The 56329-nt window shown below is 38.2% G+C and overlaps 1 protein-coding gene across 2 annotated transcripts; it reads left to right on the top strand.

Moving 5' to 3' along the window:
• Positions 1 to 8441: 8441 nt before the first annotated feature.
• ccdc9 (coiled-coil domain containing 9) lies at positions 8442 to 49865 on the top strand. Of its 2 annotated transcripts, XM_038305286.1 has the most exons (15): positions 8442 to 8566; positions 10046 to 10095; positions 10298 to 10402; positions 11706 to 11855; positions 15347 to 15682; positions 18064 to 18147; positions 18238 to 18402; positions 18488 to 18672; positions 22632 to 22693; positions 26510 to 26554; positions 29551 to 29671; positions 33562 to 33709; positions 33830 to 34526; positions 35839 to 35994; positions 48087 to 49865. In XM_038305286.1, the coding sequence occupies exons 2-15, from the start codon at positions 10093 to 10095 to the stop codon at positions 48089 to 48091; spliced, it is 2262 nt and encodes a 753-aa protein (XP_038161214.1). In that variant the 5' UTR covers positions 8442 to 8566; positions 10046 to 10092; the 3' UTR covers positions 48092 to 49865. The 2 variants fall into 2 exon arrangements, with proteins under 2 accessions (XP_038161214.1, XP_038161215.1); XM_038305287.1 differs by lacking the exon at positions 26510 to 26554 and having other exon boundaries at positions 8443 to 8566.
• The last annotated feature ends 6464 nt before the right edge of the window (positions 49866 to 56329 follow it).

Here is a 56329-nt window from a genome sequence, read left to right on the forward strand (position 1 = left end):
GGTCAATGGTGGTTCTAAACAGGGGCCAACAGGGGCCAGTGCCCCCCAGAACTGCTCCTGGCCCTTGTCATGGCTCCTCTGTAGAACATATTACAAAATACATTTATAGTGAATAAATTATGATTTTTTTACTGAAAAAGAAACTGCAACAGAAAATAACATTCAGATTAATTAAAATTTTCATTTTTTGTACATTTATTTTTTTCAAAGATTTAACAAAATAAAGTTGTTGTACTTTTCATATGCTTTTTTCATACGCTAGATCTGAGGTTTCCAAATATGCAAATAGCTCTTAGGTTCACTAAATATATCAAGCGATTAACTTTTGACTTTTTTGTTTGGTTCTTTTATTTGATGCTGCCATGGCCTCCCTGGTAAATTTATTGTAGAACTGCCCCTGCTTCTGATTCAACTAAGCATAAATAAACCTTTTTTGTTTCTTATTTTGTCTGTTAAAGGACACAGACAGTGAAACATGTAAGTTCCTGTTAAGCAGCTAAGCAAGACGAAAGTCCTTTGAAGAGCTCAATGGTTTTCTCATGTTGGAAAGTTTTCAGATTTCTCAGAGGAAAGTTGTTGACTTCCCCTGCATAAGTGAAGGCATCATCCATAACATCTGCCCGGTGACACGCTGTGCAGCCACTGATATTCCTGCCTTAAGCCCCCAAGTGCTGCTTGTTTATATCAACAAGAGAAACCACCATCACTTTCCTTGCTGCGTAATCAGGGACACTCGAGGGTTCTCATGTCGTCCCGGGGGGAGGCTGTTGTTTGGCTCTGACAACAATGAGCTCATCGGGTCCACCCCCTGCAGCCTCTGTATCTAGGCCTGTAGTCTGAAAGGGGATCCACGTCTCTCCATCAGGTCACTATTTCAACGCAGCAAGTGGATCTCCAAGTTAATTAAACCATCATTAATCTAACATGCATGTACTCTCCCTGAACTGCCTTCCTTGGGTGACATAAGCCTCCTAATTAATAAATGAAAACCAAGTAGGATTAGAGCCTTAGTAGATTTTTCAACAAGGAAAAACAAGTTCAATCAGAAAATTCTGAAGTGTTTAACCATTCAAAAGAAAAATATCAAGAAGAAATCCTAGTATCTAATAACCTTTCAAATTCAAATAATATATCTTTCTCTCTTCTGTTACGGTACACATGAAACCAGAAGACATTTAGAACATTAAGAGATCACAATACTGGTTGCTGAAGTTACAAACAAAAACAAATGTTAACATTGGTTTATAGAATTAAGTTAATTGTTTTATTAAGTTGATTTATTTTAATATTCCCAACAATCTTTTAGTGTTGGGTTAGTTTGCAGTATTATGTTTTTTTTTTTAAGTGCAAAACAATCCAGTATTTCCAAATGGACAAAAAAGTCAAGCATTCAAAGGTGTAAAATTTACCCGCTAAACATTAGCGAGGTGCTAAATGTAACAGCTTGGAACCATTTCTGACAATTTGTATCTTAATGAAATCAGAAAAAAAGCATCTCTGTTAGGTGGCTTTATTATAAGACAACTGAATATATAAAATGCTCTTTTTAAGAACTAACACAGTTAGCAATATGGGAAGCTAGCGTTGGATGTTGGGGGTTGTAGAAGAGGCGTAGCCAGAAAATCTTTTAAAAGGTTGGCCAGGCAATAACCAATGTAGACTGAGGGGTGGCTGAAAGCAGATAGGCACCAGAACCTCATAGTTAATCTACTCTGTTCCTGTAGGAAAATTAACAAGCAAAACATCCATATTTTTTAATAAAGGCAAACTATACTTTCCCACAGCATTTGCTAACAAAATGATGCATATATTTAAACACCTGTGCTTTCTAGATAAAAGGTATAGTGTATAACATTCGTTCTGGGGCGAACTTCTTTTTCATTGTCATTACCTGCTTTTATCAATAATCATTCTGCATAAAATTTATATTTACTAGTACTAATATCTATATAAATTGCTTATTTAATAAGTTTTTATTAAAATACTTATTTATCTATGATTTCACTGAAGACTCCCAGATGACTTGCAGAGACACATTATTTTCTCTTTACGTCATAAAACACAAACACAAAAAAGTTCTGAAAAGAGCATGGATTCTGTATTTATTATCTTTAATGTTGATATATTGATGTGCATAATTAACCACAGTGTTTTTGTTGTCATGTAATTGTTGAGAGATGTACTGCTGCCACCATCTGTATTAGAGGGGCAAAAGTTGCAGGGGTGGCCACAGGGGTGATTGGCTAAGGGTGGCCATGGCCCCCCATCTAGCTCCACCCCTGGGTTGTAGGAGATGTTGCTCTCTTTGTTATAAATGGAGGATATAAGAGTTTCTCTCAACAGTGACATGGGTCACAATGTTATCTGTAGAAAAGGATGTATTAATAAAATCAGCTGAAACTGAATTTTCTTGTTAATTCTTAAGAACAAGTTAGCATTAGCTTGCAGTGCAGTTAGCCCTTACTGGAAGTTAGAAAAGCAGCTGTTTATTATTGGACTTAGACAAACTTAGTGTATACAAAACAAATTTTCATTGCATACAGCTTACAACTAGGGTTGCCAACCGTCCCTTGAAAAATGGAATCGTTCCATATTTAGAAATAGAAGTACCTGTCCCGTATTTAGTGGAAAAGGAACGCACTTTTAGCGTATTACCGTGAGGGCAAAAAAATTGTCAGTAAAAAGTTAATGGAAAAGGAACAACAAGGGCATGTTAGATACAAAACTTATGGTAAACTTGTTCCGGGGCCGTCCTGCATTGTAACCAATGAGCTGACAACATATATGTAACGATCCAGAATACCATCATCCTCATAGTGATTTTTTTTTACAACTGTAGCCTACATTCATTGCATTTAAGGCACAAATATGTTTACAAGTTTGCACAAGTTTGCTGTTGCACCAAAAATGTGCACAATTAATTTACTGTTTTATATTCATTTTTACAATTTGAAGTTAAAGAATAGTGATAATGAAATAAAAAAGGAAACCCAGGCTGCTCTGTAGAATACAATTTGAAACCAGTATATAAAAAATAAAAAAAACAGAAAAGAGTCTGTTGCTGTTTACAACTGACCCCTCTGTTGAGTTTTAGGCATGGGTGAATTAGAAAGTGAGTGGCTAGGAACAAACAATATCTGCTTATTGTGTATTATGTATACAAGCAAAACACATTTATCTAACATAAAAAAAAACCAAAACATAAAAATTGTGTTTGTAACGTGTGTGAGGGTGCATCCTTTACAATCAACACAAATGTTTTCCTCATCTGAGGTCTCAGTCTTCTGTATTGTCTTTTTGATGTTTGGTAGGTTTCGTCTTTGTTTTCCACTGCTTAGATAAGATGTAAGTTTATAAAATAACAAGAGCTCAATCCTTTTTTCATTTTTTTTATATGCAAGAGAAGGGTTTTAACAGTTTTAAGATGTGTAACATCCCTTCCAACATGTCAACCACTGTTTCCCTAGTTGCATTAGATTTTGCTCTAAAATTAGTTGAGAAAATTTGCACAATTTTGAATTCTCATCTGACTTTAGTCTTATAATACTAGCTGTATGCAAATTCTACTGTCGGTCACAAAAACGATATACTTACCTACTTTTAACAGGGAAATTGGACTATACTCACTTTGACATCCCTCCTGGGAGGTTAAAGGTGAGAGTGGCTGAATACTAAAATATTTACATGACATCCCTCCCCTTTTTGCTGGAACTGACATTTTTACAGTCATCCCTTGTTTCCATATATTTCAAGATAAAAGGAATAAGGTCCACCTTTTTCCCGTTGAGTCTTCTTAAAACTTTGCCTGAAGTTTTCATGCTTTAGTGCCTCCTGACCTCTTAGGGCTACACAGAAAGGATACCAGTGGTTTTCCATTTTGGAGCTGGAATAGTTGGAGGGTAACAGAGTTAGAAATACTTACATTGGACTTTGTTATTATTGAAATCATGTGATTTTAAAGATATAAAATTCAAGGATTGTCATTAAATTACTATCACAGTATTTGCTGTTATTAGGACTTCCTTCTTCCTATAACTGCATGTCATTGGGGTATAATCTCATCTAGCCGAAAGAGTCAAGTTACATTATAAAAAGATAATCCCTGTTTTTAACAAAGAGGGATTATGTAAAGCTGTGTATGAGAAGTTTGTATTTTATCTGCAATAGACAGTGGTTAGCTGATAAAACCTGCTACTTAAACGTACTTCATGGTTCCCCTTTCCGTGCAGGCAGCCTATCTACCTAAGTTTTATTTATTATTATATATTTTATCTTGTGTTAACTGACTTGAAAGCAACATTGGTTATTGTTTTGATCTGCTTGAACAAAATTATTGATTTTCTCACATTGTTTCCATTTAGATAACTCTTAGATAAAGTATTAGATAACATCTTGCTCTGTTACGTGGATGTTCTGTGTTAAGTTCAGTCACTGTGGTTCAAATTAAAAGTCATGTGATGATGTGTTTAATGCAGGTGTTCTCTCTGTAACAGTAATCTGGTTTTATTGGAGTAATCTGGACTCTTGTCTGACATGTCCCCTAACCTGTCCCCACCTGTCTGCATGGAAGCAGGTCTCTCCTTGCTTCAACACTTTAGCATTGAAGCAAGGAGAGACTTGAGGAGAGTTATGCCTCTCGTGATATGAAGATCTTATCAGGTGATTAGCAAATCCTGTGTGGTCATTACTCAGAGTCTGCATAACTGCAGAGTAGCTGTTTGTTTTGACTGTCCCTACTGAAACTAGGCCACACGGTAGTCTGCTGTCTTTGTTTATATGACAAGGTGTTAGTTAGGGATAAAGAGTTGGCATTATAAAGCCATAACATATACTGTAACTGCTTTTAGTATATAAATATTTACGAAACAAACTTTGGAGTCTTGATAAAATTTTTTAAAAGAAATAAAAATGTTTGTCTGCAATGTTCTGATTTCCTATCAATTAAACAGCTAGTTTTATTTACGTTTTGCATTCTCTATGTAGACTGACTAGACTCACGCTCTGGGTGGAGACTGATAAAAAGGCTTAGTCATAGTGATAGAAGTATATAATACCATCATGTACCATCATATAATAACAGAGTTTTATAACTTAATGATGTTACAAATTTCAGAAGGATCTCATGATAGACTTAAGGCTTGGAAAGAAGATTTATCGATTGTGTTAATAGAGGAAGATTGGCAGACAGCATGTAAATTGGCCCACACCAGCTCTATTAACACATCTCTATAAATGATTCAATATAAATGGCTAATGCGAATTTACATAACACCAGTAGACCTCAATAGGTATAACGGGGAGATACCTGATATACGTCCAAAATGCACAGGGGATAGAGGGACTCTGGCTCATTGTATGTGGCATTGCAGAGAAATTATACAGTTTTAGAAAGAAGTACAAGGTGCTATAGAAAACATAATTTCTAAACAAATAATTTTTGAGCCAAGGTTGTTTGTGTTTGGATTATTCCCTGAAAAACACATTTACACAAAAAATGAACCAGTGTTTATAAACTTAAGTTTGATTATTGCAAAGAAATGTATATTTATATTTTGGAAAAAGACTCACAGACCGAGCATAAACCAATGGCTGCAGCAGATGTTATCTGTCCTCCCTCTGGAAAAAAATCATGTATTTATTAAAGGACAAACAGGACCTGTTTGAATCTATTTGGAACTCCTTCATTAATTATGTTAAGACTCTGAATATCTAAAAAAAAAAAAAAAGTGCAAGTGATGGAAGAACAAGTGAACCGCAGTTCCCAAAGACGATATACATTCTGTATATCGTCGAGGATGTTTGTTTAAATTGCTAAAATTTGAATAAATATATTTTGGGAAAAAAAATAATAATACCATCATGTGTGTTATAACTTGTTTGTGAACTGCATATCTATCTATCTATCTATCTACAGGTGCTGGTCATAAAATTAGAATATCATGAAAAAGTAGATTGATTTCAGTAATTCCATTTAAAAAGTGAAACTTGTATATTATATTCATACATTACATACAAACTCATATATTTCAGATGTTTATTTTGTTTAATTTTGATGATTACAAATGACAACAAATGAAAATCTCAAATTCATCATACCAGAAAATTAGAATATTACTGAAGACCAATAAAAACAAAGGATTTATAGAAATGTTGGCCAACTGAAAAGTATGAACATGAAAAGTATGAGCATGTACAGCACTCAGTATTACTGCAGCAATGCGGCGTGGCATGGAGTCGATCAGTCTGTGGCACTGCTCAGGTGTTATGATAGCCCAGGTTGCTCTAATAGTGGCTTTTAGCTCTTCTGAATTGTTGGGTCTGGTGTATTGCATCTTCTTCTTCACAATACCCCATAGATTTTCTATGGGGTTAAGGTCAGGAGAGTTTGCTGGCCAATTAAGAACAGGGATACCATGGTCCTTCAACCAGGTACTGGTAGCTTTGGCACTGTGTGCAGGTGCCAAGTCCTGTTGGAAAATGAAATCTGCATCTCCAAAAAGTTGGTCAGCTGCAGGAAGCATGAAGTGCTCTAAAACTTCCTGGTATGTGGCTGCGTTGACCCTGGACCTCAGAAAACACAATGGACCAACACCAGCAGATGACATGGCACCCCAAACCATCACTGACTGTGGAAACTTTACACTGGACTTCAAGCAACGTGGATGAAGTGCCTCTCTTCTTTTCCTCCAGACTCTGGGACCTTGATTTCCAAAGGAAATGCAAAATTTACTTTCATCAGAGAACATGACTTTGGACCACTCACCAGCAGTCCAGTCCTGTTTCTCTTTAGCCCAGGCAAGACGCTTCTGACGCTGTCTGTGGTTCAAGAGTGGCTTGACACAAGGAATGCGACAGCAGAAACCCATGTCTTTCATACGTCTGTGTGTGGTGGTTCTTGAAGCACTCACTCCAGCTGCAGTCCACTCTTTGTGAATCTCCCCCACATTTTTGAATGGGTTTTGTTTCACAATCCTCTCCAGGGTGCGGTTATCTCTCTTGCTTGTACACTTTTTTCGACCACATCTTTTCCTTCCCTTCGCCTCTCTATTAATGTGCTTGGACACTGAGCTCTGTGAACAGCCAGCCTCTTTAGCGATGACCTTTTGTGTCTTGCCCTCCTTGTGCAAGGTGTCGATGGTCGTCTTTTGGACAACTGTCAAGTCAGCAGTCTTCCCCATGATTGTGTAGCCTATAGAACTAGACTGAAAGACCATTTAAAGGCTTTTGCAGGTGGTTTGAGTTAATTAGCTGATTAGAGTGTGGCACCAGGGGCCATCAATTTTGAACCTTTTCACAATATTCTAATTTTCTGATATGATGAATTTGAGATTTTCATTTGTTGTCATTTGTAATCATCAAAATTAAACAAAATAAACATGTGAAATATATGAGTTTGTATGTAATGTATGAATATAATATACAAGTTTCACTTTTTAAATGGAATTACTGAAATCAATCTACTTTTTCATGATATTCTAATTTTATGACCAGCACCTGTATCTATCTATCTATCTATCTATCTATCTATCTATCTATCTATCTATCTATCTATCTATCTATCTATCTATCTATCTATCTATCTATCTATCTATCTATCTATCTATCTATCTATCTATCTATCTATCTATCTATCTATCTATCTATCTATCTATCTATCTATCTATCTATCTATCTATCTATCTATCTATCTATCTATCTATCTATCTATCTAGTAGAATAGAACAGAATAGAATAGAAAATCCCTTTATTGTCCCACAATGTGTGAAATTCTGATGTTTACAGCAGCAAAAAGATTATAGGAAATAATGGTCACACAAATGTGGACCTTAGAAAAAGAATAACATAATAATGAAGAGTTAAAACATAAACAATAAATTAGTGTACTGTAAAGGGCTTTAACAATATATTTATGACATGGGATTATAAATTTTTTTTCCATCTGTAGGAATTGTATTTAGCTTGTTTTAAATATTATGGTTATTGAATACAGAGCTTTGATGTCTGCAGTCTTTTTTGGTATATCTGTGCTGATGGCTTTATTTACTAATAAGAAATAATAAATTAATCATGTCTTTTACCCTACCGAATATTATACAGTCATCCATTGGATACAGGTTATTATTTTTATTCTTAAAATACGTTTTAAAGCCAGGGTCTGGACAGAGTTTGGATGAAGTAATCCTTTTCCTGAGTTTGCACACCTGTAACAGTTTGGGCGGCACCTTTTATCTAAAATAAATGATCAAATCAACTTTAGAGTCGGACCGCTCCCGCCCTCTGGTGGCCAGTATATATCATTACAGTTAGTTGAAACCAAATATATATATATCTATATTTTCCATTTTAAGAAAATATTTGTTTTCTACCATTTTTAGATTAATGTCAAAGAGGCCAACTTTTGGGGCGTTCTTCGTGATAACTGCTTTTGGCGTCAAAGAAAAGAACACTGTCCCTTTAAATCCGCCAAACGGGTCTTTATTTGGCAGGAAGTTAGCTTAGCTAGCAGCAAACCAATAATGAGGACACTCTGAGGAGCAGTTAGCTGCTTCTTGCGCCCTTTGAAAAGGTAACATGAATACACTTTAACTCATAACGACATAAACGCGAACTCTCTGGAATTTTGTTGCTCTCAGACCGATCCGTGGTGTTTATTTCAGGTTTGGCGGTTTGAAACCAGTCAGACATGGCTGATGGTGGCTGAATGACATGCATCAGGCAGCACTTCAACAAATCTAACAGAATACTGTTAGTAAATATTAACAGTAAAGGCTTGGTTTAATGAGGCCCAGTCTTTGTGAGGCTTAGTTGTTGTTGTGTTGCGAATCTCTAAGACGCTTAGAAGCTTTGGCAGCGCATGAAGGATTTATTCATGTGGATTGTGATGCTACACCTGGATGAAATCTAGCTCTCTTTCTATCTACCATCTATCCACACTCTCCTGATGCCTTCAGAAAAAAAATCTAGCTTCAATTACTCTGAGTTTTTTACTTCATCAGCCTTTGAAATAGTTACATACACTTTATTTTCTAATGTTTCTTGCTCTCATCAGGGTTTGCTGACATTATTTTTCTCCATTTCAGTAAATTTGATGTCTGAACTTTGACTGGGCCTTTGCTACACATTGATTATTTATTTTAGTCTCCATGCTGTTGTAGATGTGTTGCTGTGGTGGGGGACAGTTGGCCACATTTTACCATTATACTTTATTTTGCATGTTCATGGTTTAAAAAACAAACAAAAAGACTAAACAAAACAATTCCACATCATCCCCTCCATCCTTCACAGCTTGTTTGGGTTTGAAAGAAACTTTTGCATCTCAGTGATCATTGCTGATCTCTTTTTTTCTTCCTGGGATCTTGTTGACTTGAAACTTAAGCTTTTAAATATGCTGTTTTAGTAGTGAGCAGCACTTATATTTCTAATATTGAGTTATAATGAATGTATTAAGGCGACTTAAAGTTTTTTATGAAATTAAAATTTTTTTTTTACACATTTGTCTTCTCTGAAGCCTCTTTGCCTAAATAATAAGCAATATCAGGACAACTGCAGACTCTTTAAGGGATTGCTGTTTGTTTTATTGGACCACATTTCAGGCTTTGGCTCTGAGGATTGTCACATCCTCATTAGTGGGTTTCATTATCTGTCAGGATCTCTATTGTTTCTGTTTTGTGTTAAATGCATTTTCACTCTATAAATAAATCAAACTGTAAAATACAACATTGTTTTGATGCATAAATGAGAGCTGTCTTAAACCATTACAGTTATGAGATCAGTAACCCATCATTTTCTTGGAGGTAAAAAAGGCAGAATAGATAAAAATCAGAACTATCGGGTCAGAGCTTAAAGGTGAATAGAAATAATCTGACAGAAAAAAACCTGATCTCTTTATAGAGCGTCATAAAACCCTCCATGATTTGTTCATCATCAAGTTTTGTTTGTGCTGTTTTATTCTAGTATGATTACAGGTTTGGGGACAGAACAGTTTACAATAAATGGTAACTGTTGGAAAGAACTGTTAAAAAAACTTATTTTCTTTTTTGCACAGGAGAACCATATTTTTAACCTGTAATTGAAGACAAGTTCAAATCAGCTATGGTAAGTAAGGAGCAGAAAGTAGCAGTATTGATGCTAACCTGCAGTTTTTAGAGAATCCAAGTTCTCCTGTGAACACGGATATGATGCGTCATCATTTCTCCCTTCAGACTATTTTTAAGTAGACTGAAGTTTTATCCTAATACCTCATCTGGAGGAGACTACCCTCCTCATTCTTGTGCTTGTCTCCCTTTCTGCATCTCAGTCTACGGCGGTGGATCTTAAAACCAAGGAGGAGAAAGATGCAGAATTGGACAAACGAATCGAAGCTCTGAGAAAGAAGAATGAAGCTCTGGTTAAGAGGCACCAGGTATGGGAGTCTGATTTAATGTGATTTTACCCTATGCAGGGTCCATTTATAGGCTTTAAAAGAATTTTCCAAATGAAGTTTTAAATAATATTAGTGGTGGGCAGTTATTGGCATTAATGGCACACTCTTATTGGGCGATTTAAAAAAATTATCGCCGTTAATCTATTCTCACAGTTGGGAGCTGAGTCTATACTAATGAGGACTTTTACCTGGATATTTTAGCACAGATGTATATCTGGGGGCGAGAGCGAATCAGTCTTCTAACCTGTGTAGGCGTACTGTAAAATTACTACAATGAACGTGGCGTGCTGACATGGATGCAGCTACAAGCGCAGCTCTATCAGCCAAGCTGACCAATCTCCTCGCTCAGTGGATAGCCACAAGCTGCCAGCGTTCCCAAGGCGGCCGCAGGTGACCCATTTTACCGACTACCTGCAAAGCGAACTATCATGAGGAGAAAACATGTGGAGAAAGCTGCCAAAGATGAGAAGTTGATCGAGACGACGTGTGTCAATTTTTTGAAGACACTATATAGTTAAAGTGGGACAACTATAATTGGAAGTGGGTCACTCTATTTTTTGCAACAGAAGCACATTAAAAAATGTGCAAAAAAGATGTTTATAACTTTGTAAGAAGATGAAATTAAATGTGATTTTGCAAACATAAAAAAATAAACAGTTTCTTTTAAATTCTGTAGTTAGCAACACATATCATGAATGCCTTTGGCCGTATTCAAATGAGCGATTTTAATCTAGATTATTCCAAAATTACAGTGGGATTAATCTAGATTAAAAAAATTTATCTATGCCCACTGCAAAATAATATACAGCTTCCTCTGCTAAGGTTATATGTCGAAGCATTTAAAATAAAGGCTCTCTTTTTACATTATCTGCTGCTAATTAATTAACGGTATATATATATATATATATATATATATATATATATATATACCATTATGTATGTATGTATATATATATATATATACATATATATATACCATTATGTATGTATATTCTGAGTAGGCATAGAATTAAAACGCAGGATTTACATAAGGGTGCTTAAAAAATCTAATTAATCAGACTGTTATTGACCTTGTGCAAAAAATATTATTTTGTAAGTTTGTTTAAAAAAAAAAAAGGTCCTTAATCATCCTTAATATGACTCACTAAAACCTGCAGAAAGTTTGTCTCTGTCTGCCTTAATATGCTGCAGTCCGTGAAATTAGGAAGAGGTTTATTTGATCTTCTTTTAGGGGGGGTTACATTAATATGGTCCGGCTTATTCGTTGTCTCTGTTCCAACAGGAAATCGAGGAAGACAAGAAGAAGGCAGAGCAGGAAGGTATCGCCGTGACGACGCCCCGGAGACCCCGAACTCATGAGCCAGAGACGGACAGGCTGCGGGCGGAGAAGGAAAACTTTACAGTCACTGTGGATCTTTCCAAGCCGTCAGCGGTGAGATGCAGTTTTACATCTTTCAGAGAGACGTTAGGCGCTAAGTGCATCCAAACATGCAGGTTCCCATCTTGGAACTTATCTAACTACTGAAAATCAACTCATGTTGATTTTCACTCACTCACTGTCCATAGCGTTCCTTGACAGTGTCGTTTCTAAGTCACCAATTAAGTGCTACTTGGTCCCAATGGAATTTCCCATTGGGAACCTACTAGCACTAAGTTGCTAACTGGTTAGCAAGATGCTTCCCACAAACCGGCCACACCCAAACTTGCTTGCGAACTTTCCGCACAACAACTCTCGTAAAGTCACGTATCACTCTGGAGAACTCGGAAATGAAACGGTTGGAACAGCCGCTTCCCTACGACTCTAAAGTCTAACCCGAAACCCTTCTTTTCTTCACGTGTTTTTTGTTGAAATGCTCTTCTCAGTGACTCCTTATTTGAGGATCCCGTCCTAAATTTTTGGAAACCGATAATCAGCAACAGTTGTTAGCGTCATGCTAGTGACTAAACGGAACTTTTGCATATTATAATTTTTCTAGTTTCAAAGTTTGGCTGCTCAGTGGCGCAGTGGGTAGCACTGCTGCCTTGCAGCAAGTGGGTTCTGGGTTTGATTCCCGGCCCAAGGTCTTCCTGCATGGATTTTGCATATTCTTCCTGAGCATGCGTGGGTTCTCTCCGCGTACTCCGACTTCCTCCCACTGCATGTCCTGTATTGCCCTGCGATGGACTGGCAACCTGTTCAGGGTGTACCCCACCTCTCGTCCATTGACAGCTGGAGATAGGCACCAGCACCCCTCGCGACCCCAATTGGAACAAGCGTTTCAGATAATGGATGGATGGATAGTTTCATCGACGGTGGGCGGTGGTAGCGCTGTCTGACTTCATTCAAATGACCCTATTTCAGCCCACCTCCATCCCCTCCTCCACCATTGTAGCTAAAACGTCATCAGCGTGTCATTACTCCAGGACTCTAATTGCATTCCACATCTCATTTCAACCGGTCTGGTAGAAGACCTCCACGTTGAGCCTGGTTCTGCCAGAGGTTTGTTCCCAATGGGGAGTTTTTCCTCTCCACTGTCGCTCCATGCTTGCTTATTAATGTGCAGGTTTTTGCAACCTGTGTTATCCAAACTGGACTTCCATCTTCCAGGTCTCTGAGTGAAGCTCTAGTATCAGCTCAGGCAATCTACTGGATCTCCCCATAAAGCTCAGCATACCGACTCGCTAACCAGCAGTCTACAGACTGACCAACTTCATCTATCTCCACTCAATCATCAGTTTCAGGCCATGTTCTTTACTCCTGTTCATACATATCAATCAAAAATCAGCGCTATGTTTCCCTCCGAGGTCTGAGCGCCAAAGACTAAAGTAATTGTATCAATACATTTCTTCATAATAATTGTCTTTTCTCTCCGGCTGAGTTTTTCAGATTGAAATAACTTTATTAAATTGTGAAAATTAAAGTTGGATCAGATCAAACCACTAAATCCAATCGGCTGACAGACATAACAAAACACCTGTTGGTTCAGGTCCCTCCTGTGGAGTCATGTGGTTAAAAGAAACTAGGTTAAAAAGCTGAACCATCTTCTTACTGATCCTAACTTATTCTTGGAAATCCACTTTAGCTCCTGCTGAGTTTTTGCCCCCCTTCCTGTTTATGGCCTTTATCATATTAGATTCATCTGAGCTGGGTGTGTGAGTTCTGCAGTGATTGGATGAAACAGGAAATCTGGCTGGGATGGAGTTCATCATAACTAGGCCTACATTTTCTAAATGTTACCAGATGAGAGTTTATCTCCTTTCTGTGGAGTTAGTTCAGGCTTTGCTCCAGCTCTCTTTATGCTGCATAAAGATTTAATTTGGGAAACTCTGATTGGACTAAGATGAAGGGATTAGACTTTCTCCACCAGGGGTCTTTACAAAACCGAGACATTTCTGTCTCATGAGTCATGAATCCATCGAGATGCTTTGAAAAAAGCCCTTTTTCTAAATGTTAATATTATATATCAGTTTTTGTTTTTGAGTTTAAAGATTTAAACTAGATCTAATTTCAGGTTTTTCAGGTATTAGAACAAGAAACACAAGCTTATAAAATCATTTTTCTTGAACTACATTTTCCAAATGTAAAGAAAAGGATGAAATAGAATATTTCTATTTTCAGACAAAAAATGAGAACTGCTTTTATCTCTTGTGTAGATTCTACACAAATATAATTAGAAACTTCTAATTTAAGAACAGCTTTTCTTGTAATGACCAGAAAACCAAAGACCCTGAATTCAGCCATAACAACAAAGAGAAGTTTTAACAGTTTATTGGAATGTGAAACTGCCGCAGGTCGGGAGGGATTCACCAGAGTCAGCAACTGGAACTTCTTCTCTGAGTTTGGGGACAAACTTTGAGAGTTTCTGAGGATGCCGTTTGGCGTGTGGCATCACTGATGAACCGCTGAGGATTCCTGAATCCGTCCAGGTTGATTTAGATGAATCCTTCTTTGACAGTTACTCACTGGTCCAGGGGAAAGCAGCGGGTCAGATCTGTGAGAGCAGAAACAGATAGAATAATCAAGGGAACAAGCTAGAGTGTGTAATGCTAGAGCAGGTCCAGAGTCAGAGCCGGATAGGCTGAGATCCAGAGACAATCTGCGGGAGACCGGAGAGTGAGGTCAGGGCACAGAAAACTGGTCAGGGATCTAAAAACCCACTATGACAGGTCTGATAGGGTTCAGAAGAGGCTCCGATAACCATGAGTCAGAATTCGGCAGATGGGTACAGGAATAATCTGGCACTGGTGAGAGCTGGTTATATAGTTCGGTACGCTTACAAATGCTGATTTTTAGATTTTTATAATAGGCTACATATGCCTTAAAATGTATTGATTTTAATGATTGTCTTTTACTCTGTTTTTAATGTTATGGTCTTTTAACCTTTGTTTTAATTTTCCCTTTTTGAACTGTAGCATAGATTTAAATTCAAATATAAAGTGCGTTACAAATAAAATTTATTATTATTACGCACGTGGATCTGATTAAGGCTGATAGGAAACAAGGCGGAGCTCATAGGTGTGTTGAATCCTAAATCAGAGCAGAACTAGTACCAAGAATCATAATATTTTTAACCATTTTTTTATATATTAAATTAATTTACAGGTCTTTATTATTTTTAGGCAGGCTCTGTCCCCAGACCCCTGTGATAGACTAATGTTGAGTATCTGCTCTGTAAATATCCTACAGGACCAGCCAGGGCTGAATGACTGTGACGACCTTCTAGTTTTCAAAGCAATACACACTTTCTGCTGAAAGTTCACTATTAAATTGGATATTTATGCAAAAAAATAAAAAATAAATAACAGATTTTTAACCAAGCTGTAATTCCTTTCCCTAATCACACAATCCAGTTAAAACTTAATAAAAAGTTGTCTAATTCTTAAAGGCTGGATACAGCTGCTCTCTTTTTAAACTGTTTCCTTCTCGATGTTTGTTTGTGACAGGAAAAGAGAGTTGTAAATGACTGGAAACCCAACACGCCTCGTGGCCGGAAGAAATCAGAGGAGAGCGATACTCCTAAAGGTCCCAGCGACGGCCACAGCCCACCCAGGAGGACGGGGTCTGGAAGAGTTGGGCGAGGTGGTCAGAGAGGAGGGCGCCAAGAAAGGAGAGAATGGGAGCCCAGGACCCCCAGAGAGGCAGAGCCTGGTGACTCTGGAGGCCCGGGACGCAGAGGAGGAAGAAGAGGAGGAAGAGGAGGAGGAGGTGGTGGTGGAGGAGGAGGAGGAGGCGGGGGAGGAGGAGAAGGTACGCCAGGTGGAATTGACAGGAAGTCCAAGGTGAGAAAGGATGATCTACTTGCACAAAGTTAGCTTATATCATTTTTCTAGGGATGCACTAATACGAGAAAATATGGGATGAAAAATAATGTTAATTCTATGGCTTATAACTAATAATTACATTTAAGATATTGATCTATTGGTCAATGTAGAGATAACTTGAGATTTTCAATCAAATTATTAAAAGTCACGTTTAAATGAAAAGTCATATGACACTTAATAAACAACCTTTCTATTCAAAAACCTTTTTTAGCATTTAGATGATTGAGCATCACAGTTTTGTTTTTCTTCTAAAAATGTTTCCTTTATTTAACCATCAGATTGGATGAAGGTTATTAGCATGTAGCTTTTATAAACACAAGATAATTTATGCAACTTCTTTTTAAAACTACTTCAATAAAGCATGAACACTCATTATAACGGAATTCCTTCTGTTGAATATGGTGAATAAATAAATAAATATAGCAACAAGGCATTCAGTGTCTTCTTTCTGAGTTTAACTTTTTCTATAAATACAAGTTAAAGCTCTATTTCTAAAACTGACAACAGAACTATTATATTAGAGCTGTACATAAAGTATTGCCTTTCATAGCTCCACCTGTGCTATTAAACAAGCATCATTTACTGCAGTTGGATCATATTTACCTCTGAGATGATTTTTTTTTTCCGCCTCATGCCAGTTACTGAGGAAAACGGCTCATGTTGTAAATCATTTTAGCAGGGAGTTTAGTTTCGTATCTACGGAAGCCGAGAGCGGACATACTCTACTTTTTTTTTCTTTCCTTTGCCTTCTCGAGATAATGACATAATTATCTCATTATCACGAGAAAACAGTTACTGATTTATCAAGATAACGGGATGATTAACCTGTTTGAGTCATGAATGAGGCTGTCCAACAGCCCTGGATTACCAGTCCATCCATGACTGCAGTCGCAGCACCCTGTGTGTGCGCAAATAAAGACTTTTTAGTTTCCTCTTTCTTTTCTCTCATTGTCAGGCCGTGTTGGATGATTCGATTGCATGGAATACCGTAGAAACAAATCTGTTTTTTTTTTTTTTATGAAAATCTTGAATCTGGACTCTTTTTGGGGGTTAATGCATCTTCTACCCTTTTACAGGCGTAGCACTGGGGCTGTTTAGAAAACACCCGGCCATAAGGCACCGGAGGCATAGGTTTTATTTGCATTATGAATCAGAAGTGGTAGCAAATCATCAAACCAACAATGTTGTCTCGTTACATAAAAGTTAAACACGGAATTATTTACAGAATTACACATAGGCTGCCATGATTTATACTTAAAAATCCCCCCGCTGTTGTGGTATTGAAGGATGTAATCAGTTTTAACACACACCAATCATCTCGTTATGATGAGAAAACAACTTTCTAATGAGAAAATGATCATCTTGTAATCAAAAAAAAAAACGGCTTTCGTTGTCTTTAGATAATGAGAAAGTTAACTCGTTTTCTCAAGAAAACCACTGTGAAAATCATAGAGACACAACCGCTCTGGGCTTCCGTACGTATAATTTCTCATTAGCATGATCAATTTCATCATAAGAATTTAGATTTACCGCCAAAATGTTAAATACCAATCAGTTATGTTTTAAAAACTTCAAACCCTCCTAAAACTGACATCTTCATGTAACTGTTGTCCTGAAGACAATTTTAAATTTCATCATTCAAAGACCTATTTTAAATTGGTATGGTTTTCAGCAGCAGTATTTGTGCAGCTATGATTGCTTTGGCATGCAGCCGCAGCCGTACAGAAATACTGTAAAGAAATAATCATTTTTTCATACACATTTTTATTGTTATCATGATGCTACCATCTCCAAATGTTAATATACAGGTTAATTATTGATGCCATACGTTAAATATTTTTACCCATGAGAGTAATTGGTGGCCTAGTGCTAAGGGCAGGGTGTGCAGTGGTGCTGTGCTCTGATCAATTATTTCTCTGCAGTGCAGGGTTCTATAAATCATCTGTTTCCTATCATGGAGCAATACAAAGTACATGTTGGGGCCCATAATCCCCCTGCATTAGGTAACCTACTATGTGCATATCAATAAGGGTTATTTTCAGTTTGTCAGCTAAAGATTGTTCTCAAAAGTGTTCATTCCCCAACTTTTTTTTTAAAGCCCATTTGATATTTAGACTCTGGATTTATTCTCATATTCTTTATTTTTATTTAATCCCTTTACTGGTGCTGGTTTTGCACTGAAACATGTTTAGTGCGAAACTGAATATATCATCTTTATTCTAAGCCAAGTTTACAGAGATATCCATGAATCTATTCAGCCTCCAATCTACGATTCTCCTCTCTGAATAAAAACAATCTGCCAAACGACTGACGTGATGTTTGTTTGTTTTTTTGGACAGGAATGGGAGGAGAAGAGGCGACAGAACATAGAGATGATGAATGAGGAAATGGAGAGGATAGCGGAGTATGAGAGAGGACAGAGGGTACCTGAGCTACTGGGTTCTTTCTCCTGGTTTATGCCGTATTAACTATGTCACAGTTTTCAGTGTTTGGTTTGTGATTTGTCTCTTCAGCCGGATGGAGATAAACCAATCCGTAACTTTTTGGACGACCCCAGGCGTTCTGGTCCCACTCCAGATACGGACCGGAAAGAAGGCAGCAGGAGACACGTACGGAACTGGGGAGGGCTGGACTTTGAAAACGTGAAAACAGGATCTGAACTGGAGAGAGAGTGGACTGTGAGTTTTTTTTTTAATCAATATGTGGGATCAAACAATAAGCATGTCATATATCATAAAGCTTCAATGCTGCTGGTCTGTCCAGAGTCGTCGCCCGGGTCCAAAGGGTGGCTCTATGGACATGACGATGTCGATGACGGGTCGCGAGAGAGCGGAGTACCTTCGCTGGAAGAAAGAGCGTGAGCAGATTGATGATGAGAGATTAGCACGGCACCGTAACGCCACGGGCCAGTGGAGACGGGAGTGGGACGCGCAGAAGACTGAGAACATGTGAGGACGGATTTAATGTCGAGATTTTTTATTGATACACGGCCTTCACCCCACTGCAGGAGGATTACAGGCAGTTTATTTTGCCCTATTCCAAAAAAATAAAAATAATTCCATTTCAGAAAGCATTAAAGTTGCAGGTTTTTTTTGTTTCAAAGGAGATTCATAGACATTTAGTTTAAGATATAAGAATAAAATGATAAAAATTAGAAACTTATTTTATTCTCTGCTTATTTTATTATAAGAGACACATGTATGCAGACTTAAGATGAAAAACACTGCAACATATAAAGCACTGTATTAAAACTTTTACAATTCCCTTTTTTAAAGCCATTGAGATCTACAGCAAATCATTAAAAAACATGATGGTTTCAACATTTTAATTTCTCTTCAAGATGAAAAGAATGTTTTAAATTAAATTGAATTTTCAGTACAGGAAAAAAAAAATGTTAAATTGTATTTGCTCCTTCAATCTATAATTTAATTTGGCTGATGTTAGATAGAATATTTTTCCATCCAATCGTTTCTAAATGGGGTTTAGCTCATTTGTAGATGTCGTCAGTTTACCAAGAAAAAAGAAATATAGTTTTTTTCTGATTGCAGGTCTATAATTGTTTTATTTTTCTGTTTGTTCCCAAAAGGATTCCACCCATAGTCCTTTGATTATGTTAGTAGAAATTAACTTTTTTTTTTTCTTCATACTATTAGCTGTCACTTATGCTTACGTTCACACCTAAAGCAGCAGAAGCAGCTAGTTTACATAGAAAGTCAATGGTTGACGCACATCAAGGCGCATCAATAGGTCCTGCAGCGCGTTTTGAGCAGCCGAAGCAGCGCCTAAGGAGCATCTGACGCACGGGACACTCTGTGAAAGCAGCGGCTGCTAGAGTTGAAAAAATTGAACTTTGCTGCTCGACGCGCCACGCCAACTAATCAGAGAAGCTAATCTGGGAGCTGACAGGGAGACAGACACTGGTGATCCAAATCACCATGATCACTCCTCTGAAACAGTTTATTAAGACCTAAATTAACTTAAAATGCCAAAATCTACCAGCAAAACATTATCCTTTATTATCCTAACATCTACTAGCGACCATGAACAGCAGCGGCAAACTGAAGAGGCGACCGGGCCAGAGGCTGCTGTTTAACGGGATTCCTAGTGACAGAGCAACGCCGGTGTAGGGGAGTCTAAACGTCTCTGAACAGCAAATTAATATTTGAAGGCAGAATCATAATCTGGATGAACTGACTGCACAGATAAAGTTTTCAGGTGGACTTTTTGACTTAAAAACATTAAAACTACTTTTTACCCACTGTGTTTACCCACAACAAATATAGCTGCCATTGTAACAGGCAAAAAAAGGAAAGGGTAGCTCCGCCCAACACGCATCAGACCCACTTTCCACTGAGGAGCTAAAGCATCAAAGCTTCTTCAGCCACGTGTCAGAACTTAACTTGTACAAGCATAAAAAAAATGAAGAAGCACACCTGTTTTTGCTGCTCCTGCTGCATGCGGTGTGAAGGTAGCATTAGTGTTCTATGCTCAGCAGCCGTTGTTTTCCCCTTATAAAGACTAATTTTACAGCAAGTAAGGCAGGGCAGGGCAAATTTATTTGTATAGCACAATTCAGTACAAAGACAATGCAAAGTGCTTTACATGATTAAAATACAGGGAAATAAAACAGAATCAAAGCAAGTTGTGAAAAAAATGCAGAGACAAAAAAGAATATTAAAAAAGACTAAAGAAAATAAAAAAGTTGAACTAATGATGTTTCAGTTGAACTGTTTAACTAGAACAGTCGAAGGCAATCCTAAACAAATGTGTTTTTAGTCTTGATTTAAAGGAACTCAGGCTTTCTGCACTTTTACAATTTTTCTGGAAGTTTGTTCCAGATAAGTGGAGCATAGGAACTAAATGCTGCTTCTCCATGCTTAGTTCTGGTTCTAGGTATGCAGAGCAGGCTGGAGCCAGAAGACCTGAGTGGTCTGGAGGGTTGATAAACTGATAGCAAGTCTGTGATGTATTTAGGTGCTAAGCCATTCAGAGATTTATAGACTAACAGAAGTATTTTAAAGTCTATTCTCTGACATACAGTGAGCCAGTGTAAGGACTTTAGAACTGGGGTGATGTGCTCTACTTTTTTAGTCTTAGTGAGGACATGGGCAGCAGCGTTCTGGATCAGCTGCAGCTGTCTTATCCCCTTTTTAGGCAGACCCGTGAAAACACAGTTGCAGTAATCAATTCGACTAAAAATAAATGCATGGATTCGTTTTTCCAGATCATGCTGAGACATTAGTCCTTTGATCCTGGAAATGTTCTTCAGGTGATAGAAAGCTGACCTTGTAATTGTCTTTAAAGTAGTATAAGAAAGAATTATGATCACACAATGCAGTTCTGAAAACTCATATCTATGACTATAATTGAAATCAAACATCTATTAATTGATCAATCTAATTGATCATCCATTAATTGATCAATCTAACAAAAAATCCTTACACTTTTCAAAAAGAAAACAGCTGGGAAGCACCACAGAGCCTAATGGTAGATCAAATGCACCATTTGCAGGAGCGACACCCTAAGGCTGTTGTCTCATCAGGCCCTCTGCCGCATGTCTTCCCTTCTTACTGTGTATATTGTAATGATTACAGGCCATGAATATTTAGAAGCTCGAAAAATTAAGAGAATTCAATGCAATTTATTTCTATAGCGCCAATTCACAACACATGTCATCTCAAGGCACTTTACAGTTCACCAGATCATACAGTCAAATTGATTCAAAGTTTTCTATCTAAGGAAAACCAGTTGATTGCAACGACTCATTGACTTGAAGGCAATCCCTCACACTAAGCATGCTTGTAGCGACAGTGGAGAGGAAAAGTTCCCTTTTAACAGGAAGAAACCTCCAGCAGAACAAGGCTCAGTGTGAGCGGCCATCTGCCGAGGCCGACTGGGGTTCAAGGAGACAGAAGCAGAGATGGAGAAAGATGCAGAGATACAAAAGGCAACTTTTAACCAACTCCACAGCGGGCTCCATCCAGGAAACACACAGCCAGACAGACGAGGTCCCAGCCAGCCCCCACATCAGAGCACACCCTGCCAGTCACTGTCAGAGAAACAGGACTACACTGAAAAACAGGCCGAGCTCAATCATCTGTAAACAAAAGTGTTGAAGCTGATATTTATCTTCAGGATTGTGTCCCAACGAAACAGGTGCATACCAGATTAAGCTACTATAAGAAAAAGCAGAGAGAGCAGAATGTTAAAGATTGAACAGATTTTGCTGTGGGAAAATATAGACAGAATGAAGCAGAATGATGAAAAAAGGGTCCCTATGTCCTCCAGCAGTCTAAGCCTATAGCAGCATAACTATAGAGATAGCTCAGGATAACCTGAGCCACTCTAACTATAAGCTTTATCAAAAAGGAAAATTTTAAGCCTAGCCTTAGAGTAGACGGGGTGTCTGCCTCACAGACTAAAACTGTAAGTTGGTTTTACAGGAGAGGAGCCTGATACCTAAAAGATCTGCCTCCCATTTTACTAGAAGTTCTAGGAACCACTAGTAAACCTACAGATTGAGAGTAAAGTAGGTAGGTCATGGTAAAAGGAACAGCTCCTTTAGGGTCTACCTTATGTGTCATAGATCAGAAAAAGTTTATTGAATCTGTCAAGGCATGTTTTCGGTTCTGGGAATGATGGCAGTGGATCTGCTGATTAGCAAGTAATTCAAGTAAAAACATTTGAAAACCACCAATGCGTCCAAAGCTTGAGTCACATTTTAGGAGGTCATAAACATAATCAAAGAGTATGGTTGTGAAGAGTGTGGAGGCCTTGCCATGTCATCATACTGTTATCATTTGATCTATTCTCCCTTAAAGAAAAAGGTTTTTAGTTGATGTTCAAAAGAAATGCAAATATATTTCTATTAAAGTTTGTTTTTCTCCTCTTATGGCTTTGTTAAAAGGTTTAAGGAGGATCAATACGTGGCTGCAGAGGGCGTAACAAGTGAGGAGGGTGGCAGAAGAGGCAAGTTAACATCTTTCCACACACAGGCTGCTGCCTTTGTTCTGACCCTCAGTCTACTTCCATCCGTTTGCTCTACAGCTTCATGTCCTCACATACACACTTCATAACAACTTGACACAACAGAAAACATCATGTCCTTCCTCCGGCTAATTAAGCTGTTTATATAAACCACTGCTGTATTTCCCCAGAGTCCAAATTAGCCTCTGCATTAAGCTTCAGTCGTTTTATAATCAGGGGCTTTTATAAATCTGTCCTCTGTGTCTGATGAAGAGTGACATTCATCATTTAAACTGCTTCAAAAACATCTTCTCCTTTTCATTATTTTTCAGATAAAAAAAAAAAAATATTTAAATTCATTAAAGTCATGGTAAAAAGAAGATAGACAGTTTTCCCTCAAAATATGACGAGGAGGATTTTTTTAACATTTCCATTTTATCTAAAGGAGATTCTATATGATAATGGAAATGCTACGTGTATCCCACTAATCAACAGCCTGCAGAAGACTGTTGACAGTAATTTCTGTAAAGCTATTTGTTTCTGCTTTCAAGAATTCTCTCCACTCTTCTTTCTTGTAATAGATCACCCGAAACACTTTAATTAAAAATGTCCAATGTATCTGTATTAAATGACTATAAAACATGATGGCAGGTTGAACAGAATAAAATTTTACTCTGACAGAGAAATGACTCAGAATACAATGGCAGCGCTTGCCATCCGGCTTTCATCATTCAAAGAGCCCGAATAACAGTTTAAAGAAGCTTTTTATATCTGCTGTCACACACGTCGCATCATTACATCATACATGTCGTTAGTAAATGAGGAGACATCACTGGATCCTTGGCCTGATAAACCAGACTAAATGTGAGATTAAATGTGTAATTTAGTCTGGCCCCGATGAATGAGACATCGGAAGATTGTTGATGAAAACAACCCGTTGTTTTTCAAACCATGACTGTGCCTATTGGCCAATGCACTGACCAATGAGCGCAACTGACTGTGACGTAGGACACGTGACAGAAAGCTGTTGGGGCAGTGTAAACAAACAGCCTGTCTGTAAAACAGCGAATGTGTCCTTCTTAAAAATGAATGAGCGTAGAGCCAACCTTTTTACAGTTGAGGGCTAATTCAGGGGCACTGAGTCACAGGAAGGGCTACCAATACTGACCTATGAATTGCAAGGGTCAATGTTCACCTAAACTTCATACATCATAAACATACCTTTATCGTTTCTTTAAATTTATAATTTTCTTTTAGACATTTTCATTTTGAAATCTCTATAAATGCTTAAATGCCATATATGATTAAATGATGAAATGTTCTATAACTGATTAAAAAAAAGAAGAGCAACAGAATACAATGAAATTTCAAACGTAGCTCACTGTTGAGTTGTTCTTTTTTCAGAAGACTCTAAGGGCACCCCTTGTGGTCCTTGAGGGCCCCTTGGTGCCCCCTGGGCCCTGGCATAGAGCCTCTTCCTGCTCACGTTTCAATGAAAACCCCAAATCTAATCCTCCCAAAACTGATTGCAAAACTGAGTCAAAAATCACCATCAGAGCCAGCGGTCCTTCACACACGACTATGCTGAGAGAGGCAGACGGGCTGCGGTTAGCCCTGGATGCCGTTAGCCTCGAAGGTCCGCTGGTTGCTGCAGTCCTCTCAACTTTGGAAATTCTTTTAAATTGCGCATTAAATGGGTTATTGGACCATATAGTGACGCTTTAAAGTATAATATTCTCGCCACAGTGCATGCCACTGTTCAATAGTTGTTGCCATCTTCCTTCTTGTGCTTTCTCCAGCGTCGTGCAGCTTTGTTGTCACGCCCTCAAAACCCCGCCCGCTTTGCATCCAAAAATTATACACACACCTCTGTGTTGTGAAGCTAGACCACTCAAAGGCAAAAATGATTTTGGCCACTGGTGGGTGGGGCAAGTTTACTAGGGTACCCCGTACCTGCTCCCAAGAGGGAAGGTCTATTAAATGTGTGCCAGAGCATGCATGAGCCTATTTCAATCACTATATAGAGAGGGTACTATATAGTGGACTTTAAAGTGAACTCAGTTATTTGACCGTTCGGTCAGATGATCAGTGCTTTTTGCTCCCCGTTGGTTACGTAACTCCTCCTCCACTGTGCGGTGCCTGTGCCATCTTCGTTATTAGTCGTCACTGTTGGGTAGCAACAGCTAATGGCGACAGTGGCAGCAAATCCCATAATGCTTTGCGAGGAAAGCTCTAAGCATTCTGGGATATATCTGCCTCTTCTGAGGCCTTTGTTTTCTTCTCATACACTTCGTAGACCCTTGGCCATTTTCAAAGAACCGTGGAGAGAAATGCAAGCTCCAATGGCTGTCTGAAACCGTAGCTCGCCACACATGTATTCCTGAAAGTGCGCATGCGCAAAAAAAGATAGCTAACCATGGACGAGCACGTAGGATGGCCTTATGTAAACATATCACCAGAATGATTGACACTTAAGAGGACCACTTATTTAGATGACCCACCCGGAAATAAAAGATTGTCCTCTATACCTTGAATTAACTGCTTGGGAAATCATTAGACTTAATATGTGAAAGGTAGGTAATAATAGGTTTAATTAGTACAAACATGAATTATAGAAAATGATTCTGACAGCTGTTCGTCAAGTGCCGAGGTCTGGATTTTGACTATGCTGTTGTGTCACCTTGATTATTTCTCAGATTTGTGGTTGTATATTGGTTGGAGGGTTTCAGCAGCTTCAGCTGCTCCAACAGAATGACCTTTATGAAATATTTGATATGATATATTTATGATATCAATAAAATGAGAGCCTCAAGACAGACTGCACAAAAAAGATGTCAACAGAATCCAGTATGACATTTATTTGATCATTTTTATAAAAGCCCTGTAACGTAACATTCAAGAAATATTTGCTGTAGAAAAATATTTTAAAAAACTCACAAAAACTACATCCAACTATAAAGGTCAGTCGGTGACCAGTGCTGTAATCATTATGATGTTTATAGAAATATAGGAAATGTGTTTTTATTATTGTCCAACCCTGCTTGGATTTCCATCACAGCTCCATAGTATAAATCATCAAAGATGATGGTGCGTTATACTCAGGTCATCCTTTTTCATTCTGTTTAGAAAGCTGAACCCTTCTAAAAAAAAAAAAAACATTTCCTTGTATTTCTTTATTTTTCTCCTGAAGGTCCGGTCATAAAACTAAAAATTAAACATGCTAAAAATTTAAGTCTACTGAGTCTCACCTGTAACTCATTGTTTTGATTTTTTTTTTTTTTTTTTGGTAGCGGATGCTTTAATTTGTGAGTAATCTTTATCTCTGTGTAGAAGTAGTTTGACACTAGAATGAAAACACTTCCTGGATTACTAAAAGGCAGCGGTCACTTCTCTAAGGTCGTTGCTGATGCCTTTTCATCCAGACATCGTCACGCTTATAAACTGCCAAAACTTAAACCTTTATAGAGGCAGAAAGCGTTAAGCGAAACGGATAGGAGTTAATTAATCGCTTGCTTTGATTAGCAGAAACCCGGCTAACTCTGATTTTGCTCCATTATTTTTTGTCACTAATATTAGGCATTAAATTGGCTTGGATTTTTTATTTTTTTGATTTGGATTTTTAGAATTCTATAAAGAAGAGATTGTTTATGCAATCATACCACGACCAAACCCTTTTATTATATCTCTGAAGGCAAACCTAAAGTTTGCTTTTAGTTAAAGGAACCAAAGCCTTTTCGTTGAATGTTGATGTTTCCACTCGTCTTTCCACCATCAAATAAAAGGATCACTGTATTTCATGGACGGTGTGTCTTTCCGCAGTGAGGGAGCGTAAACCGCATACAGGGCATCGGGGAAGAACCTCAGGTCAGACTAAAGCATGGCGCTGAGATCTAGTTGTTTGTTTGTTTCTGTCAAATCTCACCTCTTTAGGTTCACAGTCCTGGATAACCCGCTTGATGATTCAGCTCCTTAAGCTGAAATCAAGACAGCAAAATGAAACTTGTTTTGACAGGTTGTTTCCCAGATTTATTTCTAACTATACCATCAATAATGGAGCAGACTACACAGTTTGGATCAAAGATCAAAGAAGGACTTGTTCTTTTTTTCTTTGTAGCTTATAGCTCATAAAACTGCCTTTAAATCAAACTCTGATCTCGGCTTCACACTGACTGTTCAGTGTCGTCTCTGTGATTTGTTGCAAAGTGTGGCATGCCGTAACCCACACTAGATGTAAAATCTGTTTGTGCAGATCGTACTTGTTTTTCTTCTTTCATATTTTTTAATCAGTAACAAATTTTACCCATTTTAAAGCATGCCTAAACGTGTGTGTGTTTTTTGCACTGGTTTATGAGCAGGTTTAGGACCTTTTCAGGTAATCTTCTCTATAGCAATGGGCCTTATGGGGACAAAAGTCATGTCCCTAATACAAAAAGCCCCAATTTTAGTTTAGGGACAGTGTGATGTGAGCTTGTTAAGATGTAAGTTTTGGTTAAGATTGGGGTCTGGATTACACTTAGAATAGAAAATAAAATAGAAAGTCGCTTAATTGTCCCACAATTTGGAAATTGTGGTGTTACAGCGGCAAAAGATTATAGTAAAAGTGATCACACAAATGTAGACCGTAGAAACTATAAGAAATAACAGAATAAGTGAGCCAAAAAAATTATTTTACAACATAAAAACTGTGCACCTGGAGAATAAATAACCAATATACAGTAATGGATATGTGAAAAATAGCAACGGCAGAGATCTGCAAAAATGACAGCAGCATGTTATGTTCAGTGACTAAGACAGAAAACTGTGCAATATCAACATAAATGTAAGACATTATTGAGGTTGCTTGGCTGCCTGGAGGAATGATCTGTGATAACGCTCCCTGGTGCATTTAAGGTGCAGCAGTCTGTCACTGAAGGAGATCTCCAGTTCTGCAACAGCTTCATGCATGGGGTGGGAGACATTATCCAACAGATATTTTAATGTAGTTAGGATCCTTTTGTCTCCCACCTCCTGCACTGAATCCAGAGGGCATACAATCACAGAGCTAGCCTTCCTGATCAGCTTATCCAGCTGCTTCCTCTCAGCTACAGATAAACCAGCGCTACAACAGACAGCTCCATAGAAGATGGCTGATGCCACAACAGAGTCATAGAAGGAAAAGCAGACTCTTGACTTGACCCTGACTCGTTAAGGGTTGCTAAAATGTTTGGAAATAAATCTAAAGTCATTCTATATTTGTAGAAACAAGAAAGAGGAGTTTTATTAACATTTTTAATTTCCGGAATGAGACGAGTATTCTCCCTTTAGGCTGCTCTGATCTTCCTCCCTTCTATTATTGTCCCTCCTGATCCTTTCGTCTCTTATGACCTCATCCCTGTTGACCTTCTCCCCTCATTGCATCATCTCCTCTTTTCTTATTTCCAACCTTTTCACTCTTCTTTACTCCCTCTCATCCATGGTATCTCTTAACTTTTTCACCAAAATTCCAGATTGTTTATGCTGCCTTACTCCATCTTTAGTGCCCCCACCGTCGCACAACATAGATGTGGTAGACAAAGCGAAATACAAAGTCTCATAAATGCTTTATGAATGCTATTTAAAAAGATGGGTCGCTTTATAAATCTTTTTCTTTAAAGTCAACTCACATAAAACATGAAACCATGAAACACCCTCTGGTGAGCTTCTTTCATTTACCTACTACACAATCACTTCTGCTTTTGCTTTTTCAGTAAAAAAAATAGCTTAATTCAACTTGGAAAAGTCTTTCATAAAAAATTTCTATTATTTCAATTATTATTGTTAAGTATTATAGATAATCATTATTTCAAACTGTTATGTCAGGTCTGGGAGGAGACAGAAACCTTCTTGATGTAAAAAGTTAGTTCAGACTTTGGGAGAAAAGTCAGGAAGCATCAGGTATTAATAGAGGTATCATGACACAAGCACAAATACTTTGTTACTTTACTTAAGTACAATTTTAGGTATCTATGCTTTACTCCATTACTTATTTTTCCTCCTACTTCTGACTTCTACTCATTACATTTTCACTCAAGTATCTGTACTTTCTATTCCTTATTCCTTGGCCCTATCTCAAAGAATTTTTCGAAATAGTCAAAAATTGAGCTTTCAATTCATATGGTGGCATCTGGCTGTTTTTTTTTTTTTTTTAAGGTTACTTTTATACTTTAAGTAGTTTTTGGAGCACATACTTTTTCACTTTTACTTGAGTAACGAGGTCAGGTTGATACAACTTTTACCAGAGTGTTTTTAAACTGCAGTATCTATACTTCTACTAAAGTAACAAATGTGTGTATTTTTAACACCACTGAGTTTTAATGAGCATTGGAGTAGCATCTCCACAGTAAAGCCTGCTTTAAAACAACATATTATTTACCTTCTCACCTTCAACCCCTGTCTAAATCTGCAGCTGTCCACATGGATGAGCCCTGCTTCTGGAGAAAAGTTTTTTGTTTAGAGAGATGATGATGATTCAGCAGTTTGAACAAAATAAGAAGAATGTTAGGAAGATTTAAGATGGAGCTTCAAATCAAAGAAAACTTTATTTCATATGTAGTTCAGTCTTATCTTTCTTCTTCATACCTTAGATCATCATTTACAGTTTTGGCTCAAAAAACTTTGAAAATTTTTTGTCTTTAAATACAGATGAGCGTCTTTGCTTTCTGTTTTAGTAGCGGTTGGCCCAGAATGATTCGGCATGCTGCTTTTAAAGTCTCTGTTTTATAATTTATGATTGTTCTAACATCTCTGATTTATCTTATTTTTAACATGGGTTTGGGCAAACTTTATCTCTATAATAAAGCATGATTATGTTTAACTTGCTTTAACATCAATATCTCCAACAGACGACAGTAAGCGGCCTCCTAGAGCGCCAACATTTGGAGACTTTCTGTCCCAGGGCAGGAACCAGGCGCCCCGTGGAGACCGAAGCAGAGGGAGGGGCCGAGGACCGAGACAGAGTTACAGGTGAGAACCTAGAAAAGAGTTTAAAAGCATCTTTCTTTTAAGCCCACATTACCATAAATTATTGTTATTACTTTATTTAGCCTTCATTTAATTCTGAACAGGCTAACTACCTCAGAAGGTCCAGTTTTTGTTCTAAAGTATTTAATCACCTTGGGCCTCATGTAGAAAAGGGTATGAATGCATATCAGTATGAACACCAAAAATATCCCCTCCACATGTTTATATAACCTTTGGTATGGTGCTGTCAAGCCATCACACAAAATTTGTCAATACACCCCAACGATATTCGTTACACTCAACAGAAACTTTTAGACTAGATAGATAAAGCCCCTGAAAGCAAAGTCTGTCAGCATTTATGACTTAGGGTTTTTTTTGTTACTGACCTGAGCTCACAGTCACTACTCTGAATGTGCATTCAGACTGATGTGCAATATGACAATAACCTGTCTGAAGTCTGACAAACTCTGCTCCACCACATTGGCTCTCGCTTCACTCCTTTTCTTCTCGCTTGAAAGTGTTTCTGCGCTCGCTCGGCTCCATCTCTGCGCTTACGACCTGCTAGCTGTATGGAAACGAACCACTCCATCCAGCCAATCAAAGAGATGCAAGTAATTCTTGCTAATACTGCATTGGGATGTATAAAAGCAACCAATTACAACCAGTAGTAGATTAAGAAGAAAAATGGCGTTAATAAAATAATGTTCATAAAATGATTCCAAAAAATAATCCACTGGACTTTGTTTCCAAGTTTTAAACTTGTTTCAAACTTTTTTGGAATGACTATGGCCCGGATGATTGAGAATCTTCACCAGCATGTTAATAGAATAAACACGTAAATATTAAATGTAAATGCAGTTTTATATCTATTCAGGCTATGAGTTATATAGCTGAGAAACAGGACAGTCATGTCCCATACGGCTTGCAGAGAGCTGTTAACCAGGGTTCCCGCGGGTCCTTAAAAAGTCTTAAAAGGCATTGAATTCTTCAAAATAAAACTAAGGCCTTAAATGGTATTAAAATGTCTTAAATCAGTCTTTCGTAGGTCTTAATTTTTTCAAACATCATAAATAGGATAATTTTTATCTTTGTAATCTAAATAAAATGTTAAAATTGACAATTATTTTTTTATTTAAAAAATAATAACGGCTCGCCATTATTGGTTCCGTCCCGGTAGCGAAATAATAAAAGCGTTGTTGCGGCCGGGACATTTGGGAGATGCACCATTAACTTTTTGTCTGGAAAATATGAGCAAGTGTAAATGTAACCAAAATTGTCTCCAGCCAAGAGTTTTCTCCATGGCTAAAACCAGGGAATTATACATGAGGCTCAGTGGATTTTGAGCAAGAAGCGATTTAAGCTCGGAACGATGGGAATTAAGGCAGTGGAGTCGCACATGCAAAGCACGAAAAACAAAGCATCAAAATGGAGTTACCGAGAAACAGCCGGTATTTCTCAGTTTTGTTCCACCCTTTTCTCTGCAACGCCTCCACTTATCACCAAATCAAACATACTAAGAAAACGATACAAAGAAAAATGGCTGCAAAAAAGACTTAGCACTGGTTATGTTGTGGCTTTCAAACTGATTTGTTTTGTTCCCTGCTAAAACAAAGTTTGTGAATTCAGTTACATAATTGTTAAAATATATCTGTCATTTGTGTGTTTTTAGTTTTCTTCCTGTATGGGAAGCTTTTAAAAATTTGAAACATAAGTGCAGTGTTAAAATAAACCTTTGGGTTAAGTTGTCGCAAGCAGGTTTTTCGGAATTTGGTCTTAAATTTTTATTTATAGTGGCATTAAAAAGTCTTAAAGTCTTGAATTTAACTTGCCTTATGCTGTAGGAACTCTGTTAGCGTATGGATTTTAAATACCCTACCTGTCAAACACTCCGGTTGCAAGGAAAGCAGTTAGAAGTTTAACCGGCACTGATGAAACCGCCTTGGTTTCCCTTAGTGACATTACTCAGCTTAAACCAACTAGTACGCCTAAGATCATCATCATGTCCCATCAGAGAGCTCTGAACGTTCTCTTCCTTCTTCCTCTAGCAGAGCCAAGGCTGCCATCCTTCCACTTTTTCCATACGGCTCTTGATGAATGTGTGATTGTCTACAGCTTGTCCCTCTGATCAATCACCACACATCACTAGTTAAGAGATAATCTGCTGATCTGCCAACACTTTCCTTTCCGTTATAATTAAAAATGCAACTTTTAGGTTGATTGATCTTATAATCTAATGCTTCATTGATAAGCAGCCATTGTCTTAGAAATCAGTTTCCTCCTGTATGAGGAAGATCTTTCATGACGTGAGGGGTTTTATATATCTGCTGACTTAAAACTTAAAAAAATTAAGAAAAAAAAGTATGTCATTATATTTCAACAATTTGTAGTCATATTGTAGTTATTAAATATGGACTAAATAAACAAAACAAATGTATTGAACATTATAAAATGAAGAAAAAATATGTGAAACAATTCTGGTTTCCAATGTCCAGAGATGCAGAATTATCATTAACAGACAGGTATGTGGCTCTGACATACTGTCAGATTAATTATTGCTTTCTTTCCGTTATGTGGATGCCAACTGGGATTTAGCTGTTTTTTATTGTAATCCAGCATTCATGTTGGGAGGGACTTTCTACTTTTAAACAGGTGGTTCTGGTTGATATCAGAAGAATGCTGAAACTTGGCTCTATGAAGTGCCTTAATACTTCATTCTACTAGTACTGTGCCAGCATGTCTTTTGTTTTTTGCCAGAATGTCAGGACGACAGAGGCGTCGGGTGTAGGAGTTTGCCTTTAAATTGAAGGGTTGACGGTTCAAGCCCCGGCTCCGGCTTTCAGTGGAATTGTGGGCAAGACCACTCCACCTGCACTGCCTCCTGATGGTGGTCAGAGGGCCCGGTGGCGCCGGTGTACTGTATGGCAGCCTCGCTTCTGTTAGTGAGCCCCAGGGCAGCTGTGTGAATGATTGAATTCGGTGTAAAGCTTTGAAGTCTCCTGACTTGAAAAAGCGCTGTATAAGTACATTTTCATCATGTGAGAAGCATTTTATGTAATGCCCTCCACATCTTCAAATCCTCACTTTCCAAACAGAGCAGAGAAGTTGGTGCTGCTCCGCCATGATGCACGGCTAAGTGGGTGCTATTTAGGTGATATTTAAGGACTTTATTAAGTGTTCATATTTAGAAAAAGAACTGCATAAATTTAATTTTGCATCTTTTCAGCCTTTAACTTCAGTAAATATTTCCAGACTCTCGCATTACTTCTCTTACGAATACCAGTGATGCTCTGCTTAGGAAACAACAGTGGCACACTGACCCTATCTGTTAATAGGATGGAACAAATTACTCAACAATTAATCATCAGTGTGTTTTTTGTTTACATCCCCATTTATAATTAAAGCCGACCCTTGAGAATACATTGCCACTTGTTGACACAGCCTGATGCTCATTCACAGACTAAAACAGAGTAATAGTTACATCTAGATTTAGTTCTTGAAGTTATTTTTGGAGGTGTGATACATTAATGTTTGGAGCGAAATGTGATTAAGTTTGATTGCTGACGTTTGATTCGCATAAAACCGTAAATCGAGAAACAGACAAGTTGGCAGCTGAGCGCAGCATAAATTTAAAGGGAAGCACAAGAGCATTGGTCTTTAAACAGATGAGATCAAAGCAGCGATGGCAATGATTCATAGCTTCTGAGTAAAAAACTAACGCAGCTTATTGACAAAAACGGCTTCACTGTTGAGTACGATGGTGGAGAAGTGATTGCTGCAAAGCCATAAATCTTTAGTTTACTCCGTCAGGAACAGCTCCCATACAGAATATTGTTTAAAGGTTTAGTCTTTTCCAGACGTTCTGTTAACTTTGATGTTGAACTTTTTGTTAATAGCATGCATGATAACCGCTGGGAGGGAGAGAGAGAAGAAGAAGAGAAGGAAAAAGAGGACAAGACAAAGAGGGAGGTGAAACCTACCCAGAAGAAAGTTAAGAAAGAGGAAGAAGAGGAAAAATCCAAGCTGAAAACGGAGGGAAAGAAGGTAAGGAGGGTTTAATGTGTCAGACCTGCTGAGGTTAGTCTTTAAAGGTTTTGCTTCCTTAAAACTTTCCAAATAGTTTCTATCTAATTCATTCCTTTTGTTATTGTTTATTTTCGTCAGGTGGAGGAGAAGAATGACGGCGAGCCGGGAGATGATGAGGATGAATGGGAGGATGCCAGTGATGAAGATGAAGTCGGAGATGAAAGCGACTCTGAACAGGAGTCCAGAGGGGGCGAGAAGAGAGACAAAAATAAAGAAAGCCCCCCCACCTCTGCCAAGCAACATTTACAGAAAAAATCAGCAGCAGGCCCCAAGGAGCAGCGGACCCCGAGGCCGAAGGTCCAAATCCCCCCTCCAGCGGCTCCTCTGGAGCCGGCAGACAGAGGAAAACCCCTCAGCCCAATATTCCTGCTGGAAGCACACAAACCTGTTCGAGACTGGGGGGAGGAGATGGAGATGCAGTCACCCAGGAGCAGCATGGGAGAGGGGAGCCCGCTGAAGCCCTCCAGCACCGAGTCCTGTCCTCCTCAGAAGAAGAACCAGGAGGAGGAGGAGAGCCCAGCTGGTGGCTCCAGTGGACCCAGAGAGCCACAGGAGGAGCAGACGGGTGGAGAAGCCATAGATGTATCGTCTCCTTCAGTAAACCTCCAGGAGACCGTCACGGTATCAGAGCCAGAAACGGTCACCTCAGAACCCCCTGCCGCACCACCCGCCTCTGATCCCGTCCCGTCTGAAGACTCCGACCCTGCGACCTGCTCTGAAGTCGATGGAGCTGCTGCACCAGCTGACCAGGCTCCATGTGCTGCTCCAAGAGAAGGTACAACAACAGCCGGTCTCTACGGTCCCGACCCCACATAAAGGATATTAAATGTCTTCCTCCAGTCATCAGGACTGAAGCCTCTTTCAGACCCGGTTCTGTCATGTTTCCTGTCTGATGCAATCGCCTGTATGGACCGGTTATATGTCAGATAATATTTTCACGGACCACCCTTTAAAGTGTGTGGGTAAATACAATCAGATAAAATGATACGACTGGCTTAAAATCAAATACAAACAGCATAAAAATAAATGAATTAGTGGGAGCCCTGAGCTTGTTTCTCCGAAACAAACCGGTCCCATCTAAGCGTAATCGGAGACAATGACACATTAAATGTGCTCCTGATGTCCAGTCTGCTCCGTAGCTTTGTTTTGGACGCTGTAACCGCAGAAAATCCCGCTTCACAAAGATAGGATGAGTCTTGACCTGAATTAACCCGTGTCAAGAGGCGCAGATGCACCGACTGCTGTAATTGGGAGATAATGTTTTGTATTTTTCAAAATAAAACACCACTCAGACTCTGATCGTCGATAGATTAGATATATATATATCTATATATATATATATATTTTTTTGTTTTGTGGCCCGGTACCGACGGACCGGTACCGGTCCACAGGCCGGTGGTTGGGGACCGCTGCTGTACACGACTCTATGTAGAGCCTTGGCTGAAATAACATGGATTCCTACAATTCCTACAATCAAGTATTCAAAATAATAACAATCATTGAAAAAAACTAACTTGGCTATATTTGAATTTAATGATGTTATTTTATTTTATATTTTTTTCAGGAAAATATGTTTCGCTGAAAGGCTTAATGAGCTACAAGCAAACAACACGTAAATGATGCAAACTCAAAATGCTGAAAAACAAATGCAACAGAAAAACGCTGCCGAAGGAAAACACAGGAATTGGAGAAAATAAACAAGACTACGGCCACATGTTTAAAAAAAGACATGGAGTTGATTTCTTTCTTCCTACTAACTTTCTTCGACACATCCTGTTTGTTGTGTGTTTGCAGCAAATCTCACCAGTTTTGGTACATTAAGCTGCTTCCTGTTCAGAAAAAAATATCCAGTTTATGATTTATTTCAGCCTTCATAAAACAAATCAAATAAATATTATTTCTCAGTAAAAATAGGATATTTTAAGTCAAGGTTTTTAATCGTAGTAGATTCAAATGTATGTGTACTACACATAAATGCTAGGAACAAACTATTAATTATAGGTTCTACTTGTTCTGTTCTAAGATATAAAAATGTTTCTGCTATGATCATTATTACAACTGTTTTTAACCTTTTCTTTGTCTTGCAGAGGAAAAGTCAGACCCTCCTCCATCTGTTGCATCCGCTGAGGCCGAGCAGAGTCCCCCAGAAGTGGCGCCCAGAGAAGACGAAGGGATGGCTGCGGCTGGGAATGATGAAACTCCAACAGCCGAAGCAGAGACGTCTTCAGAGCCGACGGAATCAGGTCTGGATCTCATCACTAACTTCATAGCGTCTCTGATTTCTCCTCTTTTGCATTTTAAAGATGATAAGTTCCATAAATCCATATAAACTCTCCATTACTCAGCCAGTGGGATTTTCTTGAATGCCTAAAACATTAACTAATTTCTCTATTATTTATTGAGTTCATTTTAAATTTCACAGCAGTTGTTTCCAGGTTTGTTCTTGATGCTAAGCTAAACCTTCCTTCATCGGTGCATCAAGAACAACCTTCACATTCTGCTTTCATCATTTTTATTTTTGACCACAAACACTTTTTCCTCCAAATTTTTTATTCCACTCCAAATTGGTTTTTAAGCAGTCCAGTTTGCCTCGGCTAACTGGTTATCTAAAAAGGTAACACCTTTGATTCCATTGGTTTGTGTAGATGATGGTGAAATTAGGCTTTATTTCCTCTGTAAACATGTAAGAAGTGACGCACAGAAGAGCAAACAGACTCTCTCATCTCCTCTTTGCTTCCCTTATGACATTTTTCTGTCTCTGACCTCATAGTTTGCTTATTGTGTTTGATTCAGGAGGTTGGATCTAATAGTTTAAGGGACTGTTGGATAATGATCCATTTTTGTGATATAGGCAGAAGAGATCAGCAGGTTAGTCACAAAATACAGCTAGCTCACTAGCGTGTGACAGGCCCTCAAAAGGTAAAAGTTGCCGTGAACCTTTGAAATTTGCTTCTCTCCTTTGAAGCATTAAAGGGGTCATAGAATGCAAAACCGAGTTTACATTGTCATAGATGAGTAACGATAGTTCAGTGGGTGAAACGGACGTACAGAGAAGTTCAAACCCCATCAACACCTCCTTTCTCTGCAAATCTCACAATTCTAAACGTCCACCATAAAACGGGCGAATCCAAAGAAAGACCTGAGTTGACGTTAACTCAGGGATGTTGCCTTTTTTGGTTCTGGCCTGTACTTTTGTCACTTCCTGAAATTGACATACAGACCAGCCCACTGGTTCACAGCCCAAGAACAATAGAGGTAGATGTAAGACACCAGTTTAGCTGTTTAGCCTACAGTTGGGTTTATTTCTACAGGAATTACAAAACAGGCAGTTTCTCTATTGAAAATGAGCCAGAATCACGGGCATAAATGCAGAGTTCCAGGCTGCACAGAGACAGGGGAAAATTTCTTTCCAAGGATCTGAAGACTAGACAGGAATGGATTATTTTTGTCTGTTAGAAGATCCCTGCAAAGTTTGATGCTCAGCTGTTCATTTGCTCTAAGCATTTTACCGAAGACAGCTTTTAAAATCTTGGACAGTTCAAAGCAGGATTTGCTAAACTTCTTTTACTGAAATGAGGGGCTGTTCTGACCGTAAGGCCATCACAACCGCAAGCTGGAAGTATGATTCTGTCGCTAAGCTTTTTTATAGCAATGCTATAAAAATGCTAGGGCAGGCGGGGGGTAGCACAGGGCCACCGGCGTCCATGCTACTGTCACCGGGTCGCGTTTGGTCGCTCCGTCCCCAGCTGGCTCCCTGCCCCCTTCCACCGGGGTCCCGTACCAGCCCCGGAGCTTACGGCTCGGTTCGAGTGCCCGGTGTGTTCGTGGACGCTGTGGTTTACGTGCTGCACTGTAGTCGACCAAAATCCCGTACGAATTAGAAATTCCCCCCGGACATTTTTTTTCTTTCGATATGAAAAGTAGGACATGTCCAGCAAAAAGGGGACATCAGGTCACCCTACCATATCAACAATTTAAATCTTTCAGTGAGTGATTGCTTGTTGCTATGATGCGTCTTTGCTCAACAGCTTCGCTTGTAAACCAACCAATCAGAGCACAGCTCATCTAAATATTCATGATCATACCATAAAAGGAAGAAAACCTGTCCTTTCATTCTGGGGCTTTTAACCAGGCTTGCATTAGGGCTCATAGAACAGCAAATATGCCATTTTCAGTCCAAACAAATACCCTATATAATAATTCTATGACCGCTTTAACACTGTCAGTTGGATTTCTGAGGTGTTTTTTTCTCCTCCGGTTGAAACGTAAATATGGTTTATCTTGTTTGTCATGTTATGTAATATTTTAGATTTGAACAGCCTGCAAATGGTCTGACACATGTCCCAGTTATGTCCCCTATGGTGCAAAGGATGCTGCATGTGACCTTATGTGTTGACTATAAAGTGCCCGGTTGGTGTTCTTACAGGCATTGAAGGTCAGCCTGTTTGTTTATAAACTATTATTATGAAGATAATTGTGCCTTAATAGCTGAAAAAAAAAATACTCTTGGTCAAATCAGTATGCAACAACAGATGGGTCTAATTCCACATCTTTATGTTTATTTCTGAATGTTTTGACTTGTATGAGTAAAAGAAATGCTATAAACGCATCTTATTTTGAGTAAATAATGTTCACCTTCAGATCTCCTAAAGGCTTTCATTTCATTTTTCTAAAGTCTTTAATAATAATATCTACATGCGTTTGTCTTGTCTTTGTGAGCACTTGAATCCAGAGATCATCATGCTTTCATAACTCATTAGTGTGTCCGTCTGCAGCTTTAGGGGCTCCTGTGGGAAGGGGAATTACTCATTCTCTCCGGGATCAATAATCCACTCACATTTCCTCACCAGCTATCTGATGGTCTGTCGTCTGTACGCTGTGGTTTAAAAGTGAAGCTAAGTGAATAAACCGCAGGCTGCAGTCATTATCCCTCTTTCTAAAGCCATTTAGCTCATGTCATCAGCATCATCACTTAGGCTAATGGAAAAGTTTAAATGTTTGGAGCTTATTTCTTGGCTTTCTTTTAGCACGAAAAATGAAAAAAAGGATCTGACGGACTGACCTGATGCTGGTCAGCAGCTGTGACTCTGAAAGCAAACAAGCCATTACCTGTGTACTGTCAGCTAAAACATGTACTTCCTCCATAATATTTGGTTGTTTTTCTTTGGATTTTATTTTTTTTGGTCCTTTTATAAAATAAGTAACAACAAATAAAGAAGTGGAAGAGATAAAATACAATTTACTTTAACAAAAAATGCAGTTTATTAACACTGAAAAGGGCTAACATAACACATACGGGGTCACAAAGGGGCCAGAATTAACCTTTCCACAAATCAGCTTATGACCAAGACAGTCTCTTTCAAAAAAAGGGTTGCTTGTGGTTCAATGTATAGGCTTAAAGCCTCATTTTGGCATTTTACCAATTAAATGAGGCCTTGAATGATGTATTACCTACTGTAAATTAAGTTGGATAAAAAAGTTAAGACAAGGAAAAATGGTAAAAAGCTAATTGAAAAGTTAAAAGTAAAGTTAAAAAAGTTAATAAGCCTGGTAAACAATTATTTTTAGGTTTATAAACTAAAATTGCCATATTAAATTTTTAAAATAATATTAAAACACATCCAAGCTAATTATAATACAAATGGCTCTTAAAACATATTTCTGGTTCTTTTAATATCATTCTTTTCCATCTTATAAAAAGCACTTATGCTTTTAGTACTGGTATTTATTATAGTAAATTATTTAGCTCCAGAGCCACGAAGCAGGTTGCAGACCCAAACTCGGTCCTCGAGGGCCGCTGTCCTGCAGGTTTCAGAGGTTTCCTTGCTCCAGCACAGCTGATTTTAATTGAAAGCTAATTAACAGGCTTTTGCTCTACTGCAATCATTATAATCAGCTGTTTTAAAGCAGGGAAACCTCTAAAACCTGCAGGACAGCAGCCCTCGAGGACCGAGTTTGGGGATGCCTGCTGTAAGGTGATGATTTACCAAAAAAAAAATATTTTCTTTCACTCTGAGTGTTTTTTAATGAATTTCTTATAGAAGCACTTTTGTTATTTTTCTTAAAATATTCGGGCTAGTTGGCGTTTCTTGTTATGACATTAATTTTTGCCATCAAAATATCCATATTTTTTGAATAATACAAAGGTAATAAGGTCTTGTCCAGGACTCCAATAACACTATTGGCTTAAAATTTTGGTTTTCAAAGTATTTCACTGAGTGCCCTATATAGGGTTAAATGTGTAGTCTTGACTGAAGGAAGTTTAGATTATTTTTAGTCGACTAAATTGTTGTTTATTTCCTGTGGATCCAATGACGAATGCGTCTTGACAAGAAACAAGTGGTGAAATATTCACAGTTGAATAGAACAGGTTAAGTTAAATCTTACTGAACTACAGATTAACTTTTTAAAAACAGCTTTAGATTAAGACTAAGTCTTGTTGTTTTCAGCTGCTGCTTCACTTTTCTCTGCCGAGTCTAAAATAGCTCCTATCTGTTAAGGCAGCAGCTTTTCCAAAAAAGGAGTTGATGTTCTGCTGAAGAATCCAGTCCTCATCAAAGGCTTCATATCTACCAGACCAGATCTGACCCCCACATAACCCGGGTGGTCCGATGCGCCGCAGTGAAAAATACTGTAGCATGAGAGGGAAAGCATTTTAATTGAATACAAATTAGATATTTGTTTCATTTCTTTCAAGCTAGTAATACAATCACTTAATGTATTTATTCATTGCAGCAAGGTTGACCACTTAAATTTATAAATGGCATTAAATTATTTTGAAATCAGAAAGTTAAACGTCTCAACTTGCTTTATTCTTAAGTTCAAAAAGAAAATTTTTTTCCCTTTCATGACACTTTGGTAGAGACGAATAGTTGCGGCCGCCTTTTTTTTTTTTTCCAATGACTCATCTTTATCTGTTTTACTCGCTGGCAACATTTAGGTTTAAGACGTCAGCATTGAAGAAAAAAATATTATTAATCTTAACCCTTTATAGGGCAAGTTAGTGTTTTTGAACACTTGCATACTACAAATGGAATCCCCCCCCCCGTCTCTCAGTGACGTCTAGAAGCACAAGATCTATATCCATCTATTCAGCAAAGACGCTGCTACATGGCTCTACATCTCATTTTGGCATTTGACTAATTAGAAGAGCCCTTGAACGATATATTACCTACTGTAGATCAAGTTGGAAAAAAAGTTAACAAGTCAAGAAAAAAAAGCTAATTGAAAACTTTAAAAAGTAAAGTTAAAAAGTTTATAAGCCTTATTAAAAAATAAATGTAGGTTTATATACTAAAAATGTATCAGCAGTAATGCCTCTAAGGTTACCTTGGACCAAAAAATTTGTTTCTTTCACTCTTTTTCATGAATTTCTTATAGAAGCACTTTTGTTTTTATTCTTAATATATTCAGGCAAGTTGGCGTTTCTTGTTATTACATTGACATTATTTTTTGCCATCAAAATATCCATATTTTTTTAATGTTACAAAGGTAATAAGGTCTTGTCCTGGATTCCAATAAAACTATTGGCTTGAAATTTTCATTTTCAAAGCCTTTCACTGAGTGGCCTATAAAGGGTTAAGAGGAGAGGGCCTTTGTGTTTTCTTTTATTCTTTGGAATAAGTCGACGCACTGATTGCATTTACGCTTCTTGTAACAGTTGTGTGATTAGCGGCAGAAGTCAGATGAGCTCATGAGGGCAATACGCACGTACGGCTGTGTGTTGGGATCAGGGTGGGGATCAGGAAACAAGGGAAATTAGAGGCACAATTAAAGCTTTTAAATGGCTCCTTCAGAGGAAATGAGCTGCAGCCTGCAGCACAGATAATGGCGCAGATATCTGGGAGGCGTTTGAAGTGTGATTGAATTAAATCTCATGCTTCAGAGGATTCTCAGTCTGCAACAAGCAAATGCCATGGAGTCCTATAATACAAGTAGAAAGCTCATTTAGAAACACTAAAACCAACTTTTTGTAATAAAACAAAGAGAAAAATCTACAGTGGAGCACTAAATCACTGTCATTTAACCTTATTAAAAGTAGAGCACCAGAGACACCGGTTGCTATAGTGATTTCCATCTTTTGTAGACCTTGAATGGGCTAGTAGCACTGCACTCTATCCGAGTATAAAGAATTAGAAAGTCCAGTCTTACCCTGAACTTAATGATGTCTCAACCTGGCCGTATAAGTTGATGATGGTTGAGGCTGAAAATGTCCGGTCCTTTTTCCCCCCTCGGTGTTGTGGGAAAGGAGGCGGATTTTGGTGGATGTATGTGCTCTGCTAACAAACAAACGTGATTTTTGTCATAACTCAATTTACTTAAACTGTATTACTAGTCCTTCTGTTGAAATATCCTCGATAGAACCAAATGGTTAGAAAGAGTGAGTTGACATTTTTCAAGGTAAAACATGTTTTCCGAATCAAATACCGTATTTTCCGGACTATAAGACGCTACTTTTTTCCCCACGTTTTGAACCAAGATTTTCTCCTCCAGCTCCTCAGAATCAGCCTTTCTTAAAACCATTAAAACCAGTAATCTGCCAAGAAGGTGCAGGTTTTCTGTTAATTTTTCACCAGAATGGGAATTCAAAGTTGGAAATTAAAGAATATGAGGCTAATTGTCATTCAGCACAAGAACATGCTAGCAGCAGGCACGACAGAGAACAAATGTCCTAAATTCACACATTTTGACATTTATTTGCTGCAATAAAGCTGCTGAACCAATGAAGAGACTAGGCACAACTCCTACAGAGCTGAAATAAAGAGCTGATGAAGCCCCATCTTTTATTATCTCTAAAATATCTCCCCTGGGGCTTTGTCTTCTGCTTTTCATTCCTTGACTGCTGTCAATCATTCTTCTGTAACTGACTCTGTGGATTACTACAATCAATCTCTCCAGGAGCTTCTGGAGCTCCATGCTCCACTGAAGTCGAGGCTGGTGTCATTCTGCCGCTCAGCTCCTTGGTACACCGATGAGCTGCGGAACATGAAAGCTGTTGGACGTGCTATCGAGAGACGTGTAAAAAAATCAGGTCTCTCTGTACACAAGCAGGCATATAAGGAACATCAGAAAGCGTATGCCTTTTCTCTTAAGGAAGCACGGTCTAAGTATTATTCCAACATTATCAACAGCTGTCCGGGAAATTCCAAACAGCTTTTCTCGACAATAAAACATCTCCTTCATCCCAATCAACAAACTGAGGATGAGGATTCGACTGAAAAATGCAATCTGTTTCTCTCATTTTTCAAAAACAAAGTAAATTCTATTAGATCTCAGCTCCACAGCCTTCCTGATCTTCGGCTGCCATCTACCCTTGTACACCATGGGTCCATGAGCTGCTTTGATGAAGTTGCAAAGAGTGAAGTGGAGAACATCCTCAAGAAAATGAAGCCTTCATCCTGTGCCCTGGATCCCTGCCCCTCATCACTCATAAAATCTAATCATGCCGCAATAAGTCCGTTAATCACACAAATAATAAACAAATCACTGAAATCTGGTCATGTTCCATTGCCTCTTAAAACAGCCATCATTAAACCTCTTCTAAAGAAATCTACCCTGGATCCAGATATTCTTTCCAATTACCGCCCAATTTCACATCTTCCTTTTCTGTCAAAAGTGCTGGAAAAAGCTGTTGCCGCTCAGCTGCAGCTTCATCTAGAACAAAACTCCCTGTACGAGAAATTTCAGTCTGGGTTTCGTTCTGCTCACAGCACTGAGACCGCTTTGCTGAGAGTTACTAATGACATCTACATGGCAGCTGATGCTGGGTCTACATCTCTCCTTGTTCTCCTTGATCTAACTGCAGCCTTTGACACTGTGGACCATAACATCCTACTACACAGTCTTCATGTGGAGGTCGGTCTCTGTGACACCGTTCTGGACTGGTTTAAATCTTTTCTCTCCAATCGGCTGGAATGTGTTAGCCTCGGCAAGGCCAAGTCCCAGGCTGTCTCTGTCTCCTGTGGTGTCCCACAGGGGTCAGTATTAGGGCCCCTGCTGTTTTCCCTTTACATGCTGCCTTTGGGTCAAATCATAAATCGATATAACATCTCCTTTCACTGCTATGCCGACGATATACAACTCTATATTAGAACTGGAGCATCATCACCATCTTCACTTAATGCTTTCACTACCTGCCTGGAGGAGATAAGGAAGTGGATGACTCAGAATTTCCTTCAGTTGAACTGCTCCAAAACTGAGGCCATGCTGATCGGAACACCTCACCAGGTTCAATCTTCAACTATGACGACTGTTTCCTTTTCTGGACAAGACATCCCATTTTCCACCATAGTTACAAATCTTGGAGTTAGAATGGATTCTCAATTTACTTTTGAAAATCACATTAAGCATCTGTCTAAAATCTGTTTCCTTCATCTTCGTAATATCTCCAAAATTCGTCCGTTTCTTTCTTTTTCTGATGCTGAGACTCTCGTTCATGCATTTGTCTCCTCCAGGTTAGACTACTGCAACTCTCTGTTTGTTGGAATCCATAAAAAACATCTTCAGAAGCTCCAATACATTCAAAACAGCGCAGCCAGGATTCTCTTGAGGGCCCGCAAATTTGCCCATATTACACCTATTCTGCATGACCTTCACTGGCTTCCCATCACCTGCAGAGTTCAATACAAAATCGCGCTCATCACCCATCAGTGTTTAAACGGATCCTCACCGGATTATCTGAAGGACCTTCTCACTCCACATTCATCCACCAGATCTCTTCGATCACAAGACTGCAACTTCCTTCACCTTCCTCGCTCCAGATTAAGGTCCATGGGAGATCGGGCCTTCGCTGTCGCTGCCCCCCGTCTCTGGAACTCTCTCCCAGATCATCTGAGAGCTCCACAACCATTGAATGATTTTAAAAGAGGCTTGAAGACTTTTTTATTTAAGCAAGCCTATTCTGCCTCCACATGATTTTTATGTTGTTTATTTTTATCTTTGATTTTATTGACCACATGATTTTTATGTTGTTTATTTTTATCTTTGATTTTATTGACCACATGATTTTTATGGTTGATTTTTATCTTTGATTTTATTTGCACTGTGTAGCACTTTGAGATTTTTCTTAATGAAAAGTGCGGTACAAAATTGGATTTATTATTATTATTATTAGAAGCTCTGTCACTACCCGATCCGTCCCGGAAGCACAATCCGTTCTGCGCATACGCGAATAGATTTACATCTGGGTGTCCATATATAATGTAATTATGGTACTAAAACTACTTATTTCTATCCTTAACTCACTAAAAAATACTAATACACATCTGTAAAAAAATGTTTTATGACATTTGTGAGACAATTTTGATGCTTTTTACATTTTCTTGGTTAAACTGCTTCTCTGACGTCATCATCAGACATGCTCAGAGCAGTCCAGCAAAATCTAAGTAAACCACAACTTTCTTTAGATTACGTAATATATAGCATAAGGTTAAAACGAAACGAAAACATAAAAAAAGACAGGATTTATGTTTAAACCCAAAGCCGTAAAAGTTAGCCACCGGAAGCAGCGTAGGATCCTATTTCCGGTGCAGATCGGGAAGAGACAAGTGATAAAACAGAATTTAAGAAATCTTTTTTTGTCAGAAAATACATTATTAACCTTTACTACATTATATATTCGTACGTTTTCTATTTTAGGGGAGGGAAAACATCATTTAGGTATTTTTAACAAAATAAAATCAGGGACCACCCCGATGTACAGGTGCTGGTCATAAAATTAGAATATCATGAAAAAGTAGATTGATTTCAGTAATTCCATTTAAAAAGTGAAACTTGTATATTATATTCATACATTACATACAAACTCATATATTTCAGATGTTTATTTTGTTTAATTTTGATGATTACAAATGACAACAAATGAAAATCTCAAATTCATCATATCAGAAAATTAGAATATTGTGAAAAGGTTCAAAATTGATGGCCCCTGGTGCCACACTCTAATCAGCTAATTAACTCAAACCACCTGCAAAAGCCTTTAAATGGTCTTTCAGTCTAGTTCTATAGGCTACACAATCATGGGGAAGACTGCTGACTTGACAGTTGTCCAAAAGACGACCATCGACACCTTGCACAAGGAGGGCAAGACACAAAAGGTCATCGCTAAACAGGCTGGCTGTTCACAGAGCTCAGTGTCCAAGCACATTAATAGAGAGGCGAAGGGAAGGAAAAGATGTGGTCGAAAAAAGTGTACAAGCAAGAGAGATAACCGCACCCTGGAGAGGATTGTGAAACAAAACCCCTTCAAAAATGTGGGGGAGATTCACAAAGAGTGGACTGCAGCTGGAGTGAGTGCTTCAAGAACCACCACACACAGACGTATGAAAGACATGGGTTTCTGCTGTCGCATTCCTTGTGTCAAGCCACTCTTGAACCACAGACAGCGTCAGAAGCGTCTTGCCTGGGCTAAAGAGAAACAGGACTGGACTGCTGGTGAGTGGTCCAAAGTCATGTTCTCTGATGAAAGTAAATTTTGCATTTCCTTTGGAAATCAAGGTCCCAGAGTCTGGAGGAAAAGAAGAGAGGCACTTCATCCACGTTGCTTGAAGTCCAGTGTAAAGTTTCCACAGTCAGTGATGGTTTGGGGTGCCATGTCATCTGCTGGTGTTGGTCCATTGTGTTTTCTGAGGTCCAGGGTCAACGCAGCCACATACCAGGAAGTTTTAGAGCACTTCATGCTTCCTGCAGCTGACCAACTTGCAGATTTCATTTTCCAACAGGACTTGGCACCTGCACACAGTGCCAAAGCTACCAGTACCTGGTTGAAGGACCATGGTATCCCTGTTCTTAATTGGCCAGCAAACTCTCCTGACCTTAACCCCATAGAAAATCTATGGGGTATTGTGAAGAAGAAGATGCAATACACCAGACCCAACAATTCAGAAGAGCTAAAAGCCACTATTAGAGCAACCTGGGCTATCATAACACCTGAGCAGTGCCACAGACTGATCGACTCCATGCCACGCCGCATTGCTGCAGTAATACAGGCCAAAGGAGGCCCAACTAAATACTGAGTGCTGTACATGCTCATACTTTTCATGTTCATACTTTTCAGTTGGCCAACATTTCTATAAATCCTTTGTTTTTATTGGTCTTCAGTAATATTCTAATTTTCTGATATGATGAATTTGAGATTTTCATTTGTTGTCATTTGTAATCATCAAAATTAAACAAAATAAACATCTGAAATATATGAGTTTGTATGTAATGTATGAATATAATATACAAGTTTCACTTTTTAAATGGAATTACTGAAATCAATCTACTTTTTCATGATATTCTAATTTTATGACCAGCACCTGTATATCTGGATGCGCAAATGAGCTGATGGCGCATGCGCAGAACGGATCGTGCTTTCGGGACGGATCGGGTAGTGACAAGCTCATACTGCAGCTAGCTAATAAGCTAACAGGAGCTAGCTTTCTTCTTTGTCCCTTTTCCTGTGACTATATGTAAAGCTCCCCCTACAGGTATTGAGGGGGACAGTTCAGTAGAAATCAGCGGCTTATAGCCCGGTGTGGCTTATATACGTACTTTTCCAGTAAAAAAAAAAAAAAAAGTGTGCGTTGCTTGTATAGTCTGGAAAATACGGCACTCCATAAACTACATTCAAAAGCAATTTCTTAACAAATCAGTCAATCATATTTTAATGATCTAAACATTAAACTTTTACTTTTCTATTAATTAATTCCAGATCCCAGTGGGCCTAACTTTAGTTTAAAAAAAGGAAATGTTGAACACACCATACCTTGCTTTGTAATCAAAACACATTTAATGCATTTTTGTATTTGTTTTGTTTTGTCTAAAATTGTGAAGCAATAGAAATGTAAATATATTTTCATGTTGAAATAAAACTGACATATGGGCAAATTAATTTAGTTAATCTTTTAATGTTTTAAAGGCTTGTTACCCATTTTTTCCCCCCCTCTTTAAAATAAAACCAATACGAGAAGAAAGAAACATGATTTAGTTTTGTGTAACACAAATGATGTGCTGCACTAAGAGGAATGAAGGTTTATGGTTTATGTCTCATTCAGCTCGCCCAGGTGAAAGAAAACTGATAATAATGGTTAAGCCGACTCCTATGCGGCCTTCTTCTTGCTGCATAAACCTCAGCAGCTGTTTATTTAAATCATTCATTGTGACACTTAAAGTCAGTTTTATCATACATCTCATTTAAATCTGAAAACTTCTTTAAAGAAATTTGCACCAAGCACCAGGCACTGCATAATATGTACTCATAAGAGCAGCTTTATGTAAAACACACGCACGTATTCACCATGTAGCTTTATGTATATACAGCTTTTAAACCATCTCTACTCATTTCTGTCTACAGGTTGATGCTGACGGGAGCAAAGAAAGAGCTGGGGAGCGCTACGCTGAAGGCACCGATGAGTTTAATCATCATCATGAGGAAGAGTGAGGGAGCTTTACATCCAGGGACCAACTGGTTGTTCAGAGCTTTGGTTCGAATCCGTCTGTGTTCTGTTCTTCATCCTGGCATCATTGGCAACATCTCCATCTGTTTAATTAGTTTACTCTCAATATTTAAATCAACAAAAACGTCTCTTTTACGTCCAATGTTGTCCTGAATTCAGGGAGCAGTAAGTGATTGCTTGATGCTGCAGGCCGGGCAGTAATTAGACCTGAGTTCGGCTTTTTAGAATCAACTCTAGAAACTATTATACACACTTAATTTTGGTTTTAATAATTATTTTATTCACACATAGTGAGGTTTGTTTCAATAGCAGATGAATTCATGGTTTGGAAACAACAGCTTTTATATATTTTGTCTTATTTTATGTGCTCAATGATCTGAAACTTTAAAGTGTGATTCAAAACGAAGGAGAAACCTTTTGGCAGCAGAGGATGCGTACAAAAAAAGAGGTATTTGTGGAGTTTTTATCGCATTTTCTGTTTGCATGGCATCCTCTCGCTTGGTTAACCCGATGGTACAGAAAACGTCAGATATAATAGATTTAAACTGTTCAAATCACATAATTTTTTATTGCTACAGCTATATTAAGGTATGAAATAATCATTTCAGAGTTACTCTTTTATTGACAGTTCACAATTTTCTGAGGTTTTTCCTAAAGCTGCAGAAAAACATTTTTTAATCTTCTCTCTTTATCAATTATCTGCTTAAGCATCAAATGATGCAGGGAAGAAGCCCGGTTTGGTGGTGTTACCCCCTCAGAGTTCATCATGTACGACACCTTAAACTCATTGTAAGCTGGCAGGTTTACAGCTGTGTTCTCAGGTTAAAGCGTGATTTATTTCATCCTAAAACCACCTGGCGGGCAGATGAGAGGTGTACGATATTTGTTTTGCATCTTAAAAGGAATGGGGCACATTAATCATGTCTTGTATATAAAATCAAAGTAAATGTAGACATAAGTGGTTTGGGTTTTAATGTAAAAGATGCAGTAAAATCGCTACTAGTTTAGCTTATCTCACCTCTCTTTGGGTCGCTGACACTTTTTCTGCTTCAAGGAGACATCATGTCTGCTTTAATGATTTTATGCAATCACTGCTCCCTGTTTCACTAGCAGAGAAAGAATCAGGGAATTTAACTTCCTGACATCAGTCCAATGAGTCGCCTCACATTTTATAGAGTTTATTTGTACTGCAAGGGAAAAATCATGTAAAAAAAAAAAGAAAGATATGCATGTTTTATGTTGCTTTATATCAAATCATGTTTTTTCAATCTCAAGCAATCAGCTGTTTTTTGTTTTTATTTTTTGCTTTAAACCAGCTCCTCACTGCTCTTCATATATGAATTAAATCTTTCTTTGTTGGATCGGTGTAATCCATCTTCAGGACATTCTGTGACTCACATGCAAAGAACAACACTGCCTCTAAAGTTAGTTTTTCTACTCTAAGTTACCTTTAAAAAAAAAAGAATGATGTATTGCATTTGATTTTACAGTGTGTGTTCTCTGTCTGTTGAATGCTCCTCATACCTCAGCAGACCAAGAGGGCTTTTTTGTTTGGTTTGTTTGAATTTTTTCTCATTTTGTAAATGGTGCGTTTGAGGACGTAACGACAAACTGTTTGCTTTAAAATCTTTGTGTTGAATTCTGATGAATAAAGTCGATGAATTTGGGTTCAAAGATACTGTATAGTGTTTTTTTTTTAAGTTAAAGGTACACTATGCAACCGGTGTTGATTTTCTAGCGAGGCTCCCCCCAGAGGGCGAAAGTAAAAGTGCACTGTCGTAAATATGCACAGCTGTTCTCCTGGTTTCTCCGTCAAGCCAGGCGCGGTTGTTTTGAGCTTAGCAGACAGGCAAACGCAACGAATGACTAAGCATCTGACGCGCGTGATGCACCGCAAACGCGCTGCTGCTCGAGATGGAAAAATTTAATTTTTGCTGCTCGACGCGCCGCGTCAACCAATCAGAGAAGCTGATCTGGGAGCTGGCAGGGAGAGAGACACAGCGCTGATGATCAGAGCGCTATGATCACTCCTTTTAAACAGTTTATTGACGCCTAAATTAACTTAAAATGCAGAAATCTGCCGGCAGAATATGTTTGCTTTTATTATCCTGCTGCCTGCAGTTTGGATTATTTAGATGAAAAACACCTACCAGCTGCCGCGGTGAACCGCGAGGAGGCGACCCGGCCAGAGGCTGCTGATGAAGGGATTCCTACTGTGGGCGCACCACTGGTATGTGGGGGTCTGAGCGGCTCCGACAGAAAAAATATTGTAAGGCAGGATGATAATCTGAATGAACTGACTGCACTGATTACGTTTTCAGGTGTATTTTCTTACTTAAAAACATATTAAAACTACTTTATTCCCACTGAAGTCTCTGCAAGGCAGAGAAAGGATAGTGAAGCTTTGCTACTTCTGTTATTTGCAGTCTCTGAAATAAAATGCACAATAATATTACAGTTTGCATTGATTTATATTAAAATTTGAAACATTGTCTTACCTGTAAGGTAAAAAAATAAAAAAAAAACAATCGAATTGTATTGTGGTGTATTCTTGAGTATTGAAAATAATCGAATCGTTGGGTCCGGAAATTGATACTGCGCAAGGTTAAGATGCATTAACCTCGATACAGAAATGTTTCAGAGCAATGCAACGCAGTGACATGTATGATGTCATCGTGTCAACCAGAGACCGAAAGGCTGAAGCAAAACAAACATGGCTGTACTAGCTTTAGCTGAAACACCATCTATTTCTTTTTGGAAAAAAAAAGAATAAAAGATGCAAGTTGTGCCTTTGTTGATGTGAAAGGTTTTTGCACGTCTTGTCCGACCAGATTTGGAAAAATTTTGATTTATCAGTTAACTCTGCTGTTTGTTAAACAAATCAAGAACGCTATCTGTCAAAGTTTCTTCTGATTGGCTGAAAGCTCAACATGGGAGGCAGGTGCCACTCGGGGATTTACCCAATCAGCTCGAAGAATTGTACTGAATGTCCCTCCTTATTGCAAACACTTTTCAGAGGAGCCCTTCCAGTTTGAACTACATGCATCACTGATTCCTTTAGTTTTAAACATTTGAGAAGAAAAGATGATGCAATGATAATACTTTTGTTATCCTTAATTTTTTTTGTTTGGAACAATAAAAATTAAATCTTACGTTCTTTCTAGATTGTCCAAACAGCAGAGATCTGGACCCAAGTCATGTGACTTAGAATCCAGTCAGAGTTGAGTCACAAAGTTAATAAGCGCACATTTAACTTAATAAAATGATGAAAGACTTAATACGACTTTTGATCATGTTAAGTTCTTATGGGTTGACGCTATAAAACATTTAACCTGGCATAAGCCAAATTCAAATTATGTTTACATCTGGAAAGCCTCCTGTTGAAAGTGTTTGCAAAAGGGAGGGACATTCAGTATAATTCTTAGAGCTGGTTGGGTAAATCAAGGGGCACAACATGCACCCGATCTCATTAGTCCGAATCGTCTCAGTATGGAGTTTTTATCACAAATTATGCGACAATTCATCTTGCTTGCAAGTTGATAAAACACTGCATCTTACAGTAAACAGACAGAGGAAGGATTTAATAATAGAACTGTCCTGAAGGAGCGTTTCAGCCTGCTGCTACCAGCACCCTGTGCCTACTGTGCTTTTTACATACTTTCTTCCTCATCCAACAAAGAGAGTTGTCGATGGTAGATGGAGCCTTTTGTTCACTCCTACTGTATCAAAAAGGTGTGCACTAACTTGGAAAGAAGAAAAAATTTGCAAGTGGTATTGCTCAAACAACTTAAAGGCTACTATGCTATATTTTTTTGATATATTTTTTTCCCCCTCAATAAAAACGAGGAGCCGGGATAGACCATCACCACTAATATCAACTGGAGCGGTTTCTAACCCTACAGAGCAGAACGGAGCTGGACAGAAACCTACAACAGGAGTAGTAGTGAGTAAACACTCATCTCAACGGATTTTTTAAGTGCACTGAAGTCAGCTTTGAACATGATGTAAACATTGAGCATATTTGTGTTGAAGTATCACTGTCATCAAGCATGCACTTTTTAATTGTGGTTTTATATAATCCCCCTTCTTGCAATGAAATGTTTTATGGTGAACTAGATAAATTGTTGAAAATGGTTGCTCATAAGTCAGAAGTTATCATACTGGGTGATTTTAATATTGACTGGCTTAATTCTAGCAAAAGGAAAAAACTTAAGACCCTAATGACAAAGTTTGATTTTACCCAGATAATGAAAGGTGCCACAAGGATCTCAAAGTCTTCAAAGACCCAAATTGATTTAATATTCTCTAATAAAGAAGATCGAATATTAAAATCATACAATTTTCTAACCGGTTTGTCAGACCACAATATGATTTTGATAGCAAGAAAACTTTCTTAAAAACGCCTTCAAAATGTTAACAATATTAAATCAAATATATTAACTATTTTTAAGCGCGATTTCCCTGTTTTAGACAATGAATTAAACGGCATCAGTTGGAGCAATATTTTGGAAAATGAGGATGTCCACAACTGTTGCAAAGAATTAATAAGTAGTTTGGAAGAAGTAATTTCTAAGTTCCTCAAAAAACAAAAACATTTAAAAAAAAAGATCTTTACCGTGGCTTAATGGTGACATCAGGAGATTGATGAAAGAGAGAGACATGGCTTTGAAGAAATCACTTAAAAGTAAATTGAATACTGATATCAACATATATAAAAGTTTAAGAAATCGTGTCATAAAAAATTTAAGAAAGGCAAAAATAGAATATTACATATCTACAATAACAGAAGCCAAAGGAAGTCCATCTATAATGTGGAAACAAATAAATAGCATTGTAAAACCACAGAGTACAACAAAAATGTTTGAGCTTAAAATTGGAGACCAGCAGATAAGAGACATTAAACAAATAGCCCAGGAATTTAATAATTATTTTGTGTCATCTGTGGAGGAGCTGGTCCAACAGTTTGATTTTGGAAACCTTACAAGACCAATTCAACAACAGGTTACATCAGGCACAACATTCTCCATAGAGCAGACTAGTGAATCTATTGTGCTTGATGCCATAAATACAATTAAACAAAGCAATTGCATGGATCTCTCCCACATTAATACTGCTTTTGTAAAGCGAAACAAAAATGCACTCATAAAACCTCTAACGCATGTAATTAATTTGTCCATTGAGAGCGGGCAATTCCCTGCACCCTGGAAACAGGCTAGAGTTATGCCTATCTTTAAGTCAGGATCCCAAGACCAGGCCTGCAACTATCGGCCTATAAGCATCCTGCCTGTATTTTCTAAGGTGTTAGAAAAAATAGTCTCCAATCAGTTAATGGCGTACATACAGTATCATAAAATCTTACATCCTTTACAGTTTGGCTTCCGACCTCATTATTCTACGGATACAGCAAACTGTTATTTTGTTGAACAAATAAAGTTGGCAATAGACAGCGGGGAAATAGTAGGCGCAGTCTTTTTGGATCTCAAAAAGGCATTTGATACGTTAAATCATAAAATTCTAATTGCAAAATTATCCAAATTAAAATTTTCACCGAAAACTTTACAGTGGTTTGAATCCTACTTAGAAGGAAGAGAGCAGTGTGTCACAATAAACAATGAAAAATCATCATTTTTAAAGATAAATACAGGAGTGCCACAGGGATCCATCCTTGGCCCTCTACTATTTACATTATACATAAATGACTTGCCAGAGTCTTGTCCAACAGCAGGTTTTCAGTTATATGCAGACGATGCAGTAATTTATGTTCGTGGAAAGACTGTGCAAGCAGTTTCTAATGAACTGTCAGGACATCTACAAACTGTGTCAGTGTGGTTCCATAATGCAGGGTTGTCTCTGAATGTTAAAAAAACTATGTCTGTCTGTTTCTCTTCTAGGACCAAGCTCATATCTCAAGAACTAAATTTACAGATAAATGGAGCTAGAATCCAGCAGGTCTCAGAAATCAAGTATCTAGGACTAATACTTGACTCACAATTGAAATTTGACAGCCATGTAAAAAAAGTGTCCAGAGTGACAAAAGCAAACTTGTACACATTCAAACTGATTAGAGATTCCCTACCGTTTCACGCTGCTCACAGTTTTCTGCACTCCATGATCTTTTCACATCTAAGTTACTGCATTAGTTCTTGGTCACAGGCCACAATCACTACTATCAAGCCTCTTCAGATGATCTATAATAGAGCTATAAAAATCTTAGATAAAAAACCAATCAGGTCCCATCACTGTGTTAGTCTGAACAATTTAAAAATGCTGAATTTCGAAAACTTTGTGAAATTTGCTCAGTTAAAACTGGTATATAAATGCTTGCATGATAAGGCCCTAAGGTTTTGAGTGACTGTGTAGTTCCTCTCAGAGCTGTGGGCTCAGTCACAAGAGGAGCCCACAGTGGAAACTGTCAAGTTCCCAGACGCAAAACCTCTTTCGGTCAATCAGCTTTCATTGTACAAGGCACCAAAACATGGAACACATTACCTGCAGAACTGAAGGGAGAGTCAAACTGGGTCCTTTTTAAACATAAACTTAAAGACTTTTTATTGAGAGGTCAGTCATGTGAACATTAATAACCTAACTGACCTGATTTTATTTCTGTGATGTTTTAATGTGTAATTTGCTCTGTTCTTCTTGTGTACAGTCACTGTGTTTGTGTAAAAGCCTAACTGGGGACAGACATTGAGAATTAGCCTTAGCTAAAATGTTATAGTGTGTGACATGATGCATGAAACATACTTGTCCCTATCAAATAAACGAATAAATAAAAAAAATGCTGCATTATTTTCCATCCATTCCATCAATCCATCCATTTTTGGACACGTTTTTCCCTGCTTGGGTCTTGAGGGGTGATGGTGCCTATAGCGAAAGGCGGGGTTCCTGAACAGGTCGCGAGTGGAAGGGCAACACAGAGACAAGCAGGACAAACAACCATTCACACACACACACACACAGCTAAGGAGAATTTATACAAGCCAATTAACCTAACAGTCATGTTTTTGGACTGTGGGAGGAAGCCGGAGTACCCGGAGAAAACCCATACATGCACAGGGAGAACATGCAAACTTCATGCAGAAAGACCGTGAGCCAGGAATCGAACCCGCGTTCTTCTTACTGCAAGGCAACATTGCTACCCAATGCAGCACTGCTGCATTATTTTTGTTTAAATTTCAGTAAAATTTTCACTGATTTCCACCTAGGAGAAAGTATTATGCGCATTTCTTTGACGGCCCAAGGCTGTCATAACGTAATAGAAAAAGTGCAACCTCATTCTCTATCCCCTATAATTCCTATCCCTGCTGCCTTTCTCATCTAACTTTCTATCACTGTCTTCACTCCATATGATTTGTTTCCCCCGAAAGCTTCTAGTAAAGTTTCACACATAATTACACAGTGGAACCTTATAAAAACAGCCATAATGGTCCATCTGTAAAAGCACACTGCCAAATACTGACGCGTCAGTTCTCTGTGCCATATTGGCCCACAGGACATGTTAAAAAAAATTATATATTTAACTTTTTTGATAAATCATTAGCTGAATTAATGTATAAGAAAAGCATTTAAAAGTTAATATTATAGAGACATAGAAAAATCCTACCTCTCCTCAGATCAGAGCTGTACTCATCAGTTATTCTGGTTGACATGACAAAAGAGAAGAGCCGGTACTGATTCAAAATGAAACAACAACGATTGAAGGGCGCAATGCAATTTAAAAGACAAAAACAGTATTTTAATCAAATGTGAAGTAAATTGTCATAATAATACCCATTATGTGTAGACGGCACAATAGGAGATGCAAGTCTATAGTTTATTGGGAAAACAATAGTCAATTTTTGGGTGAGTTGTCCTTTAAGAATCATACTGAAACAGATATATAGCGCTTAAGTCTTGGCTCTGTTGTTGAACTTTTTAAACTTGTCAGATTCTCCTTGTCTTTTGCAAACTGTCTGTACCGCTCTATATGAACCATAGCTGAGGTTAATTTAATTAAAGGGCTTCATTAGTAAGAGGGAAATATCTTCATAGGATTACAAAAGAATTAATGGGGTTTTTTCCCCCTATTTTTCTGCTAATCAAATAGTTTCTTTAACAAATTCCATGAGGTCTGGAGGTTTATTTGCTTATTTTCTGATCA

Source organism: Cyprinodon tularosa, unplaced genomic scaffold, assembly GCF_016077235.1.
Source record: "Cyprinodon tularosa strain WSP-4 unplaced genomic scaffold, ASM1607723v1 ctg554, whole genome shotgun sequence".
Classification (NCBI taxonomy): Eukaryota; Metazoa; Chordata; class Actinopteri; order Cyprinodontiformes; family Cyprinodontidae; genus Cyprinodon; species Cyprinodon tularosa.

Excerpts from the sequence above, each read along its gene's own strand:
- ccdc9 (XM_038305286.1), top strand. Across the intron at positions 26,555-29,550 it reads GCATCGGGGAAGAACCTCAG|ACGACAGTAAGCGGCCTCCT; the intron begins GTCAGACTAAAG and ends TATCTCCAACAG. Across the intron at positions 34,527-35,838 it reads ATGTGCTGCTCCAAGAGAAG|AGGAAAAGTCAGACCCTCCT; the intron begins GTACAACAACAG and ends TTTGTCTTGCAG.